We start from the raw sequence: 72,089 nt of genomic DNA on the forward strand, positions 1-72,089 counted from the left end.
TGTCAAAAATTTAACACACCAGCAGTGTGAAGAGACCTGAAAGTGGCACATGGCAGCAGGAGTGTGGCGATGGAGACAGCAGCAATGGGAGGACGTACAGGGACCCATGAGAGACTCTGTTGGCAGCAGCATGAGGAGGCGGTATATAGGGGCCCATGGCAGATTAGGGGCCTGGCAGCAGCTATGTGAGGCCCGTAATCTGCCTGCACCCTATGTCAAAAAATTAAACACACCAGCAGTGTGAAGAGACCTGAAAGTGGCACATGGCAGCAGAGTGTGGCGATGGAGACAGCAGCAATGGGAGGCCGTACAGGGACCCATGAGAGACTCTAGACTTGGCAGCAGCATGAGGAGGCGGTATATAGGGGCCCATGGCAGATTAGGGGCCTGGCAGCAGCTATGTGAGGCCCGTAATCTGCCTGCACCCTATGTCAAAAAATTAAACACACCAGCAGTGTGAAGAGACCTGAAAGTGGCACATGGCAGCAGAGTGTGGCGATGGAGACAGCAGCAATGGGAGGCCGTACAGGGACCCATGAGAGACTCTGGACTTGGCAGCAGCATGAGGAGGCGGTATATAGGGGCCCATGGCAGATTAGGGGCCTGGCAGCAGCTATGTGAGGCCCGTAATCTGCCTGCACCCTATGTCAAAAAATTAAACACACCAGCAGTGTGAAGAGACCTGAAAGTGGCACATGGCAGAGTGTGGCGATGGAGACAGCAGCAATGGGAGGCCGTACAGGGACCCATGACAGACTCTAGACTTGGCAGCAGCATGAGGAGGCGGTATATAGGGGCCCATGGCAGATTAGGGGCCTGGCAGCAGCTATGTGAGGCCCGTAATCTGCCTGCACCCTATGTCAAAAAATTTAAACACACCAGCAGTGTGAAGAGACCTGAAAGTGGCACATGGCAGCAGAGTGTGGCGATGGAGACAGCAGCAATGGGAGGCCGTACAGGGACCCATGAGAGACTCTGGACTTGGCAGCAGCATGAGGAGGCGGTATATAGGGGCCCATGGCAGATTAGGGGCCTGGCAGCAGCTATGTGAGGCCCGTTATCTTGCAGCACCCTATGTCAAAAAATTAAACACACCAGCAGTGTGAAGAGACCTGAAAGTGGCACATGGCAGCAGAGTGTGGCGATGGAGACAGCAGCAATGGGAGGCCGTACAGGGACCCATGAGAGACTCTAGACTTGGCAGCAGCATGAGGAGGCGGTATATAGGGGCCCATGGCAGATTAGGGGCCTGGCAGCAGCTATGTGAGGCCCGTAATCTGCCTGCACCCTATGTCAAAAAATTAAACACACCAGCAGTGTGAAGAGACCTGAAAGTGGCACATGGCAGCAGAGTGTGGCGATGGAGACAGCAGCAATGGGAGGCCGTACAGGGACCCATGAGAGACTCTGGACTTGGCAGCAGCATGAGGAGGCGGTATATAGGGGCCCATGGCAGATTAGGGGCCTGGCAGCAGCTATGTGAGGCCCGTAATCTGCCTGCACCCTATGTCAAAAAATTAAACACACCAGCAGTGTGAAGAGACCTGAAAGTGGCACATGGCAGAGTGTGGCGATGGAGACAGCAGCAATGGGAGGCCGTACAGGGACCCATGACAGACTCTAGACTTGGCAGCAGCATGAGGAGGCGGTATATAGGGGCCCATGGCAGATTAGGGGCCTGGCAGCAGCTATGTGAGGCCCGTAATCTGCCTGCACCCTATGTCAAAAAATTTAACACACCAGCAGTGTGAAGAGACCTGAAAGTGGCACATGGCAGCAGAGTGTGGCGATGGAGACAGCAGCAATGGGAGGCCGTACAGGGACCCATGAGAGACTCTGGACTTGGCAGCAGCATGAGGAGGCGGTATATAGGGGCCCATGGCAGATTAGGGGCCTGGCAGCAGCTATGTGAGGCCCGTTATCTTGCAGCACCCTATGTCAAAAAATTAAACACACCAGCAGTGTGAAGAGACCTGAAAGTGGCACATGGCAGCAGAGTGTGGCGATGGAGACAGCAGCAATGGGAGGCCGTACAGGGACCCATGAGAGACTCTAGACTTGGCAGCAGCATGAGGAGGCGGTATATAGGGGCCCATGGCAGATTAGGGGCCTGGCAGCAGCTATGTGAGGCCCGTAATCTGCCTGCACCCTATGTCAAAAAATTAAACACACCAGCAGTGTGAAGAGACCTGAAAGTGGCACATGGCAGCAGAGTGTGGCGATGGAGACAGCAGCAATGGGAGGCCGTACAGGGACCCATGAGAGACTCTGGACTTGGCAGCAGCATGAGGAGGCGGTATATAGGGGCCCATGGCAGATTAGGGGCCTGGCAGCAGCTATGTGAGGCCCGTAATCTGCCTGCACCCTATGTCAAAAAATTAAACACACCAGCAGTGTGAAGAGACCTGAAAGTGGCACATGGCAGCAGAGTGTGGCGATGGAGACAGCAGCAATGGGAGGCCGTACAGGGACCCATGAGAGACTCTGGACTTGGCAGCAGCATGAGGAGGCGGTATATAGGGGCCCATGGCAGATTAGGGGCCTGGCAGCAGCTATGTGAGGCCCGTAATCTGCCTGCACCCTATGTCAAAAAATTAAACACACCAGCAGTGTGAAGAGACCTGAAAGTGGCACATGGCAGCAGAGTGTGGCGATGGAGACAGCAGCAATGGGAGGCCGTACAGGGACCCATGAGAGACTCTGGACTTGGCAGCAGCATGAGGAGGCGGTATATAGGGGCCCATGGCAGATTAGGGGCCTGGCAGCAGCTATGTGAGGCCCGTAATCTGCCTGCACCCTATGTCAAAAAATTTAACACACCAGCAGTGTGAAGAGACCTGAAAGTGGCACATGGCAGCAGAGTGTGGCGATGGAGACAGCAGCAATGGGAGGCCGTACAGGGACCCATGAGAGACTCTGGACTTGGCAGCAGCATGAGGAGGCGGTATATAGGGGCCCATGGCAGATTAGGGGCCTGGCAGCAGCTATGTGAGGCCCGTTATCTTGCAGCACCCTATGTCAAAAAATTAAACACACCAGCAGTGTGAAGAGACCTGAAAGTGGCACATGGCAGCAGAGTGTGGCGATGGAGACAGCAGCAATGGGAGGCCGTACAGGGACCCATGAGAGACTCTAGACTTGGCAGCAGCATGAGGAGGCGGTATATAGGGGCCCATGGCAGATTAGGGGCCTGGCAGCAGCTATGTGAGGCCCGTAATCTGCCTGCACCCTATGTCAAAAAATTAAACACACCAGCAGTGTGAAGAGACCTGAAAGTGGCACATGGCAGCAGAGTGTGGCGATGGAGACAGCAGCAATGGGAGGCCGTACAGAAACCCATGAGAGACTCTGGACTTGGCAGCAGCATGAGGAGGCGGTATATAGGGGCCCATGGCAGATTAGGGGCCTGGCAGCAGCTATGTGAGGCCCGTAATCTGCCTGCACCCTATGTCAAAAAATTAAACACACCAGCAGTGTGAAGAGACCTGAAAGTGGCACATGGCAGCAGAGTGTGGCGATGGAGACAGCAGCAATGGGAGGCCGTACAGGGACCCATGAGAGACTCTAGACTTGGCAGCAGCATGAGGAGGCGGTATATAGGGGCCCATGGCAGATTAGGGGCCTGGCAGCAGCTATGTGAGGCCCGTTATCTTGCAGCACCCTATGTCAAAAAATTAAACACACCAGCAGTGTGAAGAGACCTGAAAGTGGCACATGGCAGCAGAGTGTGGCGATGGAGACAGCAGCAATGGGAGGCCGTACAGGGACCCATGAGAGACTCTAGACTTGGCAGCAGCATGAGGAGGCGGTATATAGGGGCCCATGGCAGATTAGGGGCCTGGCAGCAGCTATGTGAGGCCCGTAATCTGCCTGCACCCTATGTCAAAAAATTTAACACACCAGCAGTGTGAAGAGACCTGAAAGTGGCACATGGCAGCAGAGTGTGGCGATGGAGACAGCAGCAATGGGAGGCCGTACAGGGACCCATGAGAGACTCTAGACTTGGCAGCAGCATGAGGAGGCGGTATATAGGGGCCCATGGCAGATTAGGGGCCTGGCAGCAGCTATGTGAGGCCCGTAATCTGCCTGCACCCTATGTCAAAAAATTAAACACACCAGCAGTGTGAAGAGACCTGAAAGTGGCACATGGCAGCAGAGTGTGGCGATGGAGACAGCAGCAATGGGAGGCCGTACAGGGACCCATGAGAGACTCTGGACTTGGCAGCAGCATGAGGAGGCGGTATATAGGGGCCCATGGCAGATTAGGGGCCTGGCAGCAGCTATGTGAGGCCCGTTATCTTGCAGCACCCTATGTCAAAAAATTAAACACACCAGCAGTGTGAAGAGACCTGAAAGTGGCACATGGCAGCAGAGTGTGGCGATGGAGACAGCAGCAATGGGAGGCCGTACAGGGACCCATGAGAGACTCTAGACTTGGCAGCAGCATGAGGAGGCGGTATATAGGGGCCCATGGCAGATTAGGGGCCTGGCAGCAGCTATGTGAGGCCCGTAATCTGCCTGCACCCTATGTCAAAAAATTAAACACACCAGCAGTGTGAAGAGACCTGAAAGTGGCACATGGCAGCAGAGTGTGGCGATGGAGACAGCAGCAATGGGAGGCCGTACAGGGACCCATGAGAGACTCTGGACTTGGCAGCAGCATGAGGAGGCGGTATATAGGGGCCCATGGCAGATTAGGGGCCTGGCAGCAGCTATGTGAGGCCCGTAATCTGCCTGCACCCTATGTCAAAAAATTAAACACACCAGCAGTGTGAAGAGACCTGAAAGTGGCACATGGCAGAGTGTGGCGATGGAGACAGCAGCAATGGGAGGCCGTACAGGGACCCATGAGAGACTCTAGACTTGGCAGCAGCATGAGGAGGCGGTATATAGGGGCCCATGGCAGATTAGGGGCCTGGCAGCAGCTATGTGAGGCCCGTAATCTGCCAGCACCCTATGTCAAAAAATTTAACACACCAGCAGTGTGAAGAGACCTGAAAGTGGCACATGGCAGCAGAGTGTGGCGATGGAGACAGCAGCAATGGGAGGCCGTACAGGGACCCATGAGAGACTCTGGACTTGGCAGCAGCATGAGGAGGCGGTATATAGGGGCCCATGGCAGATTAGGGGCCTGGCAGCAGCTATGTGAGGCCCGTTATCTTGCAGCACCCTATGTCAAAAAATTAAACACACCAGCAGTGTGAAGAGACCTGAAAGTGGCACATGGCAGCAGAGTGTGGCGATGGAGACAGCAGCAATGGGAGGCCGTACAGGGACCCATGAGAGACTCTAGACTTGGCAGCAGCATGAGGAGGCGGTATATAGGGGCCCATGGCAGATTAGGGGCCTGGCAGCAGCTATGTGAGGCCCGTAATCTGCCTGCACCCTATGTCAAAAAATTTAACACACCAGCAGTGTGAAGAGACCTGAAAGTGGCACATGGCAGCAGAGTGTGGCGATGGAGACAGCAGCAATGGGAGGCCGTACAGGGACCCATGAGAGACTCTAGACTTGGCAGCAGCATGAGGAGGCGGTATATAGGGGCCCATGGCAGATTAGGGGCCTGGCAGCAGCTATGTGAGGCCCGTAATCTGCCTGCACCCTATGTCAAAAAATTAAACACACCAGCAGTGTGAAGAGACCTGAAAGTGGCACATGGCAGCAGAGTGTGGCGATGGAGACAGCAGCAATGGGAGGCCGTACAGGGACCCATGAGAGACTCTGGACTTGGCAGCAGCATGAGGAGGCGGTATATAGGGGCCCATGGCAGATTAGGGGCCTGGCAGCAGCTATGTGAGGCCCGTAATCTGCCTGCACCCTATGTCAAAAAATTTAACACACCAGCAGTGTGAAGAGACCTGAAAGTGGCACATGGCAGCAGAGTGTGGCGATGGAGACAGCAGCAATGGGAGGCCGTACAGGGACCCATGACAGACTCTAGACTTGGCAGCAGCATGAGGAGGCGGTATATAGGGGCCCATGGCAGATTAGGGGCCTGGCAGCAGCTATGTGAGGCCCGTAATCTGCCTGCACCCTATGTCAAAAAATTTAACACACCAGCAGTGTGAAGAGACCTGAAAGTGGCACATGGCAGCAGAGTGTGGCGATGGAGACAGCAGCAATGGGAGGCCGTACAGGGACCCATGAGAGACTCTAGACTTGGCAGCAGCATGAGGAGGCGGTATATAGGGGCCCATGGCAGATTAGGGGCCTGGCAGCAGCTATGTGAGGCCCGTAATCTGCCTGCACCCTATGTCAAAAAATTAAACACACCAGCAGTGTGAAGAGACCTGAAAGTGGCACATGGCAGCAGAGTGTGGCGATGGAGACAGCAGCAATGGGAGGCCGTACAGGGACCCATGAGAGACTCTAGACTTGGCAGCAGCATGAGGAGGCGGTATATAGGGGCCCATGGCAGATTAGGGGCCTGGCAGCAGCTATGTGAGGCCCGTAATCTGCCTGCACCCTATGTCAAAAAATTAAACACACCAGCAGTGTGAAGAGACCTGAAAGTGGCACATGGCAGCAGAGTGTGGCGATGGAGACAGCAGCAATGGGAGGCCGTACAGGGACCCATGACAGACTCTAGACTTGGCAGCAGCATGAGGAGGCGGTATATAGGGGCCCATGGCAGATTAGGGGCCTGGCAGCAGCTATGTGAGGCCCGTAATCTGCCTGCACCCTATGTCAAAAAATTTAACACACCAGCAGTGTGAAGAGACCTGAAAGTGGCACATGGCAGCAGAGTGTGGCGATGGAGACAGCAGCAATGGGAGGCCGTACAGGGACCCATGAGAGACTCTGGACTTGGCAGCAGCATGAGGAGGCGGTATATAGGGGCCCATGGCAGATTAGGGGCCTGGCAGCAGCTATGTGAGGCCCGTTATCTTGCAGCACCCTATGTCAAAAAATTAAACACACCAGCAGTGTGAAGAGACCTGAAAGTGGCACATGGCAGCAGAGTGTGGCGATGGAGACAGCAGCAATGGGAGGCCGTACAGGGACCCATGAGAGACTCTAGACTTGGCAGCAGCATGAGGAGGCGGTATATAGGGGCCCATGGCAGATTAGGGGCCTGGCAGCAGCTATGTGAGGCCCGTAATCTGCCTGCACCCTATGTCAAAAAATTTAACACACCAGCAGTGTGAAGAGACCTGAAAGTGGCACATGGCAGCAGAGTGTGGCGATGGAGACAGCAGCAATGGGAGGCCGTACAGGGACCCATGAGAGACTCTGGACTTGGCAGCAGCATGAGGAGGCGGTATATAGGGGCCCATGGCAGATTAGGGGCCTGGCAGCAGCTATGTGAGGCCCGTTATCTTGCAGCACCCTATGTCAAAAAATTAAACACACCAGCAGTGTGAAGAGACCTGAAAGTGGCACATGGCAGCAGAGTGTGGCGATGGAGACAGCAGCAATGGGAGGCCGTACAGGGACCCATGAGAGACTCTAGACTTGGCAGCAGCATGAGGAGGCGGTATATAGGGGCCCATGGCAGATTAGGGGCCTGGCAGCAGCTATGTGAGGCCCGTAATCTGCCTGCACCCTATGTCAAAAAATTTAACACACCAGCAGTGTGAAGAGACCTGAAAGTGGCACATGGCAGCAGAGTGTGGCGATGGAGACAGCAGCAATGGGAGGCCGTACAGGGACCCATGAGAGACTCTAGACTTGGCAGCAGCATGAGGAGGCGGTATATAGGGGCCCATGGCAGATTAGGGGCCTGGCAGCAGCTATGTGAGGCCCGTAATCTGCCTGCACCCTATGTCAAAAAATTAAACACACCAGCAGTGTGAAGAGACCTGAAAGTGGCACATGGCAGCAGAGTGTGGCGATGGAGACAGCAGCAATGGGAGGCCGTACAGGGACCCATGAGAGACTCTGGACTTGGCAGCAGCATGAGGAGGCGGTATATAGGGGCCCATGGCAGATTAGGGGCCTGGCAGCAGCTATGTGAGGCCCGTAATCTGCCTGCACCCTATGTCAAAAAATTGAACACACCAGCAGTGTGAAGAGACCTGAAAGTGGCACATGGCAGCAGAGTGTGGCGATGGAGACAGCAGCAATGGGAGGCCGTACAGGGACCCATGACAGACTCTAGACTTGGCAGCAGCATGAGGAGGCGGTATATAGGGGCCCATGGCAGATTAGGGGCCTGGCAGCAGCTATGTGAGGCCCGTAATCTGCCTGCACCCTATGTCAAAAAATTTAACACACCAGCAGTGTGAAGAGACCTGAAAGTGGCACATGGCAGCAGAGTGTGGCGATGGAGACAGCAGCAATGGGAGGCCGTACAGGGACCCATGAGAGACTCTGGACTTGGCAGCAGCATGAGGAGGCGGTATATAGGGGCCCATGGCAGATTAGGGGCCTGGCAGCAGCTATGTGAGGCCCGTTATCTTGCAGCACCCTATGTCAAAAAATTAAACACACCAGCAGTGTGAAGAGACCTGAAAGTGGCACATGGCAGCAGAGTGTGGCGATGGAGACAGCAGCAATGGGAGGCCGTACAGGGACCCATGAGAGACTCTAGACTTGGCAGCAGCATGAGGAGGCGGTATATAGGGGCCCATGGCAGATTAGGGGCCTGGCAGCAGCTATGTGAGGCCCGTAATCTGCCTGCACCCTATGTCAAAAAATTAAACACACCAGCAGTGTGAAGAGACCTGAAAGTGGCACATGGCAGCAGAGTGTGGCGATGGAGACAGCAGCAATGGGAGGCCATACAGGGACCCATGAGAGACTCTAGACTTGGCAGCAGCATGAGGAGGCGGTATATAGGGGCCCATGGCAGATTAGGGGCCTGGCAGCAGCTATGTGAGGCCCGTAATCTGCCTGCACCCTATGTCAAAAAATTAAACACACCAGCAGTGTGAAGAGACCTGAAAGTGGCACATGGCAGCAGAGTGTGGCGATGGAGACAGCAGCAATGGGAGGCCGTACAGGGACCCATGAGAGACTCTGGACTTGGCAGCAGCATGAGGAGGCGGTATATAGGGGCCCATGGCAGATTAGGGGCCTGGCAGCAGCTATGTGAGGCCCGTTATCTTGCAGCACCCTATGTCAAAAAATTAAACACACCAGCAGTGTGAAGAGACCTGAAAGTGGCACATGGCAGCAGAGTGTGGCGATGGAGACAGCAGCAATGGGAGGCCGTACAGGGACCCATGAGAGACTCTAGACTTGGCAGCAGCATGAGGAGGCGGTATATAGGGGCCCATGGCAGATTAGGGGCCTGGCAGCAGCTATGTGAGGCCCGTAATCTGCCTGCACCCTATGTCAAAAAATTTAACACACCAGCAGTGTGAAGAGACCTGAAAGTGGCACATGGCAGCAGAGTGTGGCGATGGAGACAGCAGCAATGGGAGGCCGTACAGGGACCCATGAGAGACTCTGGACTTGGCAGCAGCATGAGGAGGCGGTATATAGGGGCCCATGGCAGATTAGGGGCCTGGCAGCAGCTATGTGAGGCCCGTAATCTGCCAGCACCCTATGTCAAAAAATTAAACACACCAGCAGTGTGAAGAGACCTGAAAGTGGCACATGGCAGCAGAGTGTGGCGATGGAGACAGCAGCAATGGGAGGCCGTACAGGGACCCATGAGAGACTCTGGACCTAGCAGCAGCATGAGGAGGCGGTATATAGGGGCCTATGGCAGATTAGGGGCCTGGCAGCAGCTATAGGAGGCCCGTAATCTGCCAGCACCCTATGTCAAAAAATTAAACACACCAGCAGTGTGAGGAGACCTGAAAGTGGCACATGTTTGAGGCATGATTCATGGCGGATTTAGTCAGTTGTGTCAGGAACTGGTGGTTTGAAATCCAGACTAATCCACGCCTGATTCATTTTCACAAACGTGAGTCTCTCCACACTTTGGGTGGACAGTCGTGTCCTCCGCGGAGTTACAATACCTCCTGCCGCACTAAACACGCGCTCCGATGCCACGCTACTGGCCGGGCATGACAGCCTTTCAAGGGCAAATTCAGCTAGTTGGGGCCAAAGGTCAAGTTTCGTTGCCCAGTAGTCAAGGGGATTGTCTACCTCGGTTGGCAGGGTGCTGTCCAAGTAGGCCCAAGCCTGTTGTTTGAGCTCCTGCTCCAGGTCCACCTGATGCTGCTGCTGCTGCTGCGGCTGGTTAGTAGTTTCCTCACTGCGCTGGTGAAGAAAGCTACTCATCATCGACTGCAGACTGAGGCAGCCGCTGCTGGTGGAGCTGCCACTGCTCCTACCACCCCACCCCTCCCCTGCTGCCATGCCAGCGGAACGCGAGCGCACAGGGCCCACAGTGTCTGATGATGGACGTTGGCGCACAAAGGCAGAGACCAACTGACTACATAGGTGGTTTTTATAGTACGTAATTTTGGCCTCCCTCTCAGCAGGTGTGAAAAAGGCCACCATTTTGGACCGGTAGCGAGGGTCCAACAAGGTGGACAGCCAAAAGTCATCCCTCTGTCTGATGGTTATTATTCGGCTGTCGCTACGCAAGCAACCGAGCATGCTATGGGCCATTTGTGCCAAGGAATGCGAGGGACTCCCTGCCTCCATCTCCACAGCATACTGCCACGGTGCGTCTGGGTCCTCTGTCTCCTCCTCCTCCTCCTCTACCAGATGCTCCTGCTCCTCCACTCCTGTCCGCTGAGTGGAAAAACCACCCATTTCACTCAATAATTCCTGAGCACAAATGTCCTCCTCTACCTCCTCCTCTTCTTCCTGTCCTGCCCCCACAGGGGTCATGTGGCGTTGAGATCTGTGCGCCACGTCTACCGCACCCTGACCAGCCATTGTTAACAGCATTTGTTCCAGGACGTGCAACAGAGGAATGACGTCGTTCATCCCATAGTCCTGCCGACTCACGAATAGCGTGGCCTCCTCAAAGGGCCTGAGCAAGCGGCAGGTGTCACGCATGAGCTGCCAATGGCTGACATCTAAGTTACACAGGGGAGTACCTTTATCCGCTTGTAACATCAGGAAATCGGTGATGGCCTTTCGCTGCTCGTAAAGGCGGTCTAACATGTGTAGGGTTGAATTCCACCTTGTTGCAACGTCGCAGATCAGGCGATGCTGTGGAATTCCGTTCTGCCGCTGCAGCTCAATGAGGGTGTTCTTTGCGGTGTAGGAATGGCTGAAATGCATGCACAGTTTACGTGACATTTTAAGGATGTCTTGCAGTGGGATGGTGGATTTTAGGAACCGCTTGACAACCAGATTGAACACGTGAGCCATGCATGGCGCATGGCACAACCTTCCTTGACGCAGAGCAGACACCATGTTCTTTCCGTTGTCAGTCAACATGGTTCCGATTTTTAGTTTGCGCGGAGACAGCCATCTGTCGATTTCTCTGTTCATTACACTCAGCAGTTCCTCCCCTGTGTGACTACGTTCGCCAAGGCATACCAGGTGCAGCACAGCGTGACACCGTTGCGCCCTGCACATGTGATATGCCGGTCGGGTAATGGGACTTGGCACGGGGGTGGCGGCTGAGGACACGGCGGAAAAAGAGGTGGTAGAGGCGGACATGCTTGCTGGACCAAGGACGTGCAAACGTGGAGGCAAAAGCGTCGTGACCTGTTCAAGTTGCTGGTGCGGCTGTGCCGGCACCACGTTCACCCAGTGGGCCGTAAATGACATGTACTGTCCCTGACCGTAGTTACAGCTCCACACGTCGGCGCTGCCGTGCACTTTGGCAGAGACCGACATGCTCAAAGACTGGCCCACCATCTCTTCTACATGTGAATGCAGGGCTGGCACTGCCTTTTGGGCAAAGAAATGACGGCTTGGCACTCTCCACCGCGGCGCGGCACAAGCCATCATTTCTCGGAAAGGTGCTGAGTCCACCAGTTGGAAAGGGAGGGACTGCAGCACCAGCAACTTGGACAGGAGGACGTTCAGCTTTTGCACCGTCGGGTGCGTGCTCGCAAACTGTTGTCTCTTGGATACGGATTCCAAGAAAGACTGTTGACGGAATCCGAGAAGAGGAGTAGCAGGAGAAGGAGCATCTGAACGAGCGGAAGATGCCAACGAGCGACAACTCCCCTCAGCAGAGGTGTTGGAGCCTTGACTGGCTGATAGAGGGCGATTGACGACGTCGGGTGACGGAGCAAGTAACGGAGCGGGTGATGGAGCGGGGGCTGGGGCAGGCAGAACCGCCGTATGTTTATCACGGTTTTCCCAGGCCACCGAATGGTGACGCTGCATATGCTGACGCAACGCTGTAGTCCCAACATGGGCCCCCTGGCCACGCTTGCATTTCTGGCCACATAGTCGACATACGGCTACGTTTACTTCCTCGGGCGGCTTGAGGAAAAATTGCCACACCACCGAGTAGGAAACTTTGCCCCCGCTACTCTTCACTGGCTGACTGCTACTTCCTCCGTGCGCACCGGCACCACTACTGGCCGTGGTGGTAGGCTGCAGTGGAGCTGGTGCTCTACTCCGTGGACGTTTGGCTCCACTGACACTGATGCGACCCTGCTGCTGTCTCCTGGGCAACCCACCGACTGTTTTGCTCGCTGCCAAGCTGCCACCCTCTTCTCCTGATGATGCGGAAGAAATTGCCTGATGACGACGAGGCTGCCAAGTGCGATCAACCTCCTCATCATCAAGTAGGGTCTCCGCCTCACTACTAGCCCCCTCGGCTGCGTCTGGGTCAGGAGACAGACCTGTCTCTAGACCGGCTACCGAGCCACTCTCCTCGCCAGTACTTGTTCGCTTGGCTGCTGAAAAGGCCGATGTCTCCCCCCGTTCCTGACCGCCCTCTGTTAGCTCTTCCTCACTGTACAGTGGGGCTGAGCCCACAGCATGCGATACTTCGCTTGGTGAGGGAACAGCAAAGGACAGGGGCAGGTAGAGGACACGTGATTTCAGTGGGCTTGCTCCCGGGCCATGCCAACTAACGGTTGTGTCTGACGTACCCACCGACCGTTGGCTGTAGGTGTCAGAGGTGACCTGGGAAGAGGAAGACGACCGAGCCAACCAATCAATGGGTTGTCGGTGGAGACACGACCGCTGGATGACACCGGGAGCACTGGCCTCTGGCTGCGAATACTGCTGCCTCGACCCCTTCCTCTGCTGCCACGTCTGCTCGCTCCTAAAACATTGCCTCCTCTGCCACTCCTCTGCATGTTGTCTGACATACTATTTAATTCAACGATTAGGTGTCCCTGAGTAACAATTCTCTGGCACTCAGTAACAATTCTGTCTGTCCCTGAGTATGAATTCTGTGGCCCTGAGTAACAATTCTGTGTCTGTGCGAGTAACAATTCTGTGTCTGTGCGAGTAACAATTCTGTGTCTGTGCAAGTAACAATTTTGTGTCTGTGCGAGTAACAATTCTCTGGCACTCAGTAACAATTCTGTCTGTCCCTGAGTAACAATTCTCTGGCACTCAGTAACAATTCTGTCTGTCCCTGAGCATGAATTCTGTGGCCCTGAGTAACAATTCTGTGTCTGTGCGAGTAACAATTCTGTGTCTGTGCAAGTAACAATTTTGTGTCTGTGCGAGTAACAATTCTCTGGCACTCAGTAACAATTCTGTCTGTCCCTGAGTAACAATTCTCTGGCACTCAGTAACAATTCTGTCTGTCCCTGAGTATGAATTCTGTGGCCCTGAGTAACAATTCTGTGTCTGTGCGAGTAACAATTCTGTGTCTGTGCAAGTAACAATTTTGTGTCTGTGCGAGTAACAATTCTCTGGCACTCAGTAACAATTCTGTCTGTCCCTGAGTAACAATTCTCTGGCACTCAGTAACAATTCTGTCTGTCCCTGAGTAACAATTCTCTGGCACTCAGTAACAATTCTGTCTGTCCCTGAGTAACAATTCTCTGGCACTCAGTAACAATTCTGTGTCTGTGCGAGTAACAATTCTGTGTCTGTGCAAGTAACAATTTTGTGTCTGTGCGAGTAACAATTCTCTGGCACTCAGTAACAATTCTGTCTGTCCCTGAGTAACAATTCTCTGGCACTCAGTAACAATTCTGTCTGTCCCTGAGTAACAATTCTCTGGCACTCAGTAACAATTCTGTCTGTCCCTGAGTATGAATTCTGTGGCCCTGAGTAACAATTCTGTGTCTGTGCGAGTAACAATTCTGTGTCTGTGCAAGTAACAATTTTGTGTCTGTGCGAGTAACAATTCTCTGGCACTCAGTAACAATTCTGTCTGTCCCTGAGTAACAATTCTCTGGCACTCAGTAACAATTCTGTCTGTCCCTGAGTAACAATTCTCTGGCACTCAGTAACAATTCTGTCTGTCCCTGAGTATGAATTCTGTGGCCCTGAGTAACAATTCTGTGTCTGTGCGAGTAACAATTCTGTGTCTGTGCAAGTAACAATTTTGTGTCTGTGCGAGTAACAATTCTCTGGCACTCAGTAACAATTCTGTCTGTCCCTGAGTAACAATTCTCTGGCACTCAGTAACAATTCTGTCTGTCCCTAAGTAACAATTCTCTGGCACTCAGTAACAATTCTGTCTGTCCCTGAGTATGAATTCTGTGGCCCTGAGTAACAATTCTGTGTCTGTGCGAGTAACAATTCTGTGTCTGTGCAAGTAACAATTTTGTGTCTGTGCGAGTAACAATTCTCTGGCACTCAGTAACAATTCTGTCTGTCCCTGAGTAACAATTCTCTGGCACTCAGTAACAATTCTGTCTGTCCCTGAGTAACAATTCTCTGGCACTCAGTAACAATTCTGTCTGTCCCTGAGTATGAATTCTGTGGCCCTGAGTAACAATTCTGTGTCTGTGCGAGTAACAATTCTGTGTCTGTGCAAGTAACAATTTTGTGTCTGTGCGAGTAACAATTCTCTGGCACTCAGTAACAATTCTGTCTGTCCCTGAGTAACAATTCTCTGGCACTCAGTAACAATTCTGTCTGTCCCTGAGTAACAATTCTCTGGCACTCAGTAACAATTCTGTCTGTCCCTGAGTAACAATTCTCTGGCACTCAGTAACAATTCTGTGTCTGTGCGAGTAACAATTCTGTGTCTGTGCAAGTAACAATTTTGTGTCTGTGCGAGTAACAATTCTCTGGCACTCAGTAACAATTCTGTCTGTCCCTGAGTAACAATTCTCTGGCACTCAGTAACAATTCTGTCTGTCCCTGAGTAACAATTCTCTGGCACTCAGTAACAATTCTGTCTGTCCCTGAGTATGAATTCTGTGGCCCTGAGTAACAATTCTGTGTCTGTGCGAGTAACAATTCTGTGTCTGTGCAAGTAACAATTTTGTGTCTGTGCGAGTAACAATTCTCTGGCACTCAGTAACAATTCTGTCTGTCCCTGAGTAACAATTCTCTGGCACTCAGTAACAATTCTGTCTGTCCCTGAGTAACAATTCTCTGGCACTCAGTAACAATTCTGTCTGTCCCTGAGTATGAATTCTGTGGCCCTGAGTAACAATTCTGTGTCTGTGCGAGTAACAATTCTGTGTCTGTGCAAGTAACAATTTTGTGTCTGTGCGAGTAATAATTCTCTGGCACTCAGTAACAATTCTGTCTGTCCCTGAGTAACAATTCTCTGGCACTCAGTAACAATTCTGTCTGTCCCTGAGTAACAATTCTCTGGCACTCAGTAACAATTCTGTCTGTCCATGAGTAACAATTCTGTCTGTCCCTGAGTATGAATTCTGTGGCCCTGAGTAAGAATTCTCTGGCACTCAGTAACAATTCTGTCTGTCCCTGAGTAACAATTCTCTGGCACTCAGTAACAATTCTGTCTGTCCCTGAGTAAAAATTCTGTGGCCCTAATAACGTTTCTGTGGCCCTAAGTAACAATTCTCTGGCACTGAGTGAAAATTCTGTCTGTCCCTGAGTATGAATTCTGTGGCCCTAACTAGCGTTTCTTTGTCCCTAAATAACGATTCTGTGGCCCTCATTAACAAGTCTGTGTCCCTGAGTAATGGTTCTCTGTCCCTAAGTAACTTCTCTCTGTCCCCAATTCTCGTTTCTGTGGCCCTAACTCTGTCCCTGTCCCTAGTACAGAGCGGTCTGCCTCTGTTCAATGACTGCAGGCAAATGAAGATTTCCAAAATGGCCGCTATATATACCTCGACCATTACACAGTGCTGGCTGGCTGGCTGCTGATTGGCTGATGCGATCACATGTCGTTGAGGAATGCATTATGGGGCAGCGCGCCTTGTCTGCGCGCCTTCCCCGATATCCCCGCTCCGTCGCCGCACATGTCAGCCGCCATTTTCGGAAAAATTTCGATTCGCGCGTCCGAATTAGGCTGTTTTTCGGATTCGGCACGAATCGAAATTTTTCCGATATTCGACTCGAATTCCACTTCGGATACTTCGATTCGCTCATCTCTAATGACAGTTGTACCATCACAAAAGGGGATACCTTCTCGCAAAGGCTAAAATTACAGATGAACTGTATCAGCTGAACCTGGTCTCAAAATAACAACTAAACCGCTCTCCTTGATCCTCTTAAGACTTTCTGCTCTCTAGTTCCTGTGTCACCTCCTCCCATGCTCGCCTCCAGGACTTCTCCTGAGCTTATCCCATCCTATGGAACTCTCTACCCCAATCTCCTAATCTATCCACATTTGGACAATCCCTGAAAACCCTTCTGTTCAAAGAAGCTTATCCTGCTTCTAACTAGTAAACTGCCTTTTATTTCCTCCATCAGCACATCCCCCACAGCCATTACCTTTTGTATCAGCCCTTCCTCCTAGATTGTAAGCTCTAACGAGCCGGGTCCTCTGTTTCCTCTTGTACCAAATTGTATTGTAACTGTAATGTCTGCCTTCATTTTGTAAAGCGCTGCGCAAACTGGTTTTTGAGGATGATGGCAAGTGTTCCGTTATTTTGCTAACCTTCTGTTCTGTGGCACTTCATTTAGGGGCACTGGGCTGCCTTCTTTTTTTTTTTTTTTCATGTTTAGGATTCCTTTTAATATTAGAGATAAATATTTGAGGTGAGATTAAACACCATGGATTTTTTATAAATGGAGGGATATTCTTCCCCGAGATGCACCTCTACCCCCTAGAGGCTGCCAGACATTCCTGTGCAAAAAGCATACGGTTACACATGCCAGCAATGGCATCACATGAGAGTCATTCTTTTTTTTTTTTTTTTTAAACTTTTTATTTCATACTTATACAAACAACATTAAAACATTCCATTTTCCAAAATTTTTTCTTTTCTCCCCTATAAATAAATACATTCTATAACCCCTCCATCTACCACCCCCCACCCATCCCCCCATCATTGTCTTATCTTTCTCTATCTATATCCATTTCTCCATAACTTGTTATTCCGACCAATCTCATCGTGATTTCTTAGGCTACCTCCTTTACTTTAACTAGTTCTGTATAAGATTCTGCGGTTTTAAAATTTAACCAAACACTCCTGGGCTACCTTCTGATGCTTGACAATATAGGATCCAAATAATCTTTTCGAATGATCCGGGTCCCCCGATCTGTATGGTGTTTGTGGCTCTCTGTATCTGGGAACTACTTTTAAGCCTTATGGTTTTCTGTAACAGAAAAATATACAGTATGCCAGATCTCCTGAAGGTGTGGTACCTTGAAAATCCTAGCCGTTTTTCTTTTCTTTTCTGGTAGGGAATTGGGTTATATTTCAGTGTCATACTAATATAGGATGAGGTACCAGTAAAACCGTTTGCATCAGTCCCCCTCCCCATATTTTTGGTGGAGTTATCGTTGTAATTTTTTCATCACATTATTTTTGAAAATGAAGAAAATAAATAAAATTTTAGGGTTTTTTTTTTTTTTTTTTTACACAATTTCTTTTACATACTGTCACCAGAGCAGCACAGTGTCATCATACAACTGGTGTTGCGGTGATCAGGAATATTGACTGATGACAGTATGTAAAAAAAAATGTAATACTTTGTAAAAAAAAAAAGAAAACATTTGAAAAAGAAAAAAATGCTTAAAATTTTTGAAACAATTATTTTCACATACTTTGACTAGAGCAGTGCACTGTTACCATCCTAACACTGTACTACTCTAGGGAATTGATCAGGATTTTTTTTATGATGATCAGTGTAATAAGCAATCATTTTTATGAATGGCATCCCTTCATTTGCCATTATGTACAATTGTAATAGCTATGATCTCCCACAGCTATCACATGGTACAGGTGTGCTTTGATTGACCCTGGCTGTACCGTGTGATCACTGTGACCAATCACAGAGATCGCATTAGTACACAATGATACAATGAATGGCTGTGAAAGTAAAGCATTCATTGTGTATATTTGACATGTGATTGCTAATTGGTCACAGCGATCACATGGTACCGGGGCAGGCCTGGTAGAACAATCTGTCATATGATGTGTCTAGTGGGCACAGCGGGTGACAGATTGAGTCACAGCATGGCAGGTAGAGCACGCAGGAGGTGCATGAGTAGGAGGACGTCATATGATGTCCTCCAAGAGCAACAGTTCTCCTATTTGGCTGTCATTTGAATACAGGTCAGGCGGGAGGTAGTTAAAAAAAATTTGATCCAAGTATGTATTCTTAACTCAAAAAAGTCCCTTCTCGCCTTTCTTCAAATCTCCAAATTATTATTCTTTTTGCTGCTGTGATCCGACTTCCTGTTAGAGGGTGGCTGCATTTGTTCTCCATGGTTCCACTGTGTGTAAGAACATATCCACCCTCTTTTGTTCACTAGGGATTATAATATGTGTAATGCAACTAACATGCATTGCTCATTCCAAACAAACAGAAATGAGGGGGAAAATGAGAGGTTTGGCGGCTCTTTACAAAGAACAGAAAAACACAGCAAGAAATAATTTCATGAAAAATAGATTACAAGGCCATTAAGTAGTGGATGTATATGGATTGTTTTTCAAGAATAAGACAGGGCTGTCTTAATAGAATCACTGGCCCCTGGACAAAGTAATGCACTGGGGCCCCTACCGGCCTGTCCTGATTTATGAACATACTCTCAAGAACTAAGGTATAAATAGTTGATAGAATTAAACATATGTTTATTAGTACTTTCCATAAAATTGATTTCAAACAATAAGAAAACAAACCATAAATCAAAGACTAAGCAACACAGAGGGCACAGTATGGGTGGGGGGGGGGAGGTAGAAGGGCACAATACAGGGGGAGTCAGGAGGGCACAGTACAGGATCTGGGAAGCTGACCGGGCCATCCACGGACAGCTTAGTAAAAAGCGTGACTGTCCTGGCAAATCTGGGACAGTTGGCAAGTATGATGTAATGCAAGATTATCATGGGGCTCCCATGCACCTGGGGCCCCTGAGCAGTGCCCGGGGGTGCCCATGAGTTAAGACAGCCCTGGAATAAGGATATAGTTCACTATTGTGACACTACACTTTAAGCATATTGTTTTAGTGATTATATTATAAAGTTTCTTCTTAGGAGATCCTGCCAGTAATAGCACTTTCTATTGACAAGACTAAGCTGCTTCCTTCCAAATATTATTATTATTATACAGAATTTATATAGCGCCAACAGTTTGCTCAGCGCTTTACAATATAACAGGAGACAATACAGCGACAATACAGTTCAATGCAAAAGGGTTAGGAGGGCCCTGTTCCTTGGAGCTTACAATCTAAGAGGGAGGGGCTAGTGGTATTAACTGCAGGGGATGAACTGGTAGGAGGAGTAGAAGATTCCATTATTAGCTGAGGGCAGGATAGGCTTCCCTGAAGAGATAGGTTTTCAGAGATCGCCTAAAAGTGAGCAGAGTAGGCGATAGTCTGATAAATTGGGGTAGAGAGTTCCAGAGGATGGGGGAAGCTCTGGATAAGTCCTGGAGATGAGCATGGGAGGAGGAGACAAGGGAGCTAGAGAGCAGGAGGTCGTGCGAGGAGCAGAGAGGACGGTTTGGGTGATATTTGGAGACAATTAGCAGCAGGGTTGTCAGCCTATCCTGCAAGCTCTTTCAGTTCATCTTGGACTGCCCATCAGGTCAGAGGCAAAAAAAAAAAGGCATCTATGCCTTTCGCTGTGCCAATGATTTGGAGAGAGCCAACAGATCATGTTAGTAATTGTTACTTTTGTATGGTGCCTCCAACAAAAGGGCTAAATAAGAAGAAAAAGTTATCTGTGCACTATCCAAATATTCCATCGGCAATACGTCCAGTTCCTCATGGAGAGGGGCTACAAATTCCTAAAGCACCAGAATCCTTCGTGGTTGAGTCAAGTGAGGAAGAACCTGAAGCGTGTAGTCATCAACCGTCAACCTCACATGACCCAGACTTTCTTCCATCCACACCCACTGAACCACACCTCATTACACAAGTGGAATTGAGCGATCTTATCAGAGACCTGGATCTTCCGAAGAACAAGGCAGAGCTTTTGGGGTCAAGACTACAACAGTGGAATCTCCTAGCAAGTGATGTTCGTACGTCTTTCTACCGTCATCGTCAGAAAGATCTGATCCCCCCATTCTTCGTCCAGGAAGGTGATATTGCTGTATGTAACAATGTTCATGGTTTAATCTCAGCCATCGGCGTATGCTATGATCCCGATGAGTGGAGGCTGTTCATTGATGCTTCAAAGGCGAGTCTTAAAGCTGTTTTGCTCCATAATGGCAATCAGCTGCCGTCAGTTCCAGTTGCTTACGCAGTTTCAATGAAAGAAACGTATGAAAACTTGAAAGAGCTTTTAAGGTGCATCAACTATGATGAACATCAATGGTCGATTTGTGGTGACCTGAAGGTGATTGCTATCCTACTTGGACTTCAAGGTGGATATACTAAGTACTGCTGCTTCCTCTGTGAGTGGGACAGTCATGCGAGAGAAATGCACTATGCCAAAAGAGACTGGCCATTACGCCAGTCATTGCAGCCTGGAGAAAAAAATGTTAACTATCCAGCACTTGTAGACAGCAATAAGATCTTATTAACTCCATTACACATCAAGTTGGGATTAATGAAAAACTTTGTTAAGGCAATGGACAAGAATAAAGCAGGTTTCAAGTACCTGATTAGCAAATTTCCAGCACTTAGTGCTGCAAAAATAAATGAAGGAGTCTTTGTTGGGCCACAGATTCGTAAACTTATTCATGATGATGAGTTTCTTTCTCTGTTGCGTGGAAAGGAAAAGGCTGCCTGGACAGCATTTGTATTAGTGACATCAAATTTTCTTGGAAACAATAAAACACCAGACTACAAGAAAGTGGTAGAAAAACTCATCCAGACTTACAGAAATCTGGGTTGCAACATGTCTCTAAAAATTCATTTTCTACATTCGCATCTGGATTTTTTCCCACCAAACTGTGGAGCAGTGAGTGATGAACACGGAGAGCGCTTCCATCAAGACATTGCAGCTATGGAAAGAAGATATCAAGGTAAATGGAGCCCATCAATGCTTGCTGACTATTGCTGGACAGTTGTAAGAGATAGCCCTTTCCTCGAATACAAGAGAAAAGCCAAGAGAAGCAAAACCGACACAAACTGAAGACAAAACTAGTGAGAATCCTAAGTATTAAAATGATTCAACTTAGCTTATGGCTATAATTTTTCTTGGTAATCCTATGCAATATATTATGCCATTTAGGCTTTGTTATGTAGTCAATATCACTTGCTTTATATTTGTGGAAAGACATCTATCTATATAATTATTGTGCATTATGTAGTCATTACGCCTATAGTAGAAAACTTTCCGTTTACAGAAAAACTAGAGCCAATTGACAAATTTCATTGTTATATTTGAACTCAGAATGTGAAATTCATTAAGAAATGGATCCTTTTGTTTCCAAAACTGGCAAAAAATAAAAATTTGTTGAACAGTGATGGGCAAACAGGCAGGCTTCTTACTGCAGAAGAAACATGCTTTGTCCTTTCTGCATTAAATCTACTTACCTGCCTGTCCACCCCTGTACAGTCACTGCACACATTCATCAATGCCAGACCTGACGGAACTACTGCGCATGCGCAGAAATGACTTCGTCTGGGCCCAACCATTGACAGCGGCTGGTGATTGAGACCTGCAAGCGCAATGCTGGATTCTTGGTGAGTATAGTTCCACTTTATGAAAACTGTATACAGCAAAGTATAATGCCAGTCACACTGCAGCTCACAGTGGGAGAGTTTCAGCAACAAAAGGAGTTTTGTTCATCCGGAAAGAAGTGGGCAAAACTAGGTGGGGTCAGGTGCTGACTGACAAGGTACACGCTTGTGAATCAGCAGTGAGCATGATGATAAACACAACCCTGCCACATCTTCCCATCCTGTTGAATTTCAAGCAGATACAGGATGCACGAGAGTGGAAACTCTGCTCTGAATTCAGAAACAGTGCAGCATCGTTGCCACACCATCAGCTGCATTAGTTGGACTTCACTGGAAGGATCAACAGGTATTTGTAGGCCTTTTCAGGGGGGTTAAAATAAAACTGCACAAATGATTAAGAGCTGCAGCACATTTTTTTAATGGCCATAATTTAACTTTAGATAGTTAGGTTGCCACACCTAAATTTTATGTAGCCATCAATGAAGGCTCTGCTCAGGTATGTACAAGTGCATCTGCGTATTCACGTTGTGGGTCCAGCAGGCCATTCATTTCAATGGGCTGCCCTAATTGTGAGAAATGTGGGGAAAGAAGCCTCTGACTCTTTTTAGAAACCATGCTGTACTGAATCGCAGTGTTGCAGCACTATACGGTTTAGCGCACACAAAATTGTACCATGGCTGCCGATGAATGGGGGTGCTAATAAAACTAATGGCACCTTCACGCATCTGCTAAAGTACAGCACATTTCTTTGGGGGTTGGGAACTCAATCAATTTCACATACATTCCCCACCTGCAGAGATGTGAACCAAGCCTAAACATTGACCGCTTCTCCTATTGCTATACTACAAATGTATTTAGTCATGTTAAAACAGCTGATGAAAGTAAGTTATTAGGCAAAACACACAGTTCATGAACCAAAATAATTGTACACTTCCAGTCAGTGAAAGCAGAAGTATAACATACAGATATAACATACATACCAGAAACCTAAAAAAAATTAAACTATATTCCTATAACCCACGAGGGTGTCCTTTTATAAAGTCAGGTGACGGAACAGGTAGAACTCAACCCCCCTTGCTGGGCTTCCCTCCCATGTTACACAGCAGCACCTTCAGTAATTAATCTTCCACTCAACTCCAGACCCCGGCTGAGGCAATAGAGGCCTACCCTGCTGAGTTATCCAACCTAACTTGGTCTGAGCTGAACTTGACGCTCACTCCAACTACTGAGTGTGTCATTAAATTTACCTAACTCTCTAGCGCTACTAGAGGGTGCAACATATACACTATATTGCCAAAAGTATTGGTCGGCCTGCCTTTACATGGACATGAACCTTAATGGCATCCCAGTCTTATTCCGCAAGGTTCAATATTGAGTTGGCCCACCCTTTGCCGCTATAATAGCTTCAGCTCTTCTGGGAAGGCTGTCTACAGTTTAGGAAGGAATGTGTCTACGAGAATGTTTGACCATTTATCTGGAAGCGCATTTGTGAGGTCAGGCACTGATGTGGGACAAGAAGGCCTGGCTCGCAGTCTCCACTCGAATTCTTCTCAAAGGTGTTCTATTGGGTTGATGTGCAGGCCAGTAAAGTTCCTCCACCCCAAACTTGTCATCCATGTCTTTATGGACCTTGCTTTGTGCACTGGTGCACAGTCATGTTGGAACAGGAAGGGGCCATCCCCAAACTGTTTCCACAAAGTTGGGAGCATGAAATTGTCAAAAATGACTTGGTATGCTGACACCTTAAGAGTTTCCTTCACTGGAACTAAGGAGCCAAGCCCAATCCCTGACAAACACCCCGCAGCATAATCCCTCCTCCACCAAACTTTACACTTGGCACAATGCAGTCAGGCAAGTACCATTCTCCTGGCAACCGCCAAACCCAGACAAGACCATCGGATTGCCAGACAGAAGCGTAATTCGCCACTCAAGAGAACATGTCTCCACTGCTCTAGAGTCCAGTGGTGGCATGCTTTACACCACTTCATCCAACATTTTGCATTGCATTTGGTGATGGAAGGCTTGGATGCAGCTGCTCAGCCATAGACACCCATTCCATGAAGCTCTCTATACACTGTTGCTGTGCTAATCTGAAGGCCACATGAAGTGTGGAGGTCTTTAGCTATTGACTCTGCAGACAGTTGGTGAGTCCTGTGCACTATGTGCTTCAGCATGCACTGACCCCGCTCTGTCATTTTACGTGGCCTACCACTTGGTGGCTGAGTTGCTGTTGTTCCCAGTTGCTTCCACTTTGTTATAATACCACTAACAGTTGACTGTGGAATATTTAGTAGCCAGGAAATTTCACGGATGGGCTTATTGCACGGGTGGCAACCTGTCACAATACCACACTTGAATTCACTGAGCTCCTGAGAGCGATTCATTCTTTCATAAATGTTTGTAGAAGTAGTCTGCATGCCTAGGTGCTTGATGTTATACACCTGTGGCCATGGAGGTGATTGGAACACCTGAATCCAATGATTTGAAGGGGTGGCCCAATACTTTTGGTAATATAGTGTATATATCTGTAACATCTTATATACTGCATGAAAAACAGATTTAAAACTAATTCCAATAAAAGAACCTATTTATTATTTTGAAACACTAGAAATTTATTTCTAAAGCTATCCCAATGGCTGTAAAATTTGCTATTAGAGAGATTGCCTCCTACTCAGTTTTAATATTCCATTCCAGCATATACAACCTGTATTAGGTCCCCTTCTTTTTCTGACCAAATTAAAGGAATACAATGTTCCCAGTGCGAAAGATGTGTTTGTCCCCACAAGACAATTTACCTAACATACAATTCTATTCTATTCCAATTACACATATTTGTAAATATTTTATTATATCTTTTCATGTGACAACACTGAAGAAATGACACTGATCACTGTATTGGTGTCACTGGGGATGTCAGTGACCCCAAGTCAGTACCCCCCAATGTCAGAATGTCCGCCGCAGTCCCCCAGTCCTGCCATAAGTCGCTGATCACCACCATAAGTCACTGATTGCTGCCATAAGTCACTGATCGCCGCCTTAAGTTGCTGATCGCCACCATTATTAGTATAAAAAAAAAAACTAAAAATCCCAGTATCTTTCCCGCCATTTGTAATGCTATATCTTTCACGTAAACCAATTAATTTACACATATTGGGGTTTTTTTTCTAGCAAAGACATGTCGCAGAATGCATTTTGGCAGAAATTTATGACTAAATTTGATTTTTAAATTTTTTTCTACTGGACATGTTTTATAGCAAAAAGTCCAAAATATTGTTTTTTTTTCTCAAAATTGTCAGCCTTGTTTTTATAGCACAAAAAATAAAAACCACACAGGCGATCAAATACCACCAAAAGAAAGCTCAATTTGTGGGGAAAAAAAGGATGTAAATTTCATTTATGCACTGTATTGCATGACCGCGCAATTGTCCGTTAAACTAGCGCAGCGCTGTGTATAGCAAAAAAATGGCGTAAATTGCAGTATCTATACCATAGTTTGTAGACCAGTGGTTCTTAACCTTGTTGGAGGTACTGACCCCCACCAGTTTCATATGCGCATTCACCGAACCCTTCTTAATTGGAAAAATAAAATATGATTTTTCAAATTCAAAACATAGGTATATATTTAGGTATATATTTATACATAGGTGCACAAAATTAACAAAACCATTAAGAACAAAGAACAAAACCATTAAAACATAATTTTCACACAAAAACAAAAACATAATAATGAATATTTACTGCACGAATCATATGAGTCGGGTGTGGGTCTTCACCTCCGCTGAACCCGCGAGACTGACTCACCGAACCCCTGGGGTTCGATCGAACCCAGGTTAAGAACCACTGTTGTAGACGCTATAACTTTCACACAAAGCAATCAATATACACTTATTGGGATTTTTTTTACCAAAAACATGTAGCAGAATACATTTTGGCCTAAATTTATAACCAACTTTGAGTTTACTATATATTTTTTATAGCTGAAAGTAAAAAATATTGTTTTTTTTTTTAAATTTTTGGCCTTTTTTTGTTTATAGCATGAAAAATAAAAAGCACACAGGTGATCAAATACCACCAAAAGAAAGCTCTTTTTGTGTGAAAAAAAGGACGTAAATGTCTTGTGGGTGCAGTATTGCATAACAGCACAATTATCAGCTGAATTAGTGCAGCGCCGAGTAGCAAAAAGAGACCTGGTCATTAAGGGGGGTAAATCCTCTGGAGGTCAAGTGGTTAAACAAAAGCCAAAAAAATAGTTTGCTATGGACGTGACAGCAGCAGAAAGAGGACAACACTTCTGCTATTTCAGCACTTACATAACAGTGTAGAAAGTGGAACTTGTGGTTCCCTAGATTTTCTTTAGAAAAGAACACCTACCTTTTTATTAGGCAACTCTGCGCCCCCCATTGAAATACACACTATAAATTGAACTTGCCCATCTTGCTCTTGTAGAAGTGAACTAATCATTTCAGCAATTTCACTTCCCTGGAGAAACCATAAAAAATGTTTCTGAGCCTCTGTTGGCTGTTTGTAGCCATTGCCTATAAGGCAGAAGGCCTGGTTGCTAATGACTTTACAAAGTGCTCTGGGGTCTTCTACAAAGAAAAAATGCCTGTTGACATTGAAAAAATAGCCAAGCCTCATGGCTTTCAGGAGATACCGGATGGTATCACAAAAATTACTGATCTGGTATCTCCAGCCTATATTTGTCAGACACTTGGAGGAACCAGTTACTACGCCACTTTATATGACCGAGGAAGACGTATTCCCTTGTATTCTGCCTACATCCTAGACAGGAAAGAAGCAAAGGAAGAAACAGAATGTAAACGACCTGGATCGTTTAAGTTAGAGCCGCAGGTATGTATATCCTAATGGTATGTACAGTATATCCTATTTAATAGGAAAATGTATTTATCCATTTTAGATTATACTTATATCTAGTGAATAAATACTAATAGGTGCTTGTATGTCATCCATGGGTTTACAATATTGCTGTAATCCTCTATACAAGCCAGTTTGAAGGTGGGAGCAGCTGCATCAGCTGGTGAAATGGGAAGAAATATGCAGAGCACGAGTGACTGATGCAGCATTTACTATCTCTTGTATACCTATTATGGAGCAGAGCTCCATACATTCCCACTATTGGCCTTTTATTATTATTATTATTATTATACAGTATTTATATAGCGCCAACAGTTTGCTCAGCGCTGTACAATACAATGGGAGACAGAACATGCAACAGTACAATAACAATACAATACAATACACGAGGGGTTCGAGGGCCCTGCTCCTTGGAGCTTACAATCTAGGAGGGAGGGGATAGTGGTACGGGAGGAAATAGCTGTGGGGGATGGAGTGGTAGGAAGAGTGGAGGAGGTCAGGAATTAGCAGGGGGTGGTGTAGGCTTCCCTGAAGAGGTGGGTTTTCAGGGTGCGCCTAAAGGAGAGGAGAGTAGGTGATAGTCTGATGGATTGGGGTAGGGAGTTCCAGAGTTTATTTGGTGATATGTTGTCATTACTTAACTCCTTAGCGCAGAGCATACACAAATATGTGGCCTCTTGGTGGCTGGGCATTGGCGCTGATGGACTGCATATTTGCGTACCCAATGTAAACAAATAATGTGCCGTGAGCGTACGTCCTGTGCACTCCCTTGCATATTTACCGGCGTCTCACTGACAGGTCCCAAATGCTACTTGCAGTTGAGAGCTTTCTGATCATTTCACTGCCATGACAGGCAATCATGGTGGTCACATGACCCTAAACCCCACCTCCCGGCATCACAAAGCCCTTAAAGGGCTGGGAGGTGCCAGCAGCAAGGGGTTAAGATTACAAAGTCATGGAAAGATTGATTGTGGTTTTTTGTTTTAAACAACAAACAAGACTTTTCTTCGGTGATATTGCAAAAATTATAGTTTTGTTTCTATAAACAAAAATATGTAAAAAAAAAATGTAAAAATTGAGTGTTACTTTGAGGCATTAAGGTACAAAACTGGTTAAATGGAAACTGTCAACTTTAAGAAAGGAAGCATTGCAAGGCAGGAGTTACTAAGTGATCTGTTCACCTGATCCAGAACAAAAAAAAAGACAAGAAAACAATTGTGGGGTGGATTTACTAAAACTGGAGAGTGCAAAATTTGGTGCAGGTGTGCATAGTAGCCAATCAGCTTCTAACTTTAACTTGTTCAATTAAGCTTTGACAAAAGAACCTGAAAGTTGATTAGTTTCTATGCAAAGCTGCACCAGATTTTTGTTCAATTAAGCTTTGACAATAAACCTGGCAGCTGTCTAATTTCTATCCACATCTGCACCAGATTTTGCATGCTCCAGTTTTAGTAAATCTCTCCCACTTTATATCTCTATATTTCTAAAAAAACAATATTCACTCCCCAATTTATTCCTCAAGTGCCAACACCAATGTTGCATGAAATATATGACATTTGTGACTACCTTGTGTCACAATATAATGTTGAAAGAGGAATAAAGTTCTAAAATTAACGGCAAATATTTATTTTGAGTTTTACCATTCCACTAAGCTAAATACAAATCACATATATGTGATATTTTATTCAGTAAACTTTGTTGGTTATATTTTTGGGATAAATATATTGCGTTGCACAAACTAAGTAAAAGTTGTGTTGGGAAAACTGGTAAAGAAATGTTCTATTTTTTTTTTATTTTTTTCCAAAAAAACCGTAAGTACAGTATACTTCCAAATCTGCTATCAGATTATAGCCCTATCTTTCCCACATAAAAGGACATTTAACAAGTTGGGGTAGACCAGTGTTTCTCAATTTTTTCAGTTAAGACACCCTTTAAAATGATGCACACTCTTGGGGCATCCCATTTTAAAAGGTAAACAACTAAACAAATAGTTTTATATAATGCAGCAACATCCACACACGTAGGACACCCAACTTTGGAGGAGATTTACTCTTCCAAAGCAAATACATCTTTGCACAACTGTACTTACTAGAATTCCATGTTTTCTCTCCCCTCACTCAGCTAATGTCACCCCCAGTGCTTACGGATAGGGGAAAACAAAGATGCTGTGCAGGCGCCCAATGTTCTCCTTATCAAGCAATGATGTTGTTGGTTGTTAGGGCACCAGCTGCTAGAAGATTGTAATGGTGCCCAATGAAAACCCATGGCTTTGTGTAACCAAAAGGCAGGCTTGATCTACCTGCTGGCTTGTGTACACTGTTTAGACAATTTGTAGGCATTTTGCCAATGCACCCCTTAAAAAAACTGAAGGCACCCTGGTTGAAAAAGGCTGGGTAGACTACAAATGCTAAAAGATATAAGGAGTGGAACATCTTCAGCACAAAAAAAAATACTGAGGGACTCAAGAGGGTGTGGCAAGAAATGGGCCCTGGGACTCAAGTGCTTAAAGACATAGTTCATCTATGCCAAAAATCTGCCTGTGCAGGTAAGGGGCGTCTGTAGATAAAAACAAGCTGTGCAGCTTTGACCAAAGTTGAATGCCCTTGCTTTAGGTGTAGGCCATTTATGTACCTCCTGAGGCCTGACTGGAAAACTCCCAGAGATGGCAGTCCATCAAGGTTGTAAGCATCTGAAGCCCGCTCATGTTTATTTCTGGGACTAGGTGCAGCTGGCTACCCAGCATGCACCTCTTGATCTCACACCTGCATGGCGCAGTTTGTTCATGACAGGTTGCCACAGCATAGCGGTGTCAGCAAAAGTCCCCCCCCCCATTGTTATGGCAACCTGTCAATCAAATGACGCCTAGCTCCTCCCGATCACATCATTTCCTGGTTGAAATACCGCAAGATTTGATTATTAGGCTTCCCAAAGACTCCTGGGATAGATGACACTGATATCCCAGGAATTAATGGGACTCGTCTAATGATGTCATCACTTAGACTGCCGGGACAGGAAGCGGCACCCAAAGACAACAAAAAAGGTATCTACAAACTGAAAAAAAAATTGCCATTTAGCACTGCGCACTGGGGGGCATTGAGAAGAGAGTAATTTAAAAAAAAAGGGTGGAACTCTGCTTTAAGAGTACATAGGTTATTGTTCTCATCCAATAATATGTGGGATTAGTGAGTGGACACTGAACTTGAGAAGTATTCTCAGCCCCTCCCCAGGATAAAGATATTCACCACTGCACTTTTTACTTACCTTAAGTCACATGATGCTCCAACCCAGAGCCATGTTCTCTTCTGTTCACTTTCCGGTTGGGTCCTGCAGGTAATGGTGAGGGACCTAGACGGAGGTCACTGTCTTCAGAAGGTAAGAAAAAGAAAACCTTGGCAGATTGGCTTATAGGAGGGTGAAAGGGAGGGGCATTAGATAGTAATTGTCTGGAATGGGGCCTTAAAATGTCTATTACTCAGTGAGATTGACGCAAATAACACTTTAAAAATATTTTTTTCTCTTTATTTTATTTCCAGCTGATTTATCGAGAAGTAACAGAAAATATGCAAGACGTTGGACAAATAAGGAAAACCTTAAAAGATTATAACGATAAAAATGCGATTTTAGAAAAATATCCTAAAAACCAGCTCAGCAAACTTGTAAAAGCAAGCCAGGCTACTGACGATGACTACAGTGATAAAAAAAACATCCATAACAGGGGACATTTGAATCCTTGTGGCCATCACAGTGAACAAAATAACTACCTGTCTACCTTCACTTTCACCAATGTTGTGCCTATGAAACCAGAGCTGAATGGTGAGGTATGGAGTCAGTATGAGAAGGAGATGATTGACATTTCTGCAGACTGTGGCAAAATGTATGTAGTGACTGGTGTTGTCCCGGGAAATAATGTACTGAACCGTCGCGTAAGCATCCCTACCTATGTGTGGAATGCCTATTGTTGTGTGAATAACCTCGGTAAACCTGTCAAATCTGGCGGTGCTATAGCTGCCAATGACAAGGCGCTAGCTCCAAACAACATTTTTCAGGTAGAAAAAATGGAGCTTGGTGCCCTCCAAATAAAACTGATAAGCCTTCTGAAGCTTTCAAATAACTTTGAGATATTCGCTTGTGATTGCAAAGAAATCAAACGTAATAAGAGGTGCAATTCGATTTAACTCAGTGAAATATATTTCTTCTGTAATCCCTCAGAAATGAATGTGATTATTCTGAATTAAGCGCTCAGCTCATCTGTATGCAAATCAGCCTCTTTAAGTGACGAAATGACTCCTGGGTGGATGTTGAAGGCCCAATTTCAGCCCCTCCTCTACCAACCAGTATTCCACACACATATTTTTTATTTACCTGAACTGGGTTTTAACGAGTTGTTCAAAACCAAAAAGAAATGCGCACTCCAAATGATAATCTCATGGTCATTTGTAGCATTGTTTGGGCTCCCCAAGTTTTTCATGTAAATGTTGATTTAATGTGATATTGCCACAATGCCATAACTACTTGTGTGCACTAGAAGGGTTCCTGGAGGGCCCCAAAACACAAGGAGATTTTTCCTTTTCTTCCTGTTGTGTCTGACAAATGTTGAATAAACAGGAAGTAAGGTGAAACCTCCCAAATGGGGACACAGACAGCAATAAAATGTTTAAAAAGTTGCTAACCCTTCTAAGAAAATTGTTTTGCCTGGAGTTAGGCTTTGAAGGCAATCTGTTATGGGAGATCAATGGAGGTTGCCATTGCAGACCTCCCTTTTTGATTATGCCAGTTCCCTGGCTGTCATTCTCATACTTTGACATGAATGCTGTCTGAGTTGCTGACCCAAAACAGGTGGAGAGATAAAAAAAAAAGTTCTGACACCAATTTATAACATGCTTGTTCCAAGTTTCTGACTAAAAAAGTAGGCAGGCATTTAGAGCTTTCAAAAGGGGTCCTTCAGGCTAGGTTTACATATGTGCGGGTGGTGCGGCTACAGATCCGCATGAAAATCCATGCAGCCGCACCACCCGCACAGAGGAATGCGGACCCGCAGCCGGGTGCCATTAGTTCTAATGGCACGCAGCCCACACTGGAAAACGCAACTGTACTGGGAACCCGAGGTTCCCGTGTGGGCTGCGTTTTCAGAAGAAGTGCAGGGACTTCTTCCCTGCGTGTCCCGGGCACGGGAGTCCATTCAAATGAATGGGCCCTCGTGCCCGTGCAAAACGCGGCCCGCACGGCTGCATACATGTGAAACGGGGGTAAATGGCAGTACCCATACTTCTCTCACGAAAGAAGCACATGAACTATGTATGGATACACATTTTAATAACAGGCCTTTTACAACAAGGCTAAAGTTAATATGTGGCTTCTAAATGGGGGTGAGGAAGGGGGTGTTCTTTTTTCTGTGGTGGGAACAGAACAATTGTTAATCAATAGAAAGGGTTTTTTAACGTGAAGATATTGATTACTCTCATTACTATCAGGCAGTCGCTAGCATTTGGGTGTACACAGGAGTCACACGCAATGCGCTAATTAAATAAATTACTTTTGAATATCAAGTAGCTTCAATTTATGAATTATTAACCTGTATAATCATAACTTTATTCCTGTACTGAACGTATTCTGTTTCTGTTGGCATGTACTGTCGCTGAATGCTTTATAATGTAACGGTCTTATGCAATAAAATATTTGGCAATGCATTCCGTATTTTTCTGTACTTTATGCTACTATCCATAAACTAAACCTTAGATCTTGATATATGAAAAGAGTATTAAAGGTAACACTTTGTAATGTCCATAGCAATCAATGAGCTCTATCAGATTTATTCCCAAATCCCCGAGTGTAAGAATGGCAAATAGAAGCTGATTGTTGCTGAAGGTAACAATACATTTGAAAATACATAAACGTGTCACGCTCCACTACTATAGATATTCAAATTAAATATAATATACGCCTAAAATATATAAATCATATAAATTTCAAAAAACTATCAAAAAATATAGCGTATATAAGTCCAGCTTAGGTATGTATTCCCACTACAAATCCGTTCTTATTTCCACAACACAATCTGTGAAAAATACTAAACTGTAAAAAATATATAAAAAAAATTTATATATAAAAATTATATTAAAATGTTATAAAAAAAAGTCCACACAGTTATTTTTTCCTCATGTGCTCCTTCACCAGTGTGCGCTCACCTGATTTCTATGACCAAACCGTTAAGTGAGGTCAAAGACAGCTTGTGTCCCTTTAAAAGGACTGAATGGAGATGAATGGAGATATGTATCCCTGTCCCAGACAGATGGATGGATGAGTGAAGTATTTCCCTCTTTCCAGCAAGACCCCCCAGAGATCTAGTTTCCTGGATTCGGATGGATGGATGGACTTATCCCACTCTCCTCTAGGGGGTCTCTCCTCTCCCTTTAGATTTATCTCTCCATATACAGTCATGGCCGAAATTGTTGGCACCCTTGATATTTCTCCAGGAAATCATGTATTTCTCACGAAATGTATTGCATTAACACATGTTTTGCTATACACATGTTTATTCCCTTTGTGTGTATTGGGACAAAACAAAAAAAGGGAGGAAAGAAAGCAAATTCGACATAATGTCACACAAACCTCCAAAAATGGGCTGGACAAAAGTATTGGCACCCTTTCACAACTGCGGATAAATAAGAATGTTACAAGCATGTGATGCTCCTGTAAACTCACCTGGGGCAAGTAACAGGTGTGGGCAATATAGAAATCACACCTGAAAGCAGATAAAAAGGAGAGACGTTCACTTAACCTTTGCATTGTGTGTCTGTCTGTGCCACACTAAGCATGGACAACAGAAAGAGGAGACGAGAACTGTCTGAGGACCTGAGAACCAAAATTGTGGCAAAATATCAACAATCTCAAGGTTACAAGTCCATCTCCAGAGAACTAGATTTGCCTTTGTCCACAGTGCGCAACATTATCAAGAAGTTTGCAACCCATGGCACTGTAGCTAATCTCCCTGGTCGTGGACGGATGAGGAAAATTGATGAAAGATTGCAACGCAGAATAGTCCGGATGGTGGATAAGCAGCCCCAAACATGTTCCAAAGACATTCAAGCTGTCCTGCAGGCTCAGGGAGCATCAGTGTCAGCGCGAACTATCCGTCGACATTTAAATGAAATGAAACGCTATGGCAGGAGACCCAGGAGGACCCCACTGCTGACACAGAGACATAAAAAAGCAAGACTACAGTTTGCCAAAATGTACTTGAGTAAGCCAAAAGCCTTCTGGGAAAACGTCTTGTGGACAGATGAGACCAAGATAGAGCTTTTCGGTAAAGCACATCATTCTACTGTTTACCGAAAACGGAATGAGGCCTACAAAGAACAAAACACAGTACCTACGGTAAAATATGGTGGAGGTTCAATGATGTTTTGGGGTTGTTTTGCTGCCTCTGGCACTGGGTGCCTTGACTGTGTGCAAGGCATCATGAAATCTGAGGATTACCAAAGGATTTTGGGTCGCACTGTAGGGCCCAGTGTCAGAAAGCTGGGTTTGCGTCCAAGATCCTGGGTCTTCCAGCAGGACAATGACCCCAAACATACGTCAAAAAGCACTCAGAAATGGATGGCAAAGAAGCGCTGGAGAGTTCTGAAGTGGCCAGCAATGAGCCCAGATCTAAATCCCATTGAACACCTGTGGAGAGATCTTAAAATTGCTGTTGGGAAAAGGTGTCCTTCCAATAAGAGAGACCTGGAGCTGTTTGCAAAGGAAGAGTGGTCCAAAATTCCGGGTGAGAGGTGTCAGAAGCTTATTGATGGTTATAGGAAGCGACTGATTTCAGTTATGTTTTCCAAAGGGTGTGCAACCAAATATTAAGTTAAGGGTGCCAATACTTTTGTCCAGCCCATTTTTGGGGTTTTGTGTGACATTATGTCATATTTGCTTTTCTGCCTCTGTTTTATATTTGTTCCAATACATACAAAGGGAATAAACATGTGTATAGCAAAACATGTGTTAATGCAATACCTTTTTTGTGTGAAATACTTGATTTTCAGGAAAAATATCAAGGGTGCCAACAATTTCGGCCATGACTGTATGTAAACGTCATGTAATCAAAGAATATAATATAGTGCCTTATCTCCTTTTAAAAGTATTTTTTTAGGCTTAAATATAATGCACTCACATTTTAAAAATCATAAAACCGCTTTATATTGCAGTGGTGTATTATCCTCTATGTGTTTCCACACTCCTTATACTCGCCGTGTCTTTTCCTTTAAGCGTCGTGAAGTCAGAGCCCCTCCCCTGGGTGAATAAATACATTTTTTATTTATTCACCGTAGAAAGTATAAAATACACCATAGTAGCTCAAAAGAATCACATTTTTTATTTTTGTTTTTTATTTTATATTTAACAATACATTTTACTTTCAACCTAGGTTCAGATGTGCGGCAGGAGTGTCCTGGTTAAAAAAAGGGGGGGGTTAGTAAAGAAAGGTTAGTAAAGAAAGAGCAGAGATAGGGAGAAGAGAAGAAAGACATGATCCCTGTTCATCATGGCATGCTGCAACTTTTCACCCTAGGTGTGGCCAAGGGTGGACTGTGTATTTTCCTACCTGGAGATCATACCCTTAAAGCGGAATTCCGCCTAAAAAAAAAATTAATAAAAAGTCAGCAGCTACAAAAACTCCAGCTGCTGGCTTTTAAAATACAGCCACTTACCTGTCCCTCGGTCCAGCGATGTCCTCACTACTGCTGGTGTCACCGGCCGTATTCTCTTCCCAGTGCTGGCATCTTCAGTGTGGACACCTGGCTGTGAAAGCTTGTGGCTTCACAGCCGGGTGCCCACTGCGCATGTGCGAGAAGCGCTGTGCTTTGTGAATGGCCCCGTAGTCTACTGGTTACCTAACACACGTCCCAGAAGACTAAGGGGAGGGGGTAGGACAACTTCCGTTTCCGATCGCCTAGGCGATCGCAGCAGACGTGGGAGCGGGTACCTGTAAAATTCGGGCACCCGCTCCCCCCCCCCACTCCACAAAGGTGCCAATACTTAATGGGGAGCGGGAGACAAAGACTTAAAGCGGAACTTTCCCTTTTAGGTGGAGCTCCGCTTTAACAGCACCTCCTCTCTCAGGCTGACAATGTTAAGATGCTGCATTTCAATTGGCAGCAACTTGGTCATTCTGCTGTGCACCTTCCTTCAGTTGGCTGTGTGGCTGCCTATCAGGTCTGCAGGAGGCATAAACAGACCTGATAGGCCAACTCAAGGAGGCACATGGCAGATTGACAGTGCTGCTGCCAATAGCAAAGCAGTGGCTTAGTCTTGTCAACCTGAAACAGAAAGTGCCATTACGGGCAGGACCTCCATATGAGAAACTTTGAAACAGTTTCATAGAACATGCCACTTACGAGCATGGTACACCTCCTTCCATGCCCCGGCCATATTTTAGTTTTTAATGCTTTGATAGTTTAACTGACAATTATAGGAACGTGCAGCATTGTGCCCAAAATACATTTTTCCTTTTGGTGGTATTTAGTCCCACTGTGTTTTTTTATTTTTTACTATATGTAGGCAGGTGCAGATTGCTGTCTTCAATGCAGGTGGCCCTCAATGCAGAGGGAGAGGACATCATAAGGAACATGGCACCTCTATGGTTTTGTGAGTCACTGGGGCAGCGGTCCTATTGGATTCTGGCCACTCATACACCTGCGGAACTGGCACATCAAGATTAGCAGCTAACATGAAGAAATCAGGGAAATCTCGAAGTGGCTTTCCATATTTAGCTACATAATGAGCGATGTTCAACATGTGTGTCATGTGCAGAAACATTGCATTTTTCGGAGACACACAACTAAAGGTCTCTCTTCAAGAGGTGTCTTTAGCCTTTACTTTTTCAACATTCTCCTTGTGCTGATTACTTTTCTCATTCTATACAAAGGTTTCCCTTTTAAATGAAGGCTTTATGCCGTCCTTCCATTTTGCATCAGAACTTTGTTGGAACCAACTGCAAACTTTACACAACTGTATCCTCTGAGAAAATAAGACATGACAATTGTTCCAGCAAATGCATATTAAAAAGGTGGTTTTCAGAGGTCTTGTCAGCATCCCCATCATTTTTCCTCTTAGGTGTCATGGCAGTCGAGTTGTGTGTCAAACTTCAACTAGCAGCTGGATTTTCTCTTGATTCTGGATTTGCTCTTGATTCTGGATTTGCTCTTGATTCTGGATTTGCTCTTGATTCATTCATACTCTATTTTTATAAGGTTTGATTGTGACTCCACAGTAGTAAATTGAGCTCTTGCTTTAATGAAAAAGCTTACTTTGCTCTGTTTCATGTCTCTTTTCTGTGCTTTCAAAAACCTGTAGAGGCTTCAAAACTGAAGAGAAAGGCCAACTGAATTTGTTGAGGACTACATATCCCAGCAATACATTATGCATCAATACAGATTATCATCAGCTATAGAGGACTAAATCCCAGCAATAAATACAGCAATGCAGATTACCATCAGCTACAGAGGACTACATATCCCAGCAATACATAATACAGCAATGCAGATTACCATCAATTATAAAGGACAACATATCCCAGCAATACATTATACAACAATACAGATTACCATCAGCTATAGAGGACTACATATCCCAGCAATAAATAATACAGCAATGCAGATTACCATCAATTATAAAGGACAACATATCCCAGCAATACATTATACAGCAATGCAGATTACCATCAATTATAAAGGACAACATATCCCAGCAATACATTATACAGCAATGCAGATTACCATCAATTATAAAGGACAACATATCCCAGCAATACATTATACAGCAATACAGATTACCATCAGCTATAGAGGACTACATATCCCAGCAATACATTATACAACAATACAGATTACCATCAGCTATAGAGGACTACATATCCCAGCAATAAATAATACAGCAATGCAGATTACCATCAATTATAAAGGACAACATATCCCAGCAATACATTATACAGCAATGCAGATTACCATCAATTATAAAGGACAACATATCCCAGCAATACATTATACAGCAATACAGATTACCATCAGCTATAGAGGACTACATATCCCAGCAATACATTATACAGCAATGCAGATTACCATCAATTATAAAGGACAACATATCCCAGCAATACATTATACAGCAATGCAGATTACCATCAATTATAAAGGACAACATATCCCAGCAATACATTATACAGCAATACAGATTACCATCAACTACAGAGGACTACATATCCCAGCAATACATAATACAGCAATGCAGATTACCATCAGCTACAGAGGACTACATATCCCAGCAATACATGATACAGAAATGCAGATTGCCATCAGCTACAGAGGACTACATATCCCAGCAATACATTATACAGCAATGCAGATTGCCATCAGCTACAGAGGACTACATATCCCAGCAATACATGATACAGAAATGCAGATTGCCATCAGCTACAGAGGACTACACATCCCAGCAATACATAATTCAGCAATAGAGATTGCCATCAGCTATAGAGGACTACACATCCCAGCAATACATAATACAGCAATAGAGATTGCCATCAGTTATAGAGGACTACACATCCCAGCAATACATAATACAGCAGTAGATGACTACATATCCCAGCAATACATGATACAGCAATGCAGATTACCATCAGCTATAGAGGACTACACATCCCAGCAATACATGATACAGCAGAGCAGATTACCATCAGCTATAGAGGACTACACATCCCAGCAATACATGATACAGAAATGCAGATTACCATCAGCTATAGAGGACTACAAATCCCAGCAATACATGATACAGAAATGCAGATTACCATCAGCTATAGAGGACTACAAATCCCAGCAATACATGATACAGCAGTGCAGAATACCACCAGCTATAGAGGACTTCATATCCCAGTAACACAAAAAGAACATTTACTTACAGTGCCCAGTTCATCTGATTCAGATGCCTTCTTCCTTTCCTGGTAGGTGTAGTGGTGGGGTGGTGTAATGATGTTGTGTCCATGTACCATGTTGGTGAAGCCTCCAGGAGCTTTGTGTCTCCTTCAGGTCCCACAATTTAAAATTGTAAATGCAGCCAATGGCAGCTCTGTGGCCTTCCTCCTATAGCCTATAGCAGCTGAGGGGGGTGGAGAAAGCTGCAGGTGGCCGCAGAGAAGCCTGAATAGTAAAGCGGTCTGACAGCCAATTATTCTCCTCCTCCACCGCTGCAGCTACAAAGCAGGGAGAGAGGGGAGAACTGTCAACAGCAGTCACCACTGCTTAAGCGGTGGACTTTCTTAATGTTTCCCACCCGTATTCTTTATTGGTGCTGCCAGCAGCGCCCACCCCTCCTTCCAATGCGGCGCCTGGGACACACTCGCCCCAACGTTATTTCCACTCGCCAAATACAAGCAGGCGAGTGGAAATTTTGAGGCCTGTTATATTGTATGAGAAAAGCACTTATATTTCTCATAAGTATATTAGTTAGATTCACTCTAATTCCATTAATACTGATTCCTGTAAGGGCTCTTTCTTTACAATATAAGGCTCGACTCAGGATTGCTGTTTGTGTGCAGGATAGGAAGAAAGCTAAAACTGTTTCAGTGATTGTCATTACTTGAAAACACACCTTCCTCTGTCCTACAAGAGTGACTACGTTTTAGCAAGTTTTTACTTTTTCTATTCTTGCTGTACATATCTTGACCTCCAGAAGATTTACCCCCTTCAAGACTAGGTCATTTTTTGCTATACAGTACAGTGTTACTTTGACAATTGCGTAGTCATGCAGTGCTATACTTAAATTTAATATATATATATATATATATATATATATATATATATATATACATATATATATATATATATATATATATATACACACACATATATATATATATATATACATACATACATATACACACACATCATTGTTTCCCACAAATAGAACTTTCTTTTGGTGATATTTGATTATCAATGGGTTTTTTATTTTTTGCGCTATACACAAAAAAACAACTACAACTTTGAAAAAAAAAACCAATATGTTTTACTTCCTTCTATTAAACATATCCAGTAAAAAATTTTTAAAAAGCTAATTTCTTCATTAATTTAGGCCAATATGTATTCTGCTTCATATTTTTGGTAGAAAAAAATCCCAATAAGCATATAATAAGCGTATAATAATTAGTTTGTGCAAAAGTTATAGCATCTAAAAACTCTGGTATATATACTGTTTTTTTTATACTAGTAATGGAGATGATCAGCAACTTATAGTGGGACTGCAATATTGCAGCAGACAGTCTGACACTGATATTTTGTGTGAACCAGTGACACTAATACTGTGATCAGTACTACAAATATACACTGTCACTGTACTAATGACACTGGCTGGGAAGGGGTTAAACATCTAGGGTGATCAAAGGGTTAACTGTGTGCCTAACCAGTGATTTTTGCATGTTTACTTTTGTGTGTTTTTACTAAGGGATGTGCTGGATTTTATTCCCTGCTTTGGAGGGAAACAAAATCCAGTTCATCGCTGCTTTGTTTACATAGGCAGAGCTGTGTTCTGTCTCTCTCCTCGCCAATCAGTGACATGAACTGGTTAATGGTCATGGAAACAAGAAAGAAAAATACCTTTGTCTTGTTTAGGTACAAAGATTACCTTAGATTGAAAATGTAAGCATAAAGATAAATCTAGTTGCTCTGGTTCAGAATTATTACTATCCAAAGTGAAACCTTTAAAGTATAGTTGGTAATATAGCAATTGACTCATTCACTGGTAACCCAAAGATTGCAACCTATAGTATATTTGCTCTTTTCCTGCTACAGGCATCATTGAGGTACTATAACATTCATGTTGATTACATCCTACCCATTTATTCACCCGTAAATCTGTAAGTTTTATTGCAAATACATATTTTCTAGGTAAACTTTGCAAATTCCTAGAGGAATTATTCCACTTTGGAATGCTTGAGTATTTATTTTAAAATTAGTAGAATACTCTGCATCTCTAGATATGTTCTGGCTATGTAGGAATGTTGCTTGCTGTCCATTAAATTTAAAGTAATATTTTGTAAACAGACTATAGTAGGTCCTATAACTGTTGCTCTCTTTATTATCATATTTTCCAATATTTGATTAAGATTTCTCCACACCTTTATACTTTTACTTCCTACTAAGCTTGAGGTTTATAGATCAGACTTAATTAGTATAGTATAATTAGCTATATTATTACTCCCCCTTCCCTCAACCCACATGGATGAAAAATATATTTTAAAAATATTCTTCCCAAATATATTGATATATATTTGAAATACTACAATTTTGGCCATATTCAATATATTTCAAATGTTGAAATGCGTTTTTACTACAAAATATACAAAATTGTTTTAAAAAAATAAATTTTCAAATATAATGTATGTCTTTACAAATACATTTAATCTACATTTTTGGAATGCATTTACAAATATATGTAAAAATATATGTTAAAATGACTTTTTTATATGTAAAAAAAAAAAAATCAGAAGAATATATTTTTAAAAAATATATTTTTAAAAATATTTTTAATATATTATGTAATATATAAAAATGCATATATATATATATATATACACATACATATACACAGTGGGACAAAAAAGTATTTAGTCAGCCACCAATTGTGCAAGTTCTCCCACTTAAAAAGATGAGAGAGGCCTGTAATTGGCATCATAGGTAGACCTCAACTGTGAGAGACAATATGAGAAAAAAATCCAGACAATCACATTGGTTGATTTGGAAATAATTTATTTGCAAATTATGGTGGAAAATAAGTATTTGGTCACCTACAAACAAGCAAGATTTCTGGCTCTCACAGACCTGTACCTTCTTCTTTAAGAGGGTCCTCTGTCCTGCACTCATTACCTGTATCAATGGCACCTGTTTGAACTTGTTATCAGTACAAAAGACACCTGTCCACAACCTCAAACAGTCACACTCCAAACTCCACTATGGTGAAGACCAAAGAGCTGTCGAAGGACACCAGAAACAAAATTGTAGACCTGCACCAGGCTGGGAAGACTGAATCTGCAATAGGCAAGCAGCTTGGTGTGAACAAATCAACTGTGGGAGCAATAATTAGAAAATGGAAGACATACAAGACCACTGATAATCTCCCTCGATCTGGGGCTCCACGCACTATATTGCCAAAAGTATTGGGACACCCCTCCAAATCACTGAATTCAGGTGTTCCAATCACCTCCATGGCCACAGGTGTATACAATCAAGCACCCAGGCATGAAGACTGCTTCTACAAACATTTGTGATAGAATGGGTCGCTTTCAGGAGCTCAGTGAAATCAAGTGTGGTACCGTGATAGGTTGCCACCTATGTACAAAGTCTATCTGTGAAATTTCCTTGCTACTAAAATATTCCATGGTCAACTGCTAGTGGTATTATAACAAAGTGGAAGCAACTGGGAACAACAGCAACTCAGCCATGAAGTGGTAGGCCACGTAAAATGACAGAGCGGGGTCAGAGCATGCTGAAGCGCACAGTGCACAGAAGTTATCAACTGTCTGCAGAGTCAATAGCTGAAAACCTCCACACTTCGTGTGGCCTTCAGATTAACACAGCAACAGTGTGTAGAGAGCTTCATGGAATGGGTTTCCATGGCCGAGCAGCTGCATCCAAACCTTACATCACAAAGTGCAATGCAAAGCGTTGGATGCAGTGGTGTAACACGCGTCGCCACTGGACTCTAGAGACATGTTCTCTGCAGTGACGAATCACACTTCTCTATCTGGGAATCTGATGGACATGTCTGAGTTTAGTGGTTGCCTGGAGAACGGTACTTGCCTGACTGCATTGTGCCAAGTGTAAAGTTTAGTGGAGGGGGGATTATGGTGTGGGGTGGTTTTTCAGGGGTTGAGCTTGGCCCCTTAGTTCCAGTGAAGGGAACTCTTAAGGCGTCAGCATACCAAGACATCTTGAACAATTTCATGCTCCCAACAAAGCAAGGTCCATAAAGACATGGATGAGTGAGTTTGGGGTGGTGGAACTTGACTGGCCTGCACAGAGTCCTGACCTCAACCCAACAGACACCTTTGGGATGAATTAGAACAGAGACTGTGAGCCAGGCCTTCTCGTCCGACATCATTGCCTGACCTCACAAATGCGCTTCTGGAAGAATGGTCAAACATTCCCATAAACATACTCCTACTCCTTGTGGACAGCCTTCCCAGAAGAGTTGAAGCTGTTATAGCTGCAAAGGATGGGCCAACTCAATATTGAACCCTATGGACAAAGACTGGGATGCCATTAAAGTTCATGTGCATGCAAAGGCAGGCGTCCCAATACTTTTGGCAATATAGTGTTTGTGTATGTATATATATATATATATATATATATATATATATATATATATATATATATATATATATATATATATATATATATATATATTGTGGCAGTGCGGTATCCTGCCACGGTGGAAAGCACGATGGAGACCCAGGATTCTCAACCATAGAGGTTGAGGGGCTCCAGGCAGATCTCCTAATGCAGAGGAAACTGGTTTATCAGTTTCCTCTTTGGTTGGTAAAGCCTGTTTTGGGACCTGTAGCCTGGAGATTTCTTAGAGATTTGGGAGGGATGAAATCTCCAATCCTGGGCCCATATTTTGGGAGCAGCCAGCGTGCTGATTGCACAGGTGTGTGCAGGCCTTTTAGTGGAGGCCAGGCCATGATTCTGGGCTCCACCCCGGCAGACAGGAGTCAGGAGGGCTCCACCCCGGCAGACAGGAGTCAGGAGGGCTCCACCCCGGCAGACGGGAGGTCTCTGCCTTGGAGTCAGGTGGGCTTCACCAAGGAGAGGTGGAAGCCAGACTAGCTGTGTGCTAGAAATTTGCTGTGTGCAAAAGCAACCTCGTGGAAGGCGTCTGTAGGAGACATATATATAAAGCGGGATATCTGAGAGAGCCAGAAGGCTGAGTATTGTTTGCATTTGTGTGATGGTGGAAACCCCTGTGCGGGAAAAACTTTATGTTACAGGACTTTCATTTAAATAAAAGTGGGCAAAAAGGCCCTTAAAAAAGAAGCGAGTTGCCGTGTGCTTTGAAGAAGCTCTACCACTTGAAGCGAGTTCCCACATATGGTGGAGGATGCGGGCAGAACTAGAGATCCCAGCAAAGAAGTAAGTTCATCAGTTATATGAACTGTGTTTATGTGCAATGGACAGCACAATTTGTGTGTGCAGGTGAGGAGAACTTGCCTTAAAGAGACAGTACTTAATTTCTTTGTTGCTGGACTGTGAAGATGGGGCGGTCAAAGCAAAGAAAAGAAGCAAGATTTGCGGAAATGAGAGACCAAGCCCTGTGGCTGGAGGGGTTGTTATCACCAGAACAAGCCCCATACATGGCTGAACAGATGTTGCCACAGTGGGAAGTGCATGCTGTTGCCCCTAGCAACACTGGTGAAAGGAGACCAGCTATTGTGCAGAGTTCTAAGCTGGAAAAAGGCTGCAATGTGGGGAGCCTGGACAAAACACGCTGGCAAGAGCGATGTTTGCGGTGCAGGGAGTGGGGGCACACTGTCTCCAAATGCCCTTTGTCCCAGCCTCCATGGCAAAGTTGCATATCAAAGCAAAGGACTGCATCTGTGTTTGGCAAGCCGGCTCTGAGTGCAAGGAAGGAGCGACAGGCTGACCACAAGTTTGAGAGGAGTGTGGTTGCTCGTAGCAATAGCTGCAATGTAAAGTCTACGGTGAGAGGTGCTGAGTTCTGGGCCTCTGATTACATGCAACCCATGCTACCTACAGAGGAGGTTGGGGACTTCCTTGAAAACTTTGAAAAAGGTGCTACACAGAGAAAATGGCCTAGGGACCGGTGGCCAAAGTTGCTGCAAACCTTATTACCGAGGGAGTTCCGGTCGATTTACCATTTGATGGATTGGGACCAGGATGACTACTGCACCTTTAAAGAGGAAATCCTTCTTCAAGGGGAAGTTCGGCGTGTCATGGCTGGCCAGCAATGCTCCAGGTTGGGAGAGGTGTCACTGGAAGGCCAAGAGATCAGAAAACCAGAGAAATACAAGGTTTCGTGTTACGGCCACTTAGGTAAAGTGGTCAGCCCTGAACAGAGGGCACAACAGTCTGCATCCTACATGAGGTATAGCCCACTGCCTTTTGAGAGCGAGTCTACTGCTACCCCTAGCAACAGGGATCTGGTGTTACCTGCAGGGGGTGCAAGTTGGTCCGGAATGGCTGCAGTGTTGCACCGTGACCACTTGGGGAAATCAGCCTGTGGAGACACCACAGAGGAGAGACTACGCACTCAAGTGAAGGCTATGACACCTGCTGCAGGAAATGGTAAGACTGTTTCAGGTTGTGGGACTGAGTCCAAGGAAGTGAGAGTGTGTCCTTCAGGGAGTTCCACAATACAGATGGACATGGACTGGCTGCTGTGTGCTACCCTGAGTAGTGGGGAGGCACAGGGAACAGCCCAACGATTAGGACTAAATATGGAAAAGGACATGGGGACTCTGCATGTGCCTGCTATAATCCAGCAGAAGGCTGGGGAAGGTAAACTAGGGGTGACCAAAACTGTCATGGCACCGTGTTCCCTAGTGCCAGGTGCTGCAGAGATGCCCAGGGAAACCTCCCAGGAGCCCGCAGTGACGGAGCAGAGGATTTCTCAGGTCAGCTATGGAGCTGCTAAAACTGAAAATAGTGTCCCTTTAAAGAGAGAGAGTGCTGTGAGGCATGGCTCACAGGCTGCTCAGCTGGGTAATAGCCAGGGATTACCTGCAAAAACTACAGTCATGTCTATATGCAATGAGAATGCTGATGGTCATGCCGACAAAAGTGTTACTGTTGGTAAATGTAATGTTATGGTTGGTGATGGGCTAGCACAGCTCACTAAAGATAACAGTGTTGATGTGAAAATGAGTAAAGATATGTTGTTACCCTTGGCAACCATATCCAGGGCTGCAAAGGTGTCCATGGAAACCTCCTGGGAGCTGTGTGTTGGAGCCAGAGGTTGCCTTGGACAACTATGGTGCTGCTTTGGACAAGAGAGTACTTGAATCTAGTGATAAGTTAAGTGCTAAAACTGAAATATTTGAAAATGCTCATGGTGATAATGGGTTAATGGAGTCTGTCAATGCTGACAATACAATGTATGGAAGTGTTCCTGAGTTGAATGAAGCGCCATCAGAGCACGGTGGTGAGGGTGTGGTATTGCAACCTGTTGAGGATAACAATTTAGTGCCACAGTTTTGTTTGAACAAAAGTGATATATGTGATGTGTCTGCTGAGCCACTCTGTCCTGTGTCTCCTCCGGCAGTTGATGGAGTACTGCGTAGTACCTCTGATTGGAGCGCAGAGAAAGTAGACTGGGACAGATGGGCTGAAAACCTGTTGGCTTTGTTGAATGGGACCTCTGCTTCCAACAGTGGAGTGGACACGACTTCTGCTGTGCTAAATGGAGGGCCTGCAGAGCAGCTTATAGACAAGGGCACACTTGCTGTTGCTGCAGATGGTCTCCCTCCCAAAATGGAAGGGCCAAGTGAGATTGAGCACATAGCAGAGATTGTGCCCACAAACCACAAAGGATCCAATGGTTTGGGAATGAATAGTGTGATCCCAAATGAGCCAGTGTTGGTGGAAGTGTCAGATGGCACAAATCAAGTGATTGGGGTCAGTAAACCAAATGTGGAATTATGTGATGACGGTTGGGTGTCAGGACAGTTGCTGGAAGAGGTTCATGTGCCAGTGGAGCTGGTGGATAGTGACGTTGCCATGGGAGACAACCACTCCACGCTGTGCACTTGGTCTCCAGACACTGCCCTGCCAAACATTGAAATTAATTCTGACAAAGGTGTGGATGTTTCTGACCATGAGGAAAAATGCAAGACCCTTGTAAATGTTGATATTTATTATGATGAGGAAAAGTGCGAGGCACTGGTAAATGTCGATCATTTAGTTTCTGTGGGTGACCATAAACCTACTGATGCACCTGAAGGTCATGCGGACATGTGTGCTGATAACCCTGAAACATGTGATGTGGTGGGTAATGATGTGGTAGACACAGCTGAGGTAAAAGCTGCAGTTGAATTAGGCCCCCTACAGGTTCAGGAGGGTAGTCTGGGAAGAGAAACTTTAAATCGCATATCTGCCCCGAAGGAAAACTTTAAGGAAGTGGAGTATTTAAAGAGGTCCTCTGACATAAAAATATCTAAAGGGCAAGACAATCGGTCTGTTCTTCAGAAGGAGAGTAGGACATTGCTGTCATCTGAGAATGTCAGTGACAAAAGGAAGCATGCAGTGTACGGGGGGAAACAAGCAGAGTTAAGTTTGGTCAGTAAGAGGATGCATGTACATAGAATGCAGAGAGGGACTAAGGTAACCCCAATAAAAGAACCCACACTTTTTGTGTTTAAAAGCGTGACCCCTTCAAAGGTGAAGGGAAACCGGCGGTTAAGAGTGCAGCATAGCTTTAATGTTGTCAGACACCTAAAGCTCAGGCGTCAACCTCAGCCAGGTCCTAAGTTTTGGAAGGTCCTTAATGGGAAGGTGACTTGGGTGGCCCCAAGGAAAATAGAGAGGCAACGCTTTTGGAAGCGTACCCGTAAAAAGGCACAGTGTCTTTATAGAGCCCCACACAGGGAAAGTCGCCTCATAAGACAGGAAGGAAAGTTTCCCTTTGAAAGTGATGTCAGTCAGGAATGGGCTCATATAGGTGAAAGCTGGCACAGAGGTGCCAAAGTAAAGAGTTTGGGCTTGTGTGTTCTGCCCCCTACGGGATCAAAACAAAGGGGGGGGATATGTGGCAATGCGGTATCCTGCCACGGTGGAAAGCACGATGGAGACCCAGGATTCTCAACCATAGAGGTTGAGGGGCTCCAGGCAGATCTCCTAATGCAGAGGAAACTGGTTTATCAGTTTCCTCTTTGGTTGGTAAAGCCTGTTTTGGGACCTGTAGCCTGGAGATTTCTTAGAGATTTGGGAGGGATGAAATCTCCAATCCTGGGCCCATATTTTGGGAGCAGCCAGCGTGCTGATTGCACAGGTGTGTGCAGGCCTTTTAGTGGAGGCCAGGCCATGATTCTGGGCTCCACCCCGGCAGACAGGAGTCAGGAGGGCTCCACCCCGGCAGACAGGAGTCAGGAGGGCTCCACCCCGGCAGACGGAGTCAGGAGGGCTCCACCCCGGCAGACGGGAGGTCTCTGCCTTGGAGTCAGGTGGGCTTCACCAAGGAGAGGTGGAAGCCAGACTAGCTGTGTGCTAGAAGTTTGCTGTGTGCAAAAGCAACCTCGTGGAAGGCGTCTGTAGGAGACATATATATAAAGCGGGATATCTGAGAGAGCCAGAAGGCTGAGTATTGTTTGCATTTGTGTGATGGTGGAAACCCCTGTGCGGGAAAACCTTTATGTCACAGGACTTTCATATAAATAAAAGTGGGCAAAAAGGCCCTTAAAAAAGAAGCGAGCTGCCGTGTGCTTTGAAGAAGCTCTACCACTTGAAGCGAGTTCCCACAATATATATATATATATATATATATATATATATATACAGTTGCAAGAAAAAGTATGTGAACCCCTTGGGATTACGTGGAGTTTTGCATGAATTGGGCATAAAATGTGCTCTGAATGTCATCTAAGTCACAACAATAGAAGAACACAGTCTGCTGAACATAATACTACACAAACATTAGATGTTGCCATGGTTTAATTGCACATAACATGTAAACATTCACAGTGCAGGGAGGAAAAAGTATGTGAACCTTTGGACTTAATAACTGGTTGACCCTCCTTTGGCAGTAATAACCTCAACCAAACATTTCCTGTAGTTGCAGATCAGACCTGCACAACGATCTGGAGTAATTTTGGACCACTCCTCTTCACAAAACTGTTTCAGTGTAGCAATATTCTTGGGATGTCTGGTGTGAATCGCTCTCTTAAGGTCATTCCACAGCATTTCAATCGGGTTGAGGTCAGGACTCAGACTGGGCCACTCCAGAAGGCGTATTCTGTGCTGTTGCAGTCATTGTTTTGTTGAATTACTTATATGCTTTGGGTCATTGTCCTGTTGCACCACCCATCCTCTGCGGAGCTTCAGTTGGCGGACAGATGGTCGTTGGTTTTCCTGCAAAATGTCTTGATAAACTCTGGAATTCATTTTCCCATCAATGACAACAATCCGTCCAGGCCCTGAGGCAGCAAAGCAGCCCCAAACCATGATGCTCCCTCCACCATGTTTCACAGTGGGGATGAGGTTTTGATGTTGGTGTGCTGTGCCTTTTTTTCTCCAAACATAGTGTTGTGTGTTCTTCCCAAACAACTCAATCTTGGTTTCATCTGTCCACAGTATATTTTGCCAGTAGTGCTGTGGAACATCCAGGTGCTCTTTTGCAAACTTCAAACGTGCTGCAATATTCTTTTTGGACAGCAATGGCTTCCTCCGTGGTGTCCTCCCATGTACTCCATTCTTGTTTAATGTTTTCCTTATTGTAGATGTGTCAACAAAAATGTTAGCATGTGCCAGAGATTTCTGTAGGTCTTTAGCTGACACTCTGGGATTCTTCTTTACCTCATGCAGCATTCTGCGCTGTGCTCTTGCAGTCATTTTTACAGGACGACCACGCCTAGGGAGAGTAGCAACAGTGCTAAACTTTCTCCATTTGTAGACAGTCTGTCTTACCGTGGACACATGAACATCAAGGCTTTTGTAGATACTTTTGTAACCCTTTCCAGCTTCATGCAAGTCAACAATTCTTGATCGTAAGTCTTCTGAGAGCTCTTTTCTGCGAGGCATGGTTCACATCAGACAGCGTTTCTTGAAACCAGTAAACCCAAAACAGGTGTGTGTTTTTTAAGGGCAGGACAGCTGTCAGCAACACATCCAATATCATCACACTGATTGGAGTCAAGGTTGGCTCACTCCTGGCTCCAATTAGCTCTGGGAGAAGTCATTAAGCTAGGGCCTCACATACTTTTTCCTCCCTGCACTGTGAATGTTTACATGTTATGTGCAATTAAACCATGGCAACATCTAATGTTTGTGTAGTATTATGTTCAGCAGACTGTGTTCTTCTATTGCTGTGACTTAGATGACGTTCAGAGTACATTTTATGCCCAATTCATGCAAAACTCCACGTAATCCCAAGGGGTTCACATACTTTTTCTTGCAACTGTATATATATATATATATATATATATATATACACATATACACACACACACACACTCGCCGGCCACTTTACTACATACACCTTGCTTGTATTGGGTTGGACCCACTTTTGCCTTCAGAACTGCCTTAATTCTCCATGGCATAGAATCAACAAGGTGTTGGAAACATTCCTCATTTTGGTCTATATTGACATGAGTTACTGTTGCCTTTCTATCATCTTGAACCAGTTTGCCCATTCTCCTCTGACATCAACAAGGCATTTTTGTCCACAAAACTGTCGCTCACTGGATATTTTCTCCTTTTTGAACCATTCTCTGTAAACTGTAGAGATGGTTGTGCATGAAATTTCAACATTTCATTTCAACAGTGAAAATTAGAGTCCCAGATGAAAATTAGAGTCCACTCAGGGTAAACAACGCAGTAATTATGATGCGTTTCATGGGTATCCATCCCCACTTCCTTAGGTTCTGTGAAGCTATATGGTACAGTCAGAATTATTTTAACCAGTTTATAACTACATACATATACTGTTTACCCATATTTGTTTAAATACCTCAAGCTAAAATAGAAGGTTAATCCCATATTGGATTCATGGGCCTGAGGACCACCATCCACACCAAACCTCCCCCTGGGAAGAGGACAGGCTGAGAAAAAAAAGAAAAAAAAGGGAATAAATAGTTATTCTATTACAAAGGAGTATTCCTAAAGTTGGGATATAGAGAAGCAAATCTTTTGTTTTCTACAGATCCATATTAACTGCCAAGTGTATTCTATGTATAGAGTGGTGCTGGTAACTTCTTGTGAGGTCATGATATATCACAGCCAAGGTATCTTTTCAGTCTCCACTCCTAATCCTGTTACCCCAAAATGCCTTCCACACTGATGCAGGAGGGAAAAAAGAAACAAAAAACAAGGTGGAGGAGAAGAAGGGAAAGAGGGGGAAAAGGGTGAGAAGCAAAAAGGAGTGAGGAGAGAAACGAAAGAGGAAAAACAAATCCCTCCACTTGTCCTCTGCCTGTAGCAATAGAAATAAGAAGGCACCTTTCAAGTCTATACACAAATAGTTCTTAATCTAGTCCATAGTCCTCCAACCTTTATAGGGTAATCTAAATTAGCAGGTGAATACCATACCAAGGAGATTATTCCACTCCTATAAAGAAAAAATTGTAAAGTACCCATTCAACACTTCTCCCCTATCCCAGTTATGGCCACCCCCAGCACAGGGGTCCACTATCAAAAAAAGTGCTGCCTGTACAAAGATCCCCCTCTGCATGATTCCTATATATATTGCATTATGTCTCACAAGTGAACCCCAATTTCCATCTGGGAGCCTCGCTGTTAATTGGAGGAAAATACACTGACTGACTGACTGTGAAACACATGGAAATAAGTTTTACGTATCCATATTATATACTATACCTGTCAATCTATGGAATTAAGTTCAAATCACATTTTTAACTGTTTAATAAAAGTTCAATTTTAACAGTAGTGAATATTTTGGTACAATTTTTGTCACCTTTTAATTCCCATAACTCCCATAATCTACCATCAGATTAAGAAAATATTCTATGCAATAAAGAAGGATGTTGTTTCATGACGTTTAGTACAAAAAGGAGCCCCGAAAAACAGTATTTTTTTTGTAACTGAAGTATGCTCTCATTTTTCATTTTGATAACTGTATTAGCCCGCTTTAGTGTCTTTTTTCCATGTAGGCTAGCTAGGGAGTGTTTTCACATTTTACAGTAAACTTTGATGAAAAAAATTATAGCAAAAAATAACTTACAGAATGCCTTCAAAAATGTCATGTTCTGCTTTTGTGATGGACTCACTGATTTTCCCAGTAAATTTTCACACAAATAGATACAAGTCAGATTTTAGGCAACCCCTGCAACAGAATTGTAAGTTTTGCGGAGATATTCCCCAAAGGTTAAACACTTCTATAGGGATGCAGAATTTCCTCATAAGCTGATTAAAAATGAACCAGACACTCCCATTCAGAATGAGTATGTGCTCAGCCTAGTGAAACAAAGAGCTGTTTCTTTACAGTAACAAAAATGTAGGAATCTGCTGCAAAGTTTGTTAAAATCCTTACAATATACACTGATCATCAAGAGAGGTTTGTTATTTTCACAAAAAAAGTGGTTCTTTAACCACTTACCCTCCAGAGGATTTACCCCCTTCCTGACCAGGCCAATTTTTGCGTTACGGCAAAAAGGGGCGAGAAGCAAAAAGAAGTGAGGAGAGGAATGAAAAAGGAAAAAAAAATCCCTCCACTTGTCCTCTTCCTGTAGCAATAGAAAAAAGAAGGCACCTTTCAAGTCTATACACAAATAGTTCTTAATCTAGTCCTTAGTCCTCCAACCTTTATAGGGTAATCTAAATTAGCAGGTGAATACCATACCAAGGAGATTATTCTACTCCTATAAAGAAAAAAAATTGTAGAGTACCCATTCAACACTTCTCCCCTATCCCAGTTATGGCCACCCCCAGCACAGGGGTCCACTATCAAAAAAAAAGTCTGCCTGTACAAAGATCCCCCTCTGTATGCTCCCTATATATGTTGCATTATGTCCCCCAAGTAAACCCCAATTTCCATCTGGGAGCCTCACTGTTGATTGGAGGAGAATACACTGACTGACTGACTGTGAAACACATGGAAATAAGTTTTTGGCACCTTTTAAGTCCCATAACTAGAAGAAACTGTGTTCATTGGAACATTGGTATTTGACATGGGTGAGTTAAGCCATCGTGAAAGAAGGGAAGAAACATTTTCTTATTATTATTATTTTAGGGCATGTTATTAATGAATGCCATGTGTACAAAGTGGGGTAGGATGTGTACGCATAGATAGTTGACCATTTGGCATATGCATTTACTCACTTCTGAGGAATAGCATGCCCTTTCAAAAATACAGACAGATCAATACAGGATGTCCTTTACTAGATGCACACTCCCACTTTTTATGATGAATAAGATACCATATGTAAATAGTTTCTGATACTTCTTTATAGTGAACATAACAACATTTCAGCTCAAATATTATAAATACAGTACTCATAAAGCAATCAATAATGTTCGAAAACTAGGGACATTTACATATTAAAATTGATATTTTACAGCTGGTCCCTAAGGAAGTCTACTTTCAGCTAATCACCTCTTGTCCTAAGAGAGACAAAGCCTGACTGGTCCCAAAGTATAAAATATCTCCAGCTGGCCTGCTCTGAAGGGTCTCTTTCCATTGCCAAGATTGAATTCTGTGTTCACATTCCGTAGCAATGTGTTTATATTAGGGATGCACAGATACCTTTTTTTTGATCAGCGAGTACGAGCACCAATACTTCCGATCAAGTACCCGCTGATACCGAGTACCGATATTTTGTGGTACGATTTGCATCAATACAAAATGTATGGACACAAATTGCACCACAAAGAATAGAATGTGATTTGAACAAATAGCATGCAGTTTCCCCACTGCTCCTGTGTGAACCCAGGCTTGAGTTCCCATAGAAGCGGTGCTGGAAACCTCCCTGCACTGATCCCATGTTGACCGGAGAGTGGGAGAGAAGGGCATGTGGGGATGTATACCTTGGTGTCGGTCATCAGATGGAGAATGGAAGCAGATCAATGCTCCGAATTCTCAGCTGTAGAACTCGGTCCACGAATTTGTGCTGTTTTTCCTCCCTTACACGTGCCGCATGAGGCTGCAAGGAGAGGAGAGGAAGCCACGGGGATTTCAAACTCCCATTGCTTTGTCTCCTGTCCTTGTAGGGATGACAGTACAGGCTAGACTGCTTTTGATTGGTCAGCACCAAGGGTTTGAACTGTTTTCTATTACATTATGTACCATGAAGAATTTACTATTGTTGTTGTACAGTAAAGAAAGGCATGTAGAAAGAATACATTTTCTACCATCAGATTAAGAAAATATTCTATGCAATAAAGAAGGATGTTGTTTCATGACGTTTAGTACAAAAGGAGCCCCGAAAAACAGTATTTTTTTGTAAATGAAGTGTGCTCTCATTTTTCATTTTGATAACTGTATTAGCCCGCTTTAGTGTCTTTTTTCCAAGTAGGCTAGCTAGGGAGTGTTTTCACATTTTACAGTAAACTTTTGATGAAAAAAATTATAGCAAAAAATAACTTACAGAATGCCTTCAAAAATGTCATGTTCTGCTTTTGTGATTGACTCACTGATTTTCCCAGTAAATTTTCACACTTAAATAGATACAAGTCAGATTTTAGGCAACCCCTGCAACAGAATTGTAAATTTTGCTGAGATATTCCCCAAAGGTTAAACACTTCTATAGGGATGCAGAATTTCCTCATAAGCTGATTAAAAATGAACCAGACACTCCCTTTCAGAATGAGTATGTGCTCAGTCTAGTGAAAAAAAGAGCTGTTTCTTTACAGTAACAAAAATGTAGGAATCTGCTGCAAAGTTTGTTAAAATCCTTACAATATACACTGATCATCAAGAGAGGTTTGTTATTTTCACAAAAAAAGTGGTTCTTTAACCACTTATCCTCCAGAAGATTTACCCCCCTTCCTGACCAGGCCAATTTTTGCATTACGGCAAAAAGAGGCGAGAAGCAAAAAGGAGTGAGGAGAGGAATGAAAAAGGAAAAAAAATCCCTCCACTTGTCCTCTGCCTGTAGCAATAGAAAAAAGAAGGCACCTTTCAAGTCTATACACAAATAGTTCTTAATCTAGTCCATAGTCCTCCAACCTCTATAGGGTAATCTAAATTAGCAGGTGAATACCATACCAAAGAGATTATTCTACTCCTATAAAAGAAAAAAATTGTAGAGTACCCATTCAACACTTCTCCCCTATCCCAGTTATGGCCACCCCCAGCACAGGGGTCCACTATCAAAAAAAAAAGTCTGCCTGTACAAAGATCCCCCTCTGTATGCTCCCTATATATGTTGCATTATGTCCCCCAAGTAAACCCCAATTTCCATCTGGGAGCCTCACTGTTGATTGGAGGAGAATACACTGACTGACTGACTGTGAAACACATGGAAATAAGTTTTTGGCACATTTTAAGTCCCATAACTAGAAGAAACTGTGTTCATTGGAACATTGGTATTTGACATGGGTGAGTTAAGCCATCGTGAAAGAAGGGAAGAAACATTTTCTTCTTATTATTATTTTAGGGCATGTTATTAATGAATGCCATGTGTACAAAGTGGGGTAGGATGTGTACGCATAGATAGCTGACCATTTGGCATATGCATTTACTCACTTCTGAGGAATAGCATGCCCTTTCAAAAATACAGACAGATCAATACAGGATGTCCTTTACTAGATGCACACTCCCACTTTTTATGATGAATAAGATACCATATGTAAATAGTTTGATACTTCTTTATAGTGAACATAACAACATTTCAGCTCAAATATTATAAATACAGTACTCATAAAGCAATCAATAATGTTCGAAAACTAGGGACATTTACATATTAAAATTGATATTTTACAGCTGGTCCCTAAGGAAGTCTGCTTTCAGCTAATCACCTCTTGTCCTAAGAGAGACAAAGCCTGACTGGTCCCAAAGTATAAAATATATCCGGCTGGTCTGCTCTGAGGGGTCTCTTTTCATTGCCAATATTGAATTCTGTGTTCACATTCCATAGCAATGTGTTTATATTAGGGATGCACAGATACCTTTTTTTGATCATTGAGTACGAGCACCAATACTTTCGATCCAGTACTCGCTGATACCGAGTACCGATACTTTGTGGTGCGATTTGCATTAATACAAAATGTATGGGCGCAAATTGCACCGCAAAGAATAGAATGTGATTTGAACAAATAGCATGCAGTTTCCCCACTGCTCCTGTGTGAACCCATGCTTGACTTTCCATAGGAGCGGTGCTGGAAACCTCCCTGCACTGATTCCATGTTGACCGGAGAGTGGGATAGAAGGGCATATGGGGATGTATACCTTGGTATCGGTCATCAGGTGGAGAATGGAAGCAGATTAAGCGGCAATGCTCAATATTCTCAGCTGTAGAACTCGGTCCATGAATTTGTGCTGTTTTTCCTTACTCACACTTGCTGCATACGGCTGCAAGGAGAGGAGAGGAAGCCACAGGGATTTCAAATTCCCGTGGCTTTCTCTCCTGTCCTTGCAGAGATGACAGTGTGAGATGGGGAAACAGCTCTCATTGTTTGAACAGTGTTTATGTGGAAGTAAATTGATGTTTTGACTGACATTCTGCGGTTTAGCCACAAGATGTCACTGTTTTTCTAACACAGCCTCAGACTGCATAGATATTTGTATATTCATGAAGAGGTGGGGTTTTCACACAAAGTTGAGAGAGAACAGGAAGAAGACAAAGTAGGCATGTTTTTGTGGATGGTGACTGCAGGAGCCGTGTGAGCAGACAATCTGTTGGCATGCAGGTGTCAGTAACCAGAGCTGAAGCTAAGTGAAGCTAATCGTGTCTAAGACCCTGATCCTGTTCAGAGAAAGGAAGATTGCTGCCAGGAATGCTGATGAGAGCAGAGGAACAACGCAACATACACTGCAATATCGCATGCTTGTTGGAGAGACATTTGTACTGTTCAGAGTCACCAGCGGATGAAAAGTAGACCCGGGTCGGGAAGATCGTGCACGCACCTCATTTCAATGTTGGCGCCTATAGACTGAGTCCAGGCCTATAGTTAGTTAGTTAGGGTCTCTGTTTGTCAGGCCACAAGTATACTGATCATTGGAAGGAGGACTCCATAACTTAAAATGACATTTCACATTGGAGAGCTGATAAAATTCCACAAACTCAAGCTAGACTGGCGTTTTGCTCAGAAGGAATACTCAGGCACGTGCTACAGGAGCAGTAATGGGAGGGGGAATACTGTAGATTTGTGTAAGATTGTAAGCTGTTGTGCTGCACCGCAGGCTAGCCCATACCGTACACCCATACACTGATTCCTGCTCTTTTAGGGTAATAACGGGTAAGGTGTGGCAGCTTAGTTGAGCCCGCCAGTAGGTAAATTACTAAACTTTCTACCTTCATCCATCAGGAGGCGCCGTGCTGTGCAGCACAAGGGTCTCAGCTAGAGATGAGCGAATTATTCAAAAATTCGATTCGGCTGATTCGCGGAATAAATTCGATTCGAGTCGAATATATATTCCCTGCGAATTTAACTTATAAAAAGGGTGTTTCTAGGCTTCAGAGAGCCTTTATATTAGTGCAGAACACTGTACCTTTAATTTAAATGCCCTTGGAGTCTGCTGGGGAAGAGAAATAATACTGTCAGTCAGTATGACATGCAGATGAGTGCCGTCGATCTTAGAATCATCGCACACTTCACTTATTTGGGCAGTCACGGGGCCAAAACCAGAGTGTGGAGCCACAGTGTGGCGGTGGAGGCAGCAGCAATGGGAGGCCATACAGCACCCTATGACAAAATGGAACCCACCAGCAGTGTGAGGAGACCTGAAAGTGGCACATGGCAGAGTGTGGCGATGGAGACAGCAGCAATGGGAGGCCGTACAGGGACCCATGACACACTCTGGACCTGGCAGCAGCATGAGGAGGCGGTACAGGGGCCCATGACAGATTACGGGCCTGGCAGCAGCATGAGGAGTCGGTACGGGGGCCCATGGCAGATTACGGGCCTGGCAGCAGCAATGGGAGGCCATACAGCACCCTATGACAAAATGGAACCCACCAGCAGTGTGAGGAGACCTGAAAGTGGCACATGGCAGAGTGTGGCGATGGAGACAGCAGCAATGGGAGGCCGTACAGGGACCCATGACACACTCTGGACCTGGCAGCAGCATGAGGAGGCGGTACAGGGGCCCATGACAAATTACGGGCCTGGCAGCAGCATGAGGAGTCGGTACGGGGCCCATGGCAGATTACGGGCCTGGCAGCAGCAATGGGAGGCCGTACAGGGACCCATGACACACTCTGGACCTGGCAGCAGCATGAGGAGGCGGTACAGGGGCCCATGACAGATTACGGGCCTGGCAGCAGCAATGGGAGGCCCGTAATCTGCCAGCACCCTATGACAAAATGGAACCCACCAGCAGTGTGAGGAGACCTGAAAGTGGCACATGGCAGAGTGTGGCGATGGAGACAGCAGCAATGGGAGGCCGTACAGGGACCCATGACACACTCTGGACCTGGCAGCAGCATGAGGAGGCGGTACAGGGGCCCATGACAGATTACGGGCCTGGCAGCAGCATGAGGAGTCGGTACGGGGGCCCATGGTAGATTACGGGCCTGGCAGCAGCAATGGGAGGCCGTACAGGGACCCATGACACACTCTGGACCTGGCAGCAGCATGAGGAGGCGGTACAGGGGCCCATGACAGATTACGGGCCTGGCAGCAGCATTAGGAGTCGGTACGGGGGCCCATGGCAGATTACGGGCCTGGCAGCAGCAATGGGAGGCCATACAGCACCCTATGACAAAATGGAACCCACCAGCAGTGTGAGGAGACCTGAAAGTGGCACATGGCAGAGTGTGGCGATGGAGACAGTAGCAATGGGAGGCCGTACAGGGACCCATGACACACTCTGGACCTGGCAGCAGCATGAGGAGGCGGTACAGGGGCTAATGACAGATTACGGGCCTGGCAGCAGCATGAGGAGTCGTACGGGGGCCCATGGCAGATTACGGGCCTGGCAGCAGCAATGGAAGGCCCGTAATCTGCCAGCACCCTATGACAAAATGGAACCCACCAGCAGTGTGAGGAGACCTGAAAGTGGCACATGGCAGAGTGTGGCGATGGAGACAGCAGCAATGGGAGGCCGTACAGGGACCCATGACACACTCTGGACCTGGCAGCAGCATGAGGAGGCGGTATAGGGGCCCATGACAGATTACGGGTCTGGCAGCAGCATGAGGAGGCGGTACAGGGGCCCATAACAGATTACGGGCCTGGCAGCAGCATGAGGAGTCGGTACGGGGGCCCATGGCAGATTACGGGCCTGGCAGCAGCAATGGGAGGCCCGTAATCTGCCAGCAGCCTATGACAAAATGGAACCCACCAGCAGTGTGAGGAGACCTGAAAGTGGCACATGGCAGAGTGTGGCGATGGAGACAGCAGCAATGGGAGGCCGTACAGGGACCCATGACACACTCTGGACCTGGCAGCAGCATGAGGAGGCGGTACAGGGGCCCATGACAGATTACGGGCCTGGCAGCAGCATGAGGAGTCGGTACGGGGGCCCATGGTAGATTACGGGCCTGGCAGCAGCAATGGGAGGCCGTACAGGGACCCATGACACACTCTGGACCTGGCAGCAGCATGAGGAGGCGGTACAGGGGCCCATGACAGATTACGGGCCTGGCAGCAGCATGAGGAGTCGGTACGGGGGCCCATGGCAGATTACGGGCCTGGCAGCAGCAATGGGAGGCCCGTAATCTGCCAGCACCCTATGACAAAATGGAACCCACCAGCAGTGTGAGGAGACCTGAAAGTGGCACATGGCAGAGTGTGGCGATGGAGACAGCAGCAATGGGAGGCCGTACAGGGACCCATGACACACTCTGGACCTGGCAGCAGCAAGAGGAGGCGGTACAGGGGCCCATGGCAGAGTGGCGAAGCGTAAGCAGCTTAAATTGAAGGCCATACAGAGGCCTATGTTAAAAATAATAACATGTTTGGGGCATGATTCATGGCGGATTTAGTCAGTTGTGTCAGGAACTGGTGGTTTGAAATCCAGACTAATCCACGCCTGATTCATTTTCACAAACGTGAGTCTCTCCACACTTTGGGTGGACAGTCGTGTCCTCCGCGGAGTTACAATACCTCCTGCCGCACTAAACACGCGCTCCGATGCCACGCTACTGGCCGGGCATGACAGCCTTTCAAGGGCAAATTCAGCTAGTTGGGGCCAAAGGTCAAGTTTCGTTGCCCAGTAATCAAGGGGATTGTCTACCTCGGTTGGCAGGGTGCTGTCCAAGTAGGCCCAAGCCTGTTGTTTGAGGTCCTGCTCCAGGTCCACCTGATGCTGCTGCTGCTGCGGCTGGTTAGTAGTTTCCTCAGTGCGCTGGTGAAGAAAGCTACTCATCATCGACTGCAGACTGAGGCAGCCGCTGCTGGTGGAGCTGCCACTGCTCCTACCACCCCACCCCTCCCCTGCTGCCATGGCAGCGGAACGCGAGCGCACAGGGCCCACAGTGTCTGAGGATGGACGTTGGCGCAGAAAGGCAGAGACCAACTGACTACATAGGTGGTTTTTATAGTACGTTATTTTGGCCTCCCTCTCAGCAGGTGTGAAAAAGGCCACCATTTTTGAACGGTAGCGAGGGTCCAACAAGGTGGACAGCCAAAAGTCATCCCTCTGTCTGATGGTTATTATTCGGCTGTCGCTACGCAAGCAACTGAGCATGCTATGGGCCATTTGTGCCAAGGAATGCGAGGGACTCCCTGCCTCCATCTCCACAGCATACTGCCACGGTGCGTCTGGGTCCTCTGTCTCCTCCTCTACCAGATGCTCCTGCTCCTCCACTCCTGTCCGCTGAGTGGAAAAACCACCCATTTCACTCAATAATTCCTGAGCACCAATGTCCTCCTCTACCTCCTCCTCTTCTTCCTGTCCTGCCCCCACAGGGGTCATGTGGCGTTGAGATCTGTGCGCCACGTCTACCGCACCCTGACCAGCCATTGTTAACAGCATTTGTTCCAGGACGTGCAACAGAGGAATGACGTCGTTCATCCCATCCCATAGTCCTGCCGACTCACGAATAGCGTGGCCTCCTCAAAGGGCCTGAGCAAGCAGCAGGTGTCACGCATGAGCTGCCAATGGCTGACATCGAAGTTACACAGGGGAGTACCTTTATCCGCTTGTAACATCAGGAAATCGGAGATGGCCTTTCACTGTTCGTAAAGGCGGTCTAACATGTGTAGTGTTGAATTCCACCTTGTTGCAACGTCGCAGATCAGGCGATGCTGTGGAATTCCGTTCTGCCGCTGCAGCTCAAGGACGGTGTGCTTTGCGGTGTAGGAATGGCTGAAATGCATGCAAAGTTTACGTGACATTTTAAGGATGTCTTGTAGTGGGATGGTGGATTTTAGGAACCGCTTGACAACCAGATTGAACACGTGAGCCATGCATGGCGCATGGCACAACCTTCCTTGACGCAGAGCAGACACCATGTTCTTTCCGTTGTCGGTCAACATGGTTCCGATTTTCAGTTTGCGCGGAGACAGCCATCTGTCGATTTCTCTGTTCATTACACTCAGAAGTTCCTCCCCTGTGTGACTACGTTCGCCAAGGCATACCAGGTGCAGCACAGCGTGACACCGTTGCGCCCTGCACATGTGATATGCCGGTCGGGTAATGGGACTTGGCACGGGGGTGGCGGCTGAGGACACGGCGGAAGAAGAGGTGGTAGAGGCGGACATGTTTGCTGGACCAAGGACGTGCAAACGTGGAGGCAAAAGCGGCGTGACCTGTCCAAGTTGCTGGTGCAGTTGTGCCGGCACCACGTTCACCCAGTGGGCCGTAAATGACATGTACTGCCCTGACCGTAGTTACAGCTCCACACGTCGGCGCTGCCGTGCACTTTGGCAGAGACCGACATGCTCAAAGACTGGCCCACCATCTCTTCTACATGTGAATGCAGGGCTGGCACTGCCTTTTTGGCGAAGAAATGCCGGCTTGGCACTCTCCACCGCGGCGCGGCACAAGCCATCATTTCTCGGAAAGGTGCTGAGTCCACCACTTGGAAAGGGAGGGACTGCAGCACCAGCAACTTGGACAGGAGGACGTTCAGCTTCTGCACCGTCGGGTGCGTGCTCGCAAACTGTTGTCTCTTGGAAACGGATTCCAAGAAAGACTGCTGACGGAATCCGTGAAGAGGAGTAGCAGGAGAAGGAGCATCTGAACGAGCGGAAGATGCCAACGAGCGACAACTCCCCTCAGCAGAGGTGTTGGAGCCTTGACTGGCTGATAGAGGGCGATTGACATCGGGTGACGGAGCAAGTAACGGAGCGGGTGATGGAGCGGGGGCTGGGGCAGGCAGAACCGCCGTATCTTTATCACGGTTTTCCCAGGCCACCAAATGGCGACGCTGCATATGCTGACGCAACGCTGTAGTCCCAACAAGGGCCCCCTGGCCACGCTTGACTTTCTGGCCACATAGTCGACATACGGCTACGTTTACTTCCTCGGGCGGCTTGAGGAAAAATTGCCACACCGCCGAGTAGGAAACTTTGCCCCCACTACTCCTCACTGGCTGACTGCTACTTCCTCCGTGCACACCGGCACCACTACTGGCCGTGGTGGTAGGCTGCAGTGGAGCTGGTGCTCTACTCCGTGGCCGTTTGCCTCCACTGACACTGCTGCGACCCTGCTGCCTCCTGGGCAACCCACCGACTGTTTTGCTCGCTGCCAAGCTGGCACCCTCTTCTCCTGATGATGCGGAAGAAATTGCCTGATGACGACGAGGCTGCCAAGTGCGATCAGCCTCCTCATCATCAATTAGCCCCCTCGGCTGCGTGTGGGTCAGGAGACAGACCTGTCTCTAGACCGGCTACCGAGCCACTCTCCTCGCCAGTACTTCTTCGCCTGGCTGCTGAAGAGGCGGATGTCTCCCCCCGTTCCTGACCGCCCTCTGTTAGCTCTTCCTCACTGTACAGTGGGGCTGAGCCCACAGCATGCGATACTTCGCTTGGTGAGGGAACACCAAAAGACAGGGGCAGGTAGAGGACACGTGATTTCAGTGGGCTTGCTCCCGGGCCATGCCAACTAACGGTTGTGTCTGACGTACACACCGACCGTTGGCTGTAGGTGTCAGAGGTGACCTGGGAAGAGGAAGACGACCGAGCCAACCAATCGATGACGGCAGGGTTGTCGGTGGAGACACGACCGCTGGATGACACCGGGAGCACTGGCCTCTGGCTGCGACTAGTGCTGCCTCGACCCCTTCCTCTGCTGCCACGTCTGCTCGCTCCTAAAACATTGCCTCCTCTGCCACTCCTCTGCGTGTTGTCTGACATACTCTTTAATTCAACGATTCTGTGTCCCTGAGTAACAATTCTGTGTCCCTCAGTAACAATTCTGTGTCTGTCCCTGAGTAACAGTTCTGTGTCCCTGAGTAACAGTTCTGTGTCCCTGAGTAACAATTCTGTGTCTGTCCCTGAGTAACAATTCTGTGTCCCTCAGTAACAATTCTGTGTCCCTCAGTAACAATTCTGTGTCCCTCAGTAACAATTCTGTGTCCCTCAGTAACAATTCTGTGTCCCTCAGAATTGTTACTGAGGGACACAGAATTGTTACTGAGGGACACAGAATTGTTACTGTGTCCCTCAGTAACAATTCTGTGTCCCTCAGTAACAATTCTGTGTCTGTCCCTGAGTAACAGTTCTGTGTCCCTGAGTAACAGTTCTGTGTCCCTGAGTAACAGTTCTGTGTCCCTCAGTAACAATTCTGTGTCTGTCCCTGAGTAACAATTCTGGTTCCTCAGTAACAATTCTGTGTCCCTCAGTAACAATTCTGTGTCCCTCAGTAACAATTCTGTGTCCCTCAGTAACAGTTCTGTGTCCCTCAGTAACAGTTCTGTGTCCCTCAGTAACAGTTCTGTGTCCCTGAGCAACAGTTCTGTGTCCCTGAGTAACAATTCTGTGTCCCTCAGTAACAATTCTGTGTCCCTCAGTAACAATTCTGTGTCTGTCCCTGAGTAACAGTTCTGTGTCCCTGAGTAACAGTTCTGTGTCCCTGAGTAACAGTTCTGTGTCCCTCAGTAACAATTCTGTGTCTGTCCCTGAGTAACAATTCTGTGTCCCTCAGTAACAATTCTGTGTCCCTCAGTAACAATTCTGTGTCCCTCAGTAACAATTCTGTGTCTGTCCCTCAGTAACAATTCTGTGTCCCTGAGTAACAGTTCTGTGTCCCTGAGTAACAGTTCTGTGTCCCTGAGTAACAGTTCTGTGTCTGTCCCTGAGTAACAATTCTGTGTCCCTCAGTAACAATTCTGTGTCCCTCAGTAACAATTCTGTGTCCCTCAGTAACAATTCTGTGTCCCTCAGTAACAATTCTGTGTCTGTCCCTGAGTAACAGTTCTGTGTCCCTGAGTAACAGTTCTGTGTCCCTGAGTAACAGTTCTGTGTCCCTGAGTAACAGTTCTGTGTCTGTCCCTCAGTAACAATTCTGTGTCCCTCAGTAACAATTCTGTGTCCCTCAGTAACAATTCTGTGTCTGTCCCTGCGTAACAGTTCTGTGTCCCTGAGTAACAGTTCTGTGTCCCTGAGTAACAGTTCTGTGTCCCTGAGTAACAGTTCTGTGTCCCTGAGTAACAGTTCTGTGTCCCTCAGTAACAATTCTGTGTCTGTCCCTCAGTAACAATTCTGTGTCCCTCAGTAACAATTCTGTGTCTGTCCCTGAGTAACAGTTCTGTGTCCCTGAGTAACAGTTCTGTGTCCCTGAGTAACAGTTCTGTGTCCCTCAGTAACAATTCTGTGTCTGTCCCTCAGTAACGATTCTGTGTCCCTGAGTAACGATTCTGTGTCCCTGAGTAACAGTTCTGTGTCCCTGAGTAACAGTTCTGTGTCCCTCAGTAACAATTCTGTGTCTGTCCCTCAGTAACAATTCTGTGTCCCTCAGTAACAATTCTGTGTCCCTCAGTAACAATTCTGTGTCCCTCAGTAACAATTCTGTGTCCCTCAGTAACAATTCTGTTTCTGTCCCTCAGTAACAATTCTGTGTCCCTCAGTAACAATTCTGTGTCCCTCAGTAACAATTCTGCGTCCCTCAGTAACAATTCTGTGTCTGTCCCTGAGTAACAGTTCTGTGTCCCTGAGTAACAGTTCTGTGTCCCTGAGTAACAGTTCTGTGTCCCTCAGTAACAATTCTGTGTCTGTCCCTGAGTAACGATTCTGTGTCCCTGAGTAACAGTTCTGTGTCCCTGAGTAACAGTTCTGTGTCCCTGAGTAACAGTTCTGTGTCCCTGAGTAACAGTTCTGTGTCCCTCAGTAACAATTCTGTGTCTGTCCCTGAGTAACAATTCTGTGTCCCTCAGTAACAATTCGGTGTCCCTCAGTAACAATTCTGTGTCCCTCAGTAACAATTCTGTGTCTGTCCCTGAGTAACAGTTCTGTGTCCCTGAGTAACAGTTCTGTGTCCCTGAGTAACAGTTCTGTGTCCCTGAGTAACAGTTCTGTGTCCCTCAGTAACAGTTCTGTGTCCCTCAGTAACAATTCTGTGTCTGTCCCTGAGTAACAATTCTGTGTCCCTCAGTAACAATTCGGTGTCCCTCAGTAACAATTCTGTGTCCCTCAGTAACAATTCTGTGTCTGTCCCTGAGTAACAGTTCTGTGTCCCTGAGTAACAGTTCTGTGTCCCTGAGTAACAGTTCTGTGTCCCTCAGTAACAATTCTGTGTCTGTCCCTGAGTAACAATTCTGTGTCCCTCAGTAACAATTCTGTGTCCCTCAGTAACAATTCTGTGTCCCTCAGTAACAATTCTGTGTCTGTCCCTGAGTAACAGTTCTGTGTCCCTGAGTAACAGTTCTGTGTCCCTGAGTAACAGTTCTGTGTCCCTGAGTAACAGTTCTGTGTCCCTGAGTTACAGTTCTGTGTCCCTGAGTAACAGTTCTGTGTCCCTGAGTAAAAGTTCTGTGTCCCTGAGTAAAAGTTCTGTGTCCCTGAGTTACAGTTCTGTGTCCCTGAGTAACAGTTCTGTGTCCCTGAGTTACAGTTCTGTGTCCCTGAGTTACAATTCTGTGTCCCTAAGTAACGATTCTGTGTCCCTAAAGTATCTGTGGCCCTAACTCTGTCCCTAATACAGAGAGGTCTGTCTCTCTTGAATGACCGGAGGCAAATGGAGAATTGTAAGATGGTCGCAATTTATAGCTCCACCATTACACAGTGCTGGCTGGCTGGCTGCTGATTGGCTAATGCGATCACATGTCATGAATGAATGCATTATGGGTCAGCGCGCCTTGTCTGCGCGCCTTCCCAGAGATCCCCGCTCCGTCGCCACACATGTCGCCGCCATTTTAGGAAAAATTTCGATTCGCGCATCCGAAGTCTGCTAATTTTCGGATTCGACGCAAATCGAATTTTTCCTAATATTCGAAACGAATTCCACTTCGCCAAGTTCGATTCGCTCATCTCTAGTTCTCACCTGTGCAATAAGTCCATCCATGAAATTTCCTTGCTGCTAAATATTCCACGGTCAACTGTTAGTGGTATTATAACAAAGTGGAAGCAACTGGGAACAACAGCAACTCAGCCACGAAGTGGTAGGCCATGTAACATGACAGAGCGGGGTCAGTGCATGCTGAAGCGCACAATGCGCAGAAGTCACCAACTGCAGAGTCAATAGCTAAAGACCTCCAAACTTCATGTGGCCTTCAGATTAGCACAATAACAGTGCATAGAGAGCGTCATGGAATGGGTTTCTATGGCCGAGCAGCTGCATCCAAGCCTTCCATCACCAAGTGCAATGCAAAGCTTCGGATGTAGCAGTGTAAAGTACGCCGCCACTGGACTCTAGAGCAGTGGAGATGTACTCTCTGGAGTGACTAATTACGCTTCTCTGTCTGGCAATCCGATGAACTTGTCTAGGTTTGGCGGTTTGTGTCAAGTGTAAATTTTGGTGGAGGGGGGATTATGGTGTGGGGTTGTTTTTCAGGGGTTGTGCTTGGCCCCTTAGTTCCAGTGAAGGGAACTCTTAAGGCTTCAGCATACCAAGACATTTTGGACAATTTCATGCTTCCAACTTTGTGGGAACAGTTTGGGGATGGCCCCTTTCTGTTCCAACATGACTGAACACCAGTGCACAAAGCAAGGTCCATAAAGACAAGGATGAGCGAGTTTGGGGTGGAGAAACATGACTGGCCTGCACGGAGTCCTGACCTCAACCTAAAACACCATTGGGATGAATTAGAGTGGAGACTGCAAGCCAGGCCTTCTTGTCTGACATCAGTGCCTGACTTCACAAACGCACTTCTGGAAGAATGGTCAAACATTCCCATAGACACCCTCCTAAACCTTGTGGACGGCCTTCCCAGAAGAGTTGATGCTGTAAGAGCTGCAAAGGGTGGGCCAACTCAATATTGAACCCTACGGACTAAGACTGGAATGCTATTAAAGGTCATGTGCGTGTAAAGGCAGGCCGACCAATACTTTTGGCAATATAGTGTATATACAAGTGCTGTGCAACAACTAATCTATTCTGTGAAGGAATTAAAACATTACATACAGTACTTGTGCAAAGGTTTTAGGCAGGCTTGAAAAAATGCTGTAAAGTAAGAATGCTTTCAGAAATAGAAATGTTAAGAACAGGGCCGGGTCTAGCCTATCTGATCTGGGAGTGCAGTAAAAAATTCAGGGGGCATAATGTCAACACTGGGTGTGAGTCACTAACAGTCTGTCACAAAGGGGTTTATTTACTAAAGATGGAGAGTGCAGAAACAAGCTGAGGTTAGAAGCTGATTGGTTTCTATGAAGAAGTGAGCCTATTTTTGCACTCTCCAGCTTTGCCCCCTTATATCAGGTGTCTTCACCAGAGTCCCACTTGATATCATGAGTACTCATCAGGGTCCCCATCAATCAGAGTTTCCCCTTACATCAGGGTCTCCATTAGAGTGCCCCCTTACATCAAGGTCTCCATTAAATCCCCTCTCTTAGATCAGGATTCCCACTAGTGTCCCCTTTAAATCAGAGTCCCCATCAGATTGATCCCATCCATAAGGTGTCCCCATCAGTGTGCTTCCTTGCATCAACTGTTCCCATCAGAGTGTCCCCTTACATTAGGTGTCCCCATCAGAGTGCCACCTTATAACTACTGTCCCCATGAGAGTGCAAAAGACTGCAACTGAATAAAAGAAAATGTCCATTAACACAGCTGCAACAAAGCTCCCATTTGCAAATCTGACAAACCAGAACTACCAGTCTTGGAAATTCAAGATGAAAATGCTGATAATAAGTAAAGGTACTTGGAAATGTATAAATGGAGTCAGGCCAGAACACCCTTCAGATGAGTGGATAGAGAAAGATCAGAAAGCTCAGAGCACAATCTTTCTTAGAACAGAAGATGATCAAAGCATACATATGCAAATGTGAAACTGCTAAAACAACGTGGGAAGGGTTACAAAAGGCACATGAAATAGCTAATCTCAGCAATAAATTTACTTGATTATAAAGCTATACAAAATCAAGCTGATGAATGGCCAGGATATGCAGGATATCCTTGGAAATGCTTGAATGCCTGAGAGGTATTGGAGAAGAAATAAACGATCTTCATGTCACAGCACTTGATGCATGTTTACCAAACAGTTATGAAACAGTTGTTGCAGCACTTGATGCTCGTCCAGATGATGGACAGACATTGGAATATGTTAAGTGCAAGCTTATGGATGAATATACAATAAGTGTGAAACAAAAAGCATTAAAAGTAATGGTGCCTTTGTCGCAGAGTATGCTTTAAAGATGAAAAACCGCAATAAAAACAGTAACATGCAAGAAACACGTGAATGCTTTATGTGCAAGAAACAAGGTTATTTAAAAGCAGATTGCAGAATCTGGAAAGTTAGAAGGCAAAAACAGACTACAAAAGGCCAAAAGTGTGAAGGAAGAAACTGATTTTTCTTTCAAAAATGAATATGTTTTTCAATCTAAAAGTTGCACCTCATCTTTTCAGGCATGGTGTGTTGATTCAGGAATTATGAGTCACATGACAAATGACAGAAATTTCTTTGTTCACCTTGATTTGCTATTGGGCAAATAATGGAATCCGAAGGAATAAGAGATTTTTTTTTACTGTCAGATTTACCACCAGAAAGACACCTGTGAAAAATGTCCTGTGTGTGCTCTTGAAACAAATTTGTTGTCAAGGAAGAAGCTCACAAAACAAGGCAATGTAGTGAACTTTTATGATGAAGTTGTGCCATCACAAAAGGGGATATCTTCTTGCAAAGGCTAAAATTACAGATGAACTGTATCAGCTGAACCTGGTCTCAAAATAACAACTAAACCGCTCTCTTCGATCCTCCTAAGACTTCCTGCTCTCTAGTTCCTGTGTCACCTCCTCCCATGCTCGCCTCCAGGACTTCTCCTGAGCTTATCCCATCCTATGGAACTCTCTACCCCAATCTCCTAATCTATCCACATTTAGACAATCCCTGAAAACCCTTCTGTTCAAAGAAGCTTATCCTGCTTCTAACCAGTAAACTGCCTTTTATTTCCTCCATCAGCACATCCCCCACAGCCATTACCTTTTGTATCAGCCCTTCCTCCTAGATTGTAAGCTCTAACGAGCAGGGCCCTCTGTTTCCTCTTGTACCAAATTGTATTGTAACTGTAATGTCTGCCTTCATTTTGTAAAGCGCTGCGCAAACTGGTTTTTGAGGATGATGGCAAGTGTTCCGTTATTTTGCTAACCTTCTGTTCTGTGGCACTTCATTTAGGGGCACTGGGCTGCCTTCTTTTTTTTTTTTCATGTTTAGGATTCCTTTTAATATTAGAGATAAATATTTGAGGTGAGATTAAACACCATGGATTTTCTAATAGTGGAGGGATATTCTTCCCCGAGATGCACCTCTACCCCCTAGAGGCTGCCAGACATTCCTGTGCAAAAAGCATACGGTTACACATGCCAGCAATGGCATCACATGAGAGTCATTCTTTTTTTTTTTTTTAAACTTTTTATTTCATACTTATACAAACAACATTAAAACATTCCATCTTCCAAAATTTTTTCATTTCTCCCCTAAATGAATAAATACATTCTATAACCCCTCCATCTCCCACCCCCCACCCATCCCCCCATCATTGTCTTATCTTTCTCTATCTATATCCATTTCTCCATAACTTGTTATTCCGACCAATCTCATCGTGATTTCTTAGGCTACCTCCTTTACTTTAACTAGTTCTGTATAAGATTCTGCGGTTTTAAAATTTAACCAAACACTCCTGGGCTGCCTTCTGATGCTTGACAATATAGGATCCAAATAATCTTTTGGAATCATCCGGGTCCCCCGATCTGTATGGTGTTTGTGGCTCTCTGTATCTGGGAACTACTTTTAAGCCTTCTGGTTTTCTGTAACAGAAAAATATACAGTATGCCAGATCTCCTGAAGGTGTGGTACCTTGAAAATCCTAGCCGTTTTTCTTTTCTTTTCTGGTAGGGAGTTGGGTTATATTTCAGTGTCATACTAATATAGGATGAGGTACCAGTAAAACCGTTTGCATCAGTCCCCCTCCCCATATTTTTGGTGGAGTTATCGTTGTAATTTTTTCATCACATTATTTTTGAAAATGAAGAAAATAAATAAAATTTTAGGGTTTTTTTTTTTTTTACACAATTTCTTTTACATACTGTCACCAGAGCAGCACAGTGTCATCATACAACTGGTGTTGCGGTGATCAGGGATATTGACTGATGACAGTATGTAAAAAAAAATTTAATACTTTGTAAAAAAAAAAAGAAAACATTTGAAAAAGAAAAAAATGCTTAAAATTTTTGAAACAATTGTTTTCACATACTTTGACTAGAGCAGTGCACTGTTACCATCCTAACACTACTACTCTAGGGAATTGATCAGGATTTTTTTTATGATGATCAGTGTAATAAGCAATCATTTTTATGAATGGCATCCCTTCATTTGCCATTATGTACAATTGTAATAGCTATGATCTCCCACAGCTATCACATGGTACAGGTGTGCTTTGATTGACCCTGGCTGTACCGTGTGATCACTGTGACCAATCACAGAGATCGCATTAGTACACAATGATACAATGAATGGCTGTGAAAGTAAAGCATTCATTGTGTATATTTGACATGTGATTGCTAATTGGTCACAGCGATCACATGGTACTGGGGCAGGCCTGGTAGAACAATCTGTCATATGATGTGTCTAGTGGGCACAGCGGGTGACACATTGAGTCACAGCATGGCAGTTAGAGCACGCAGGAGGTGCATGAGTAGGAGGACGTCATATGATGTCCTCCAAGAGCAACAGTTCTCCTATTTGGCTGTCATTTGAATATAGGTCAGGCGGGAGGTAGTTAAAAAAAATTTGATCCAAGTATGTATTCTTAACTCAAAAAAGTCCCTTCTCGCCTTTCTTCAAATCTCCAAATTATTATTCTTTTTGCTGCTGTGATCCGACTTCCTGTTAGAGGGTAGCTGCATTTGTTCTCCATGGTTCCACTGTGTGTAAGAACATATCCACCCTCTTTTGTTCACTAGGGATTATAATATGTGTAGTGCAAAGAGCAGTGTACATGACCGCAACTAACATGCACTGCTCATTCCAAACAAACAGAAATGAGGGGGAAAATGAGAGGTTTGGCGGCTCTTTACAAAGAACAGAAAAACACAGCAAGAAATAATTTCATGAAAAATAGATTACAAGGCCATTAAGTAGTGGATGTATATGGATTGTTTTTCAAGAATAAGACAGGGCTGTCTTAATAGAATCACTGGCCCCTGGACAAAGTAATGCAAAATTATCATGGGGCTCCCATGCACCTGGGGCCCCTGAGCAGTGCCCGGGGGTGCCCATGAGTTAAGACAGCCCTGGAATAAGGATATTGTTCACTATTGTGACACTACACTTTAAGCATATTGTTTTAGTGATTATATTATAAAGTTTCTTCTTAGGAGATCCTGCCAGTAATAGCACTTTCTATTGACAACACTAAGCTGCTTCCTTCCAAATATTATTATTATTATACAGGATTTATATAGCGCCAACAGTTTGCTCAGAGCTTTACAATATAACGGGAGACAATACAGCAACAATACAGTTCAATACAAAAGAGCTTACAATCTAAGAGGGAGGGGCTAGTGGTATTAACTGTAGGGGATGAACTGGTAGGAGGAGTAGAAGATTCCATTATTAGCTGAGGGCAGAATAGGCTTCCCTGAAGAGATAGGTTTTCAGAGATCGCCTAAAAGTGAGCAGAGTAGGCGATAGTCTGATAAATTGGGGTAGAGAGTTCCAGAGGATGGGGGAAGCTCTGGATAAGTCCTGGAGATGAGCATGGGAGGAGGAGACGAGGGAGCTAGAGAGCAGGAGGTCGTGCGAGGAGCAGAGAGGACGGTTTGGGTGATATTTGGAGACAATTAGCAGCAGGGTTGTCAGCCTATCCTGCAAGCTCTTTCAGTTCATCTTGGACTGCCCATCAGGTCAGAGGCAACC

The 72,089-nt window shown here is 45.4% G+C and overlaps 1 protein-coding gene across 1 annotated transcript; it reads left to right on the forward strand.

The window, feature by feature from the left end:
- Positions 1-26,409: 26,409 nt before the first annotated feature.
- Positions 26,410-32,511, forward strand: LOC149436966 (endonuclease domain-containing 1 protein-like). The gene is made up of 2 exons (XM_089661305.1): positions 26,410-26,800; positions 30,358-32,511. The coding sequence occupies exons 1-2, from the start codon at positions 26,447-26,449 to the stop codon at positions 30,997-30,999; spliced, it is 996 nt and encodes a 331-aa protein (XP_089517431.1). The 5' UTR covers positions 26,410-26,446; the 3' UTR covers positions 31,000-32,511.
- The last annotated feature ends 39,578 nt before the right edge of the window (positions 32,512-72,089 follow it).

The sequence above is a fragment of the Staurois parvus genome, unplaced genomic scaffold (genome assembly GCF_062004578.1).
Source record: "Staurois parvus isolate SC_StPar_1 unplaced genomic scaffold, SC_StPar_1.0 ptg001328l, whole genome shotgun sequence".
NCBI lineage: Eukaryota > Metazoa > Chordata > Amphibia > Anura > Ranidae > Staurois > Staurois parvus.

Excerpts from the sequence above, each read along its gene's own strand:
- LOC149436966 (XM_089661305.1), top strand. The coding sequence starts at position 26,447 with ATGTTTCTGAGCCTCTGTTGGCTGTTTGTAGCCATTGCCTATAAGGCA. Across the intron at positions 26,801-30,357 it reads CGTTTAAGTTAGAGCCGCAG|CTGATTTATCGAGAAGTAAC; the intron begins GTATGTATATCC and ends TTTTATTTCCAG.